Raw genomic sequence first — 72,089 nt, 5'->3', positions numbered from 1 at the left:
ATACATAATTATACTTTGTGTTTAATAAAAAGATATCTACGTTTTTCTTTAGAAATTAGTACGTGTTCACTTTAACGAAAGTTTTACAGAACTCAGCTTTCCTCATTTGAACAACTAAAACGATAAGGTTCCCTGTTCTCTGCCTTAGGCGTCGAATCCGTCTCACTCAAAAGGCATAGAAAATTTTCCGAAAGTACCGTCTCCATGTTTTCTTACGACGCTTGATTTAATTTTAACCGCATTCTCATCAAGTTTCCTTCATGAAGCAGAAGATAACACTAACTCTGCTTTGTTATCGATGTTATTGTTATCGAGTCGAAGCTCTAATGAATCGATTTTTGAAAACAAAAATCTGAACAATAAATGTATTCTGTCTTAATTAAAACACTAAATTTTAGTCAACAAGGTTTTTTGTTGGAATACGATCAGCGTTACTAATCGCTATGAAAATTACCGCTATAACCGATCTAATAGATAAAGAAAGAGATCTGAGAGAGTAATTTCGGACAGTTATGGACAGCTATGGCAGAATTCAGGAAAGGAATCGTAAAACGGATTTTTTTTTAAATGAATTATCTTCTCAGTAAGTTCTCTACGCGCGCTGTTGATCACATTTATTTTTGACTCATCCTACGATCAGTTGAAATGTACTCTTCGAACATGCATTTCTATAATGTTTAAGCTGCACCAGGGATTCCATAATAAAATATAAAACTAGAATTTCTGGTATCACCACCGATTTTTTGACAGTTTTTTTTTCCTGTTCAGATTCTGCAGGGTGATCTCCAGGGTGATCTTCATTAAGGCAGAAGAAACCCCTTTAGAAGATCTTTTCGGAGCAAACGCAAAAAAAAAGAATCGCAAAACATAGAAATCCTTGAAACTGCATAATTTAGTAGGTACTTGCAGTAGAGCGATGAAAATGTGAAATCCTCGGCACCATCACCTATGGATGACCAAGTGACCCACCCACTATACTAACATAGAAAACATCTACATACGACTCAGCAACGAACACACACACTTACAGGTGGCTGAAATTCGATGAAATCTACACGGATGTTTCCTCCTATATAAATTGTTTTGACTTCTTCAACAGGGACTCGATGTGGATAATCACAGATGTGTTTGCCGTTGACAGCAATCTAAGCAATTACATTTTTTTTTTTCAACGAAATGATTTGAGAGAAAAACTGGATTTATTACCTTGAAGTAGTTTTCAAGCACAAGTATCCTAATTTGGAATGGCTTTCCAATCTCAAATGGATTCGGAAACCGTTCTTCTGCTCCCCATCGATTATTTATATACGAATTGATCACCAGTTGTTTGTCCGGTTGTCCAGAAAACATGAAAACAGGAACATAATACTAACATAAACAGGATTGAGAATTGTATATTACTTGAAAGCAAACGAGCATTCCTTTTTGAGGATCTTTTACAAGCACAGTGAAACAAAAAGAAAACCATGATCAGTAAACTGCTCACCAACCACCACCTGTGTCAAAACGTGGGTTGAAGTGAAGTGCTTTGTTGTCCATATGGTCGCCTTGAATCAGTAAACCGCAACATAAATCAATGTAAAACCTGAAAGACATTGTCTCAAAGGCATTTTCAGACAATTTCTATACCAAAAAGGCGAAAAAGGTCACGTCAGTCACGATATTGTCACGCGAACGCGACGTTCTGATGCGAAACCCTAGGGGTGTTCTGGATAAAAAGCAGGAGTCCTCTCATAAATCGTAAATAAGAATCCATCGCTGACCAATGAGCTGGCGAAGTATTAAAATCTAGGGGGCTTTGAACTACGACGTCAAATCCAACGAGGGATCCTCATTAGCTACTACTAGCGGCACAATTCCACCAATCCTTCCTTGAATCGCTGAAATCACTGGTTTACGGCTGTCAAGATGGGCGCTATTGTGGTATCTTGTGAAAAAAGTGTTTGAGAGGGTAGACCATATCTCTAATTTTCCAATTTCTGAAGAAGGCGACGACGCCGAAAAGTCAGACGAAATAGAAACTTATAATGATCTTGGTCGCTTCTATCTTTTTTTTTTTTTGCAATCATAGTCTTTTCGCAAAGAAAGAAAAAGGAATTTCGCAAAGAAAACGAATTTCGAAAGTAATCGACGTCAACCGTGTTCAAATCCGTAACGTCTATCCAGCTGACCAGTCATTTAGCTGGTCTATCCTGCTCCAAGCACACAAATCCACCTCGTTCAAAACCTCCATCGAGGGTATTCTGTGTTTCTTGAGGTTTAAATTTTCTCTAATGCCTTTTAAGTCAATTTTTCGTCAGTTTTTCTCACAATGTAACCACTCGGTCGGGCATTCTTTTCTTTCAATCGAAACTCGCTCTCTCAAAAGAAGAATAACCCTCGAAAGGGCTCTTCACTGTCGTTTAGTCGCTTCTCACATTGTGATCATTCCCACAGGTTCGAGAACTTGCTCGTAACATATCATTAATACTAAACGCTGTAAGTTGTTTGTGGAGACTGTTTCTGGATCATTTAATTTACGACGTTAGATACGTTAGCAAAAGAACGGGCGTTCATTGTAGTCCAAACCACAACTACATTTCTAGCAACCAACTAGGCCGAACCGTCGATGCAAAGGAAAAATGAACATAAGAGCACTCATTCGCTAATTCGGAGCTCAATATCGCTGCAAGAAACAATTCCAAACCTCTGTAAATTATTCCCATTCATTACCTAAGCCGAGAAACAAAAACCAGTGAAAATATACTGTACCAAAGGATTGCGAACCTCTTCATATCGCTCGCGAATGATTGCAGCACCATACCACTGACAACGATTGCACGACCAGGGAACAGACCACCAACAATCGCTGAGACGAACGGTAACTCCTTAAAAAAAGGAAATTTACACATGATAACGTAGTGGTAGTGGTTGAAAAAAATCAAAATTAAATGGCAAAATGAGTGCAGATTTTCTACAGCCAAGCTGTTCCAGTCTATCCGCCAAATTGTTTACTGAACTGATTGGAACTCACTATTTTGGAGAAATTTCCTTAAAGGCATCATCCCACGAATCTGGGATGGTATGGATTTCAGGTGGAGAGTTCCTATACGGGGTCGTAGACTATGGAGAGGAGGGTGATTCCGTCCATTTCTTCCTAATTGCCATAAAAAAACGACCCGGAAGATGCGGCGCGTGCACAAGGCTGGCGCGCTCCAATCAAACTCGTAGAAAATAGCGCGCCGGAATGTTCGAAGCCGTATTTTCCTGACCGCTTTTTAAGGCAATTAGGAAGAAATAGACGGAATCATCCCCCCTCTCCATAATCTACGACTCCGTATAGGCATAATCTACCTGAGACCCACACCACCTCAGATTCATGAGGTGATGCCTTTAAACCGACATCCTCAACAGCAAAAAGAATACTGCAGAGGGAATCGAGTGACGTTGACAGGTTTTTCTCGCTTTCACTCTTTACACTGCTATAAACGCAGACAAGCCCCATTTTTAGGGTTTAACAGCTTTTTTGTACCTTTGGATGAACTGAACATTGATATATTGCAGAAACAACATATCTAGAAAAATTTTCAAACTTAACACCTAATCTTTAACATTTTAATATTTTAAAAAACCCAGGCGGCTAAACTGGTTTTTCCCGAAAGAAATCAGTTAGCACGGAAGAACCTGATTCATCTTTTTCTTTTTCGATGCAGTTTTTGAAACTGGTTGTCTCAGAGCCTTTGCTAGGTCATGTAAGCCATTCTCCACGGGATGGCGCATCCTGTGGAGATCGGTTTGAAGTTGATCTCCGCGCTCATAACATTAGTGACTATACTCGTCAGTGAAGTGAAAAGTTCCTTTTCACGCATTTCTGTTCAAGAGCTTTTAAAACACTACCAATGGAACAGGTATTTTCATCTAGACCAGCTATAACCACTTAAATGGGGTAAAAGAACTGGAGGCGAGCTTTTTTTTTGATGAACCGAAAATGATTACAAAAAACCCAATAAACCTGATATTTTGTGCAGTGTGCAACGATATTTGGCAATTACCGTTACCATAATCAATAGATGCAAAAACATCTGTAGGTAACCCACAGATATTAGCACTTCAAAAAGTGGAGAAAAATGAAAAAAAAATCAATGAATCGACGAACATATTTGTATTATCGTATTTTTCGTATTTTGTTCATTATGACTGACATATACAGTAGTCAATGTTTTATTGAGCATTACAAAAAGATCAGTAAAAATTTGCAGATCGACTTCCCCATTGAAAACTGTTATCGGTTCGTAATACACAGCGTGCGCAAAAAATCCCTGCACGTAAGATTTTAGTGTGTCTGATACAAAAGCGGCTAAAAATCGATAAAAAGAAAGCTATGGGGATCGATAACATAAGTGAGAAAGAGGGCAGTGTTCCCCTCCGAGCCCATATTTTCTCATATGTATAATTTTGTATCAACCGCTTCATTCGCCGAGATTCGGATATGGAATACGATAAAAAATACTGTTAATAATACAAAATGCGATAATAGAGTTGTGTAGATTTCCATTTATTTATTTGTTTATTTACTCATTTATTTATTTATTTATGAACAAGAATAAAAAACTTACGTAAAATATTTATTTATATACAAGGATTACAGAACAATCAGTTTTTATACAATGTGTTTTTTTTATCCGAAAACCCAATACCGGTCACAGAATCTGTTTTTCCAAGCCCTACCCTATATCTGTGTGAGTTTCACCATTAGCTGCATGGTCTGTATCATGGACCTACATCTAAGAGATGTAGGACACCCGGTGAGACGAATAACAGGAACGGTAGGCCACATCTGTCATCGCGATCTGCACCGCTGAGCAAATCCACGACGTTGAACTTGTATTGGTGGGGTAGATAGAGTTCAACAACAGTGAATTGCACCGCAACTGCGACCGTTGATTCCGCCTACACCCTGGGTATTCTTAAGTGCAAAGCGTTTAGTGCATTCAAACACAAATTGTTCGCAACTGTTCGCAAGAGTTTCGGTGTTAATCTCATGGAGCACTTTCGGACGTTCAGTCATAGAAGTAACTGTGATGTCTTTCGCAGTTTCAACCACAAAGTTACTGAAATTAGTGGGACAAGATCTTCCTACGATGAGTACAGGAAACGGTACAATGTTAAAAGACGAAGGGAGATCTGACAGAGCTGTTTCTGAGCTTTTCTCTTCCAAGGAGAGGTTTGAAACTTCGCTCCATACGTAAAATGCAATATGTTTTTGGGTACTTTGTTCTGTGGAGAAAGAAAAAAATGGTGGGCCGCTATAGCGGAAATTGTCAGTGGTTGTTCCAGAACATAAAAAAAGTTAATTCTAGCTGGTTTCGACAACTAATAGGAACTGTTGCTGAAACTGGCTAATTTTCTATTACAGGAAAAATTAGGATGAAAAACATAGATTTGCTCAAGCGGGAAACTAAAGCGAAGATTTTCTGTGATTCGAAAGAACAGAAAACATTAGTCGAAGAGCAATGTTAACACTGATTACAATTAAAGAAAAGAGAAGAATTAAAGAGAAGAACTCCAATCGACTTTGGCTACAACCCCATTGAAGGATAAAAATCACAGCTACTCGCTACCTTCAACTAGAAACCAGATCAAATCCCATGTTCTACTTACAATCCGACTACATTTATGCGGATTCCGAAGAAGGCCGGTTTCCTTCTTCTCCGGTTGAATCCTTTGTTTTTGTCTTTGGTTGAAGAGAGCAATTAAACGAAAACAAAACTATGAGCAATCCTACACTGTTATATATTTCACAGTTCTTCTTCTTCAAGGTGAAATAATAACTTCTTATGTGCCTTGGTTGAACCAGAGTTTATTTAATTTCTTTCGCTTTCTACACAGCAGTGAAAAAAAACTACCAGTTATTTCTCTGTTAAGTTGAAAGTGAATAAAATAACATCTATCTTTGAAAAAAAAACATTCCACTGCAGCTTAACATCTTTAGTAGATTCTGTCTTGAAATTTACGGATCAAACCATCCATCGGGACGCTTTTCATTTTCTCGTTTTACAATGTTTCGCAACAGTCAACCATGGTAACCTTCACAAAAAGCAGAAATGAAGCTAATCAATGCTCAAATCCAGATGAATCAAAGTTTGGAAGTGATAAATGCAGTAAAGGGAGTACAAACCCCAACAAAATATCCTACACAGATGTAGCTCTACGCGTAAAAAGACCCTACATACTTGAATTGACTCAGCGAAAAACAAGAACACATGCACCGAATTCATGACGTCCTTGTGCTTGTACTCACCATAGCTTGAAGTTAATACCATGCATTTAGAAGTTTTTAACAAGAAACTCTTTTTAGAAAAAAGAAAAAACCACCAAGAGAAGTCAAGTTCCTCAGGAAAAAAACTTCATCAAATTCGATAGTTTATTTGCCATTTTAACACTTTCATCTGTTTGTATCACTGAACTTTCTTCACACCCGTGAATTGCACGCCATCATTTTGAATGTGCATATACTAGTTGTTGATTTGTTGATGTAATCAAAGGTGAGGTCGTATTGGGTATAATAATGGCACCTGGTTTTAAATCGTTGATGTCTCCCGACAATTGTCCATGTTACATGTCACCTCGAACTATCGCCTAACATCCGATTACATGGGAAAACAGCATTTTTCTGTACTTACATACATGAAGAATAATAAAAAAATCTACTAGCGGCCACTACTTTTATGCTAATATTTGGTGAAGAAAATAGAAGCATAAGGATACTCCTGACCTTCATATCTTTGTATTAAAGTTTCCGTTCCTTTCTCTCCACAAAATCCCGTAATGGGAATAAAAAATGGGAGAATTTTTTGTAGTGTCATGGTGAGTTACTAGTTACGGTTGTCTGAATGCGTTACGTCCTCGGTGAGGTCGGACACTGCCTCGGTCCTCCGATCGACGCCGTGGATACGCTCCCCTTTTCTTTTCTGTTCTATGACAGTTTCTCGTATTCGTTTTCCGTAGTGCAAAAAATAACCTGGATAGACTTACATAGTCTCTATTGCGTCTTTTTTCGATATATTTATCGTTGGAAAATGGATTCTGGCAAGACTATGTAATCCCATTCATCCATGGAAATACAAGAAAAAAAACAGAAAACAATGAAAAAATATTTAGGAAAATGTAAGGAGTAATAGAACAATACGTAAAATAATAATGAGTAATAAAATATAGAATGAAAAAATATATAAGAAGCTCCGAGGATGTTTTTGGCGACGTCGTCCTATCGAACAGTCAGTCGTCCAATCGATCGAAAGGACAGGAAATCGTGGATCCCTACCAATGACGTGACGCGTGATGACGAAACAACAAGTTAGACACCAGTGCAGATCATACCATATAGAGGAAGCATTTTGTTGGCGAAATTGGGCGAAATTGATAACCAGTTAGGTTTACGCTTTTTAGATTTTAAAAGAAGAGCAGCTAAACCAAGTATCTGAGCGGAAATAGTTCCCAATCCTCAAAGACCTTAGCTGTTTCTTCTCAGACATCATTAACTGTTGAGTAATTACTTCTCTCCACAAGAGCCGAAACACGTGATGGCTCCGTTCGACATGAAAAAAAAACGTCGCGTTCAATTCGTTGCAGATTCTTATTCAATTTTCTAATAATACATAATTACATGCGCCCGGAAGTTAAAAGCTTGCAAATTTGCTGGTTTTTCCAACTTAGCTGCCACACATCACAAATCAAAGGGCGTAACGACTCGTCAAGCACTTTTTGTCATCCATAACAGGCTTCGTGCAGTGGAGGGAAAGGAATCTTCTATCAATCATCGAAGTCGCTACTGTGTTGTTTCCGCTTGCAGCAAAATCTCCAATATTACCTATCTTTGCTGCTACTATCGTGTGAATTTCACACGCTCGAATCCTCTCAAAGAATCCTGCGTAATTTCAAAATTATGAGTTTTGAATACTCCACTTCGAGGAAGCAGACCCGTGAAGTTGGGCCTAGAATTTATAGTCGAGAGGGAACTCTCATTTTCTACAAAGAACCCTCAACGCAAATAACAATTCCGCAAAAAGTAGGAAGTGATTTAACATATGTAGGTCTAATGGTGGTGAAATTCCGACTCTGTTGAGAACAAAATTAGGCGAAAACCTTCCGTTTTTCTTGTTGTGTGTGTTTGTCATATTTTAAATCAAAAATATCGCACATATGGCCCTGAATTTGGCCCCTATAAGATCCCACCAAAGATTGCGGTGTGAAATTCAATTATGGTGTGAAATTCAAATTGGTTACGGTTCCAGACAGAGTGCACAAGACCATAGATGCGATAGGAAAGGACGCTCCCGAGGTGAAGATGATTTAACTCATACAGTGCAGCTCAAGTGAGGATCCCTTCGCCTACCTTCCAAAAGAGTGAAGGAGGTGGGAACACCGGCTCCAACTATCGCATATATGCTGCCGTTGTTCCATTGTTTTCAGGATTTTCCACGCAAATAATTGATAAGCACTTTCTGTCCGGTGCACAATCCAAAATGTACTGTTGTGTTGTACACGGCCATACACTCATTGTTATTGGAGGTAAATACAGTAAGCATCAAAATGACAGATATCAATGAAAACTTTAGTCTGAGCCGAAGTTGGCACCTAACAAAAAAAAATTGAAATATGAAAAAATATGGGGATAATAATAACAATAATAATAATAATAAGAAGAAGAAGAAGAAATATGAAAAAATGAAATATGCGCATAACTTTAAAACGACCCACATATTATGCACATCATCACACTTGACAGTCACAGCACACTCATGCACAGTAAACAGATCCGGCTCTCTTCATAGAAGAGACAGACAAGTTATTTGTCACCGCTGAACCGATAATGTCCTTTCTTAAAACCTTTCAAATTTTTCTTAGGCTTGTCGGAAACTTTTAGAGGTGTTCGATGACAAATAAATCACAGTTATTCATGGCCATTTGATGACAATTCGAGAAAAATTTCGAACAATGTGCAAACGACCCCTGCAACACATACGAAGCAAAAAAAAGAAACACTTGCAAGATCTCACTGCAACGATTGCATACATTTACTTCGTCTTTCTATGTATGTGGTTACAAATAAAGTGTCCAGTAACCATTAATTTTACATTATAAACATTAAAGGGAAAAGTTCAAGAACTCAGCGAGGTCACAGCGCAGAAAACAACATGATGATGCCCTCTACAGATCTAATACTTCAGTACACAACACTCTTGGGAGCTGTTGGGATCATTTTCAAGACTTTTGTGCTAAGAAATAAAATAAAACAGTGCAGACCAACAAAAAAAAACAGCTCAAAAATGCTACATCGACAAAAAGAAAAAATTCTTTTTTTCCGTCATAGCACTCGCAAATACGTTTCCTTTTGATTATTCATTCCTTTCGACAAAAGGTTTTTTTAGATGCAGTGAAGGGATTTTCGATATATACTCGACTACTGTGATGTGATGAGTTTGTCTTGGTTTTTACTTTTAATATGAGCTTGGAAAACTTTTTTTAGGGATTTAACTATCCTTTCTAATTGCTGTTATTTTTTGTGCCTGTTTCTTTTTTTTCGAAAAGGTTAGCTCATATGTCCATCTCTAAATGCATAGCACGCTCCAATTTCTTATGAAAAAAAAAACTCATGCCCTTTAGCGAACGGGATATATAATCGGAAAACAAGGATATGGTGTTGAAAATGGTGTTACACTTGTTACACTTGGAAAATGTTAGATGCAATAAAGCGTAGAAAAACTAGGTGTCAAAATTTTCACACCATTTCTCTTATTTTCTTCAGAAGAAAATCAGATCATATTTGATTCAAAAGACATAATAATTCATATACAACTAGTACGTGGAGGAGCAACACTGTAACTAGTACTGTACTGCGGAGTGCAACTAACCGGGTTTCTGCGTATCCAATGTCTGGGCGCATTCCAGTTATGGATGTACATTAAATTGACTGGAAATGACACCTTCGTAGATTTTGAGACCAGTGAAGAAGAATTCAAACTGAACAGGGTATTCTTCGTAACGCTATCAACAGAAAGAAACGCAAGAGGACTCATTTTCGCATTAAAAGGGCGCAACAAAGGAGTACTGTAGAGGGCTAAACCGATGGAAACATGTGCGAAAAAAAAGAAAACATTGATCATATTAAAAGAAAAAATACATCTGCTTCGTTTCGTTACTTCGCTCGCAACCACTCCAAATGTTCTATATTGAGATGATTTCTACACGATAAGCCGGGAAAGCTCTCTAAGATATACGTGTAGAAGAAATACGCAGTCCCCCAGAAGAAAAAAACAGCAGCGAATTTGATTGCTGTTGTTGCACGCTTACTGTGGTGATCCAGAAAACGTTCCGAACGCAGCCACGAAATGATTAGGAGGTTCAGTTATTAAGGGCATGCGGAACAAATGTGCATATCACAATTGCTTTTTTTTTCTCATTCCTGGTTGACTTCTTCAAAGAAGGTCACAGGAATTGGATCTGGAATTTTGCTGAACCGAGTGAACAATTTCTAGAATTCAGACTTAGGCGCCAGCAGCAAGAAGAAGTGCTAATTAATGCATTATGAGGAGGTAGGAACGCTCAAAAGAACAGTACTGTCTTCGCAATCGTTTCCGATTGCGACTTCGCAATTGTTTTCGATTTATTGCTATTCAAATATTTATAATTTTTCATTTTAGTCCATCTTCAAAGTTTTTCACATTCCTTTGAGTTCCCTTCGGAGTGCAAAGAGTTTAATTCGTAGGAAACCGACAGTACAGAACTGTTGTGCAAAAAAGGGAACCAAAATATCATCATTTTCCAGGCAATAGAAAAAGGCTGGTTGGATGATTTTAAGCTCTAGTGGTTTTATGTATAAAGTAAAATGTCCTAGCACACCAATATGAAAAAAAAACAACAATGAGTGGTGACATCCGCAGTCGGCTCTAAGTCAAATTCAACGCAAAGGACAATCCGAACATAGAAGGCTGTATCAAAAGCGCAATCGAGGAAGTAACATCGCTCATCCATGTGTGAAAGTACAGGTATAAATTGTGAGGTTAGCGACTCGCAACAACTGGTTCTAACTGCCAAAGCGGTACGGATTACGAGCACTCGTTACACTGAACGTCGATCTCAAAAGCAGCAACCGAATGACTTGGCCCTTCTACAGCACCTACACCGATTTTTAGTAGGCGGAGACTGTAAGCGGTGTAAAGGAAATATGTAAAAGAGATAGGAGGGTAGGACCAGTTTTAAGGATGTTTCAATGTGGGTAACGGTTCAACGGAACTAGAATTCCCCTTATAAAACTATGGTGAAACATTATGGTGGTGATCTAAGCGCGTGTTTCTGTGGCAGGCAATAATATATGAGAACATACGAGGTAATCACTGAGAGCATAGCGCTATTTCAATACCCCGTCAATCGCTAGTTTGAACGATATAATTTTCAAAAAGAATCACAGATCAAACAATGCACGTAAAACATTTACATTTTATGAGAGATTCGAGAGAATTCGGATTCGAAAGAAGAAATTGAGGCAGTGTTCGCGATCAATCTTCGACAAACTTATTGGGGACGATCTTCGTTTGTTTATGTAGCAATCGAAACAGACGAACGTTTATGTGTTTACATTTTGACTAGATACTGATTCTCACCTTTAAGTGTATGTGCAACGAAAACGTATGAAGCAAAGAAAGAAACACTGCAAAACGAAAACGAGCAAAAAAAAAATGAAAAAGCACACAGAAACTGGAGATTGAAGCGTGTTTGAGCTGATAACCTGTAGCGAACTTTGGTGATGGCGTCATGACTAACAGTCATATGTTTTCAAGTGCCAACAATAGGAAACTAACTAACAAACACAGCGATAGAACTGCAAAAAAAAACACTAAACGCTGCATCACGCTGTCTTTCAGGACTACAGTTCCTCACTCGAATCAAGTTGCTGATCACCTTCCGGATTATGGACTCCCTACGGATTCGCTATTACAATTAAAAGATGAGCAAATTATCGACACACTGATCACAAGAGAGAACATTTACTCGCCATTTCGCAATCCATCAAAAGAGAATTGATTTGTCCTGCTGCTCCTACTTTTAAACCGAATGAACGGCAAAAAAAAAATGCAAATGCAAAATAAACAGAGTTCGAAATAATCGTAATTTATATGCGAGATAATACAATCAGTACAGTAACCTTTTTGGGGCCAGTCAATCGAGATCGAGAGATCGATTAATCGAGCTTATCTACGATCGGTTTTTTCTCTAATTTCTCGATACACCTACAGTTATTCTGTCTACCTTCACGACAGAAGCAGAAAAGCAGAAATAATTCAACTAATTCTGGAAATTTTTTAGGCGAAACCTTTTAAGTACGTACTATTTTAAAATTTGTTCTTGTTCTTTGCTGTTGTTGTTGTTCTTTGTTTTTTTGAAATTTATTTTGAATGTTCCATGTCATTTATAATATAGAGAACGGTAAGAGACCATCTCGAAAACCGATTTTCTTTCTCTGGTTACTGCTTCCATGGTCATGCCACAAATACTGTATCATTAACATTTCAAAAGCATTAAAATGATTTTAAAAAAGCGATGCCGTTAGAATTTTATTTCTACCTTAACGACTGAATGTCGAAATTGACGCATTCGAGAGTAAGAACTGATTGATATCATGGCTAATCACCGCGTTTTTTTTTTTGTACTTAAACACGTCACTCCTAAGTAATGTAGATCGTATCAGACGATAGAAAAAAGAATTAAGAGGTTTTCAGAGAATGAGCCCACATAACGTGCATGTCCAAATTTCACAGATGATTTACCAAATGGTCGTTTCAGTAGGAACAAGTTTCCTTTAAAAGAATTTCTTCAAAAGGACTGCAATAAAAACAGAACACACATATATTACATTAAGAGTTGAGAAAAAACACAAGGCACCGAAGTGGTCTCGCTGGTTGGGGGGTGGTTCGATTTAAAATCATATCATTAAAGGGCAAGCAAAGGGAGCGCAAAAGTAAATATTACAGCACAGAAAATGAGAAGCGCATTGATGTTGAGAAAGAATAATTCGCAAAGGACGAACACCAGCGAACCTTCCTGAAGCTGAAGAGGTGAGTCATTCAACCAACCCCAGCGAACTAGTTTCGCAGTTTCATTTAACATTAGACTGACATACCTAGTTGGTGATAGAGAGTCTTCTGGAAAGTTTGATAAAAGAGACCCCATCAACATATTTCATTAGAAGAATGTAATGTCTGTGCAGAACAGCGCATGTATGCACCAGATAACGAAAAACGAAAGACTTGTTTTTCAAAACATCATTCCAACGAAATAATACACCGGTATAGTCTGCGAAAAATGTATAATTATAGTTTTAACATTCTTACATTCCTACAAAAGTTTGTCTAAAAAGAAAATATACTGATACAAAAAAGAAATTTAAGAATGTAACATAGAAACGAAATGTGAGATGTTCATTGAGTTGTATATGTTACATTTTGTACACAAACAATTGACATACGAAATTATTTCGAATTAATGTTAAAGCCAGCCGCCCACCACTAAACTAAGGGTTCCGGAATCCCTCCACGAATAAGGTCAAGGTTAGTAGTATAGGTGATGAGTAGGAGCACAATCATGTTCATTTCCTCCTAATTATTCAGAAGAGCAGCGTGAGAAACAGTTCGGTCACAGCGAATCCCCTACGAGGCAACTAATAACGTGTTACGTACGCCAGAACAGCCATCCGTGACGCGTTATTAGATGCCTCGTGGGGGATTCGGGGCGAGTAGGCCGTTTTCAACGCTTTTCTGGTTGATTAACGGGAAATAAGCATGATCGCGCTCATAAGCACGATCTACACGCTTAGCACTGTCTTGAGAAAATTCCTTGAGAAATCCCAACACCCTCAATTTCGTGGTGTTTTCAAATCTGCACCTTACTTTAAGATAACGACACATTATAGTCCGCAAAAAATCTCTGAATTGCAAATCGTTGCGAGATCGTTACGCAAATGAGGCTCAATTTCAACCAGCATTATTATTACAGCGTATCAGCTCGTCCACTCGAAGCCAAAAAAAGTCGAGTTTATTCCCCGCTCTGCCAATAGCAGCAAGCAAAGAATTTCAAGATTGTTTTGATTCTACGTTTCCTTGTTTTGCCAACGGAGTTTCGACGCAGCTTCATATTTGTTTCCACGTTTCGACAATTTCCTTTGCATCAAACGTTTCGAGATGGCTTAGGGAATGGAACACAAATATCCCATCAAACTCCCCTCCCCTTTCCTTGTCAAGGTTTGATATCGGTCCCAGTACACTGTGTAAGAGTTCCAGGTAGAAAAATGAGCGAACTGATCAGTCCCAGCGGCGGAGTTGGTGGGCCAAACTGGTGCCAAAGGATTATCTATGCATATTTTGTGTAATGCTTTTAAGTAGTGGTGCCTGGATAAAGTGTTATGGATCTGAATGTGGGACAGCCGTACAGCCCACAGAAGCTTAACGAGAAGAGAAGAGTTTGATATGGAAAATATCAGATGCTATGGGGCCATTTCGAAGCCTTTATTTTTTAGAAAAATTGTAGCCAGAACATAAAAAAAAGTCTCACCAAAATCTCGTTGCAAAGACAAGAAATCATAAATTTAATATACGTGTCGAATATTCAAGAAGAATGGACATTGCAGTTACAGACCTACCTCATTAGACAATTTCTTAAGATTTTAAATTGAACCTGAGCAGCGTTGGGAATTCGCCCTACTAAGAATTCTATTCCTTCTGAATTGACATTTATGTGGAATAATGGTGAGATACGAAGTTTAAGTAAAGTTTGTTGTAGGTGTTTAGGAAGTTCGATATGATCGATCTTGCTCTGTTAGTAGCAACAGGGCGATCAATAGGAATGGAACGAGAATATCGCAAATTTCAGGGCTAGGGATTATCTGGTTGTCCGGAGCAGACCGATATTCATACATTCGAATCATAAAATGTACTGCTAAACATGCAATAAAAAGGGATCCTATAACAGGTAGCAGTTACCTTCCAGTTGAAATACTGCTAGGTTAGCGGGCGAGTCTTGATTCGGGTAGCCTATTCCTTCCGTTGGGAGAAAAGGCGGTCCAATGGCATGATTGCTCTACTATCACTGCTGTAAAATTGCTGGCAGCGTTCATTGTCAGGATATTGCCGCTACAAATAGGATTTTGAAGATCCTTGGAGATTGGAGCGCGTCTATAAATGGTGAATCGTGGTGCTACAGCAAACTGGGGTAGATGAGCTGTAGACTTGCGCTTTAAATGCGGTGCACCTTGAAACTGACGATGTTGGGGTCTCTCAGGGCAAGTATAGAGTTCGAAACATAGATTACGAGCATGAGCATCCCTCTGCTAAATTTCCCCAAATCGCCCCGAAAAAAAATTTGGGAAACGTCGTTTGTTCCTACTAGGCACGTTAGAACGCATCCCTTTGCCCTCATTCCGATCCCCCTCAGCAGTATGTTCATTGGTTTTATTTGGATACTCTGCTGAGGAGACGACATGTTGATTCTCGATCGCTCGCTCGTGGATGCGGCGCGTGCCTAAGGGAGCCCCATCCTGATGTCCTTGATCCATCTTATTTCTAGGTTTGAAGATGGTGTTCCGCGTTTTCGTCATCACACTTGGAAACCACGCCTCCAGTTTTATCTAACACCCATTCTACAGCAAAAATTTCAGAGACAGGTGTTTTCAATTCCTGTTTTGTAGACATGGAAATATTTGTATTTCTCAAATGGTTTAGTTAAATCTTCCTCTTTTTTTCGAAGAATAGAAAGTATGGCACCACGATCACGCCACCGCAGCTTTTGGTTTTGATAATCTTTAGCGTAAACCCTGCAAAGACTTGGTAGGGAGAAGAAATTTGCAACATCATGCAAACGACGGTACTCCACGTTGCTATTTGTAATCGATACAGCAAGTAATGTATAAGTAATAAGTGAAACATAAACATGAATCCTTATCCTTTTTACTGCATTTCTCTGTTTAACGTAGACACAATATTAACACATATGTAGTTAGTTAGTTATAATTAGTTATAAGTTTGGGACACCACCTCTACATGCAAGACACTGAATATTTCATCCAGAACTTCTGTACTTACGTACATACATGCGATAGTCGGACCCAGTGCTCCGATCACTATCACTCTTGTACGGTTGGCGAAGGGACCCCCTTCACTTTTGGACGGTTGGCGAAGGTTGATCCTCACCATTTAAGCTGCATCCCATGAGCCGGACTCCCTTTACCTGAGGAGGATCCGGCTCCTCTCTATCGCACTCGTGCTTACGTAGATGTTAGGTAAGATTGGAACTACTGCACCACATGATGTCTACTCTATTTTCTATTTTAAAATTCACATTTCATTACTCACTGCCTGTGTCTGGTTGAGGTTTAGCACAGGACTGGTGTTGAGAGTTGGACTTTTTGTTTTCATTTGAAAGAAATCTCCATTTAATCTTATTCATGCGGTAGTCGGAGCCGGTGCTTCGACTCCCTTCACTTTTGGACGGTTGGCGAAGGGATCCTCATCGCTTTGGCTGCACTATCATGAGCTAGACCCCCTTTACCTGAGAAGGGTCCTGCTCCTCTCCTTCGCATCTATTTTTAAACTGGCAAAAAGCTCTCTATGAATACGAAAAGACAAGACAACCAGGATGAACAAAGAGAGAGGAAACTCCAACAAGGATGCCACTTTCATGACCTCTCAATGTCAAGACTCTTTTGTTCAGAAACTAACAAAGAAAAGCAAAGAAGAAGAGTCACAGTGGCCGATGTGATAATGCTGAATTTCTCCAAATTAACTCAACAATCTTTGACACTTTACAGCACAAGAAGTTGAAGAAATGTGACATGTGATTATGAGACGGTATTCTTGTAGGACCATTGATACCCAAAAGCTAAGAAAGCTTGGTGCCACAAAAAAAAAATGGTTCTATCCTATGTAGGCGAATTCAAACAGAAACGAAAAAAAGAAATCGATACCACCAATTGTTTCAATGAAAAATGCTGATATTTACGTCATTGTCTTACAATTGTTCCAAATTCAAACGAACTCGCCAATTTAAAAAAAAAGCTAAAAAAAAAACTCACCGGGCTTCGGATCATACTGTCTTCTTCATTTAGGGGAGGAGCTGTGGCCATTTTTTGCTGTAATACAGTATTTCAACACATTCATCACATAGAAGGTGAATTACGAATCACAACGAAATGCCAAAAGACGTTTTTCCAGAGAATTAACCAGTGAGAAATAAAAAAAAACAGGCTGGAAAGACCAGATGCGTTTGAGCACATGCCGAAAACTAAGTCAGCAAACAAAACAGAGAATCGATAAAACGCCACATTGACAACAACGGAAATTGCAGCAAGGAACAAGTACGAAAATCCTTGGAGCCGTATTTGAACCACCGAGCATTAGAGAACATTACCATGTGGTCCACTTTGACATATATTTCACTTTAAAACTCTTTCGACAACCAGAAAATTAAAATTGTTCACCTTTAAATTGGTTACGCATTTTATTCAATTCACACAGCTTCATTTTCCAATCAATCTTGCTATCGAAACGAAATTAATAACAGCTTATGTGATGGGAAGCTATATCTATAACAAACGCAGATAAATATTTAAGAAATTGCAGCCTTTAGTTGGAAATTTGAAAGCGAAGGGAATGGAGCTAATCAATTTCTCGTACAAGCGAGTGCTGACACTGGCGAACAAGGTACCATGGTCGTTTGCCCACCAAAGTGCCACCCACGAACGTTTTTTCACGTAGCAACGATTAGCTCAGCTTTACCTCTCCAACTAAAAAAAAAAGTCAATTTAACCTTTGAATGCAAATATTCCCAGTTCTTCATGATTTATTTCAACATATTAAGAGAATGTCCTTCCAAACTGTAATTCCTAATCTGTAATCTTTTAATCTGTTCTAATCTAGTCTTTTTATTCAGCCTTTGAGCGAATTTTAGTTTTTGCAAATTCCAAAGAGATAAATAGCCACATTATTTATTTAATGTCACAAACAAATTGCAAAATTCCGTTACACCACACAATGTAGTTATGAGAAATAAAGGTAAAGATACGAAATTTTCGCTCTTTATGAGCATGGTATGCTTACAACGGGGAATGTGAGGTATTTTGCCGATGTTATTAAAGACCAATATCAATCCTGGCCACAGCTCAAACAAATCAATAGAAAGCAACATAAAATAAGCAAAATATTAGAAACGTCATATGTAACGCAACATTTATGAGCAAACTTATAATGATATTCGAATTTCGCAGATGTTAGAAAACGGTTAAAACGGTTAGAAAGAAATAAATCCATATGAAGAGCAATTTCTACACATCTCAGATATCATCAAATGGATCCATAACCTGCATTATTTTCTCCGCAAAACATTGGGATATTCATAATAGAGTAATAATAATGCTTTGATGCAAGAAAGAATCAAAACATTCGCATTGAAAACTGTATCGGTTTGGAAAACTGGACCCAAACCCGAATGTTATCTCGATTTGAGACGTAGTTTGTCAGCCATATCAAACACAGAGCACAGTACAGAACGCACGTCGAAACGGAGCCGTAAATGTCTTTGGAAATATTGTGGTGCATTGTGCACAAAAGTGAAAAGACGTACGACGGACGAGATGATTTATGCGCCCTCACAACATAAGAGAAACTTATAGTAAGAAAGCTAAGCTAACTAAAAGCTAACTTACTTCAGAAAGCTACCAGCACTCAGTTCTGTTAGTTGAAGCGTACTCAAGCAGTACACTTCAACTTCAGCAGTACCTTACCTTTTTTATCTTCGTTTTTTTTTTTTGCAAAGATCGTTCCTGGAGCAAAAGAAAAGGAAAAAACGACTCCTAGATGTCAAATAGCCTTCCCATTTGAGAAGCCAATAGTTACTAATCGATAGTTTATCACTGGAAGTGAACAACTGTGTCAGTCGGGGCCCCAAAGCCTAACCGTTACGCTTAGAGGATCTATGACATGTAGGCTAAAGTTACTAAGAGAAAAAAAGAAGACAAAGCTTACTAATCATTTAACTTCACCAAAGTCTCCAAACAAACTTACTGGAAATGAATAGCTAAGTCGTATCATGCAGTGCTTTCAGCGAATAAAAAGAATCGACACCTTGAGTACAGTTCGATTAGAGCAGTGCTGAGTGCCATTTTACTCTCCGTGACTACTAACGGGAGATTTCACCTCGAGACTCTCGTCGAACGGTGCGTTTGAAAGTTATCACCTTCTCTAATATACAAAGCGAATAAAATTCGATTGAAGTATTCTATTTCCTCAACTATACGCCTCCCCAACAATTCCGCAGTGGGGTGACCAAATTTGTCGATGACGCTTGGGACTTAACTACCCTGAAAATCCTCGCAAAACGGATAGCTAGCAAAACCTTACCACTGAAGTACTAAAAGTTAGCTAAGTTCTGAGATAGATCCCGAGAGTGAAAGGAAAGGAGCAGTATATAGCTTTAGTTTCAGTAAGGCAATATCAGAAACATTATACTTCATTCGCATCGGCGCCAAGCATTTTCAAGGCCGACAGAGCATGTAGCCGAAAATCGGTTCATTCCAGTTTTAAATGAAAAGCTGATACAGCAGCTTTCGTTTCCGTCCGCGAAACTATTTGCATTTGCAAAACCTTAGCGCCAAAAATCAGTTTCTATCCTCGCGCGTCCATTCACGATATCTTTGATGGCAGCGAGTGGCGCATGTTTTCAATCTACCGAAACTAGAACAGTTCCAAATGTTTTTTTTTTCAAATATTACAACGAGATTAATGAGAGTCTGTCGAAAGGAAGTTAAAATGAAAGGAATTTCAAATCGATCGATGACTTTCAGCTGCTACGACCCAAATTTACACTCATATAAAATTTTACCTCATCATGCACTTGCTTAACAGCACAAACATCTGCTATCTTTATGTATTTCCGTATCCTTTCCATCGTGTTTAATTCGAGCAAGAAACCCTCATTTTTCTGCAGGACATAAAACATTTTGGTTATTTCCCAGCAAAGTTTTTTTTTTCGCGTTCGTGGCCATTTAGTGGCGGTGTCCGCTTATTCGGTTAGATGGCGCCATCTCGACCACTCATGTGTTTTTCAGGGTGCATACCAGTTAGCCTCGTGCCAGTATAAAACGTACTAACCCAGGGCTGTTTTAGAAGTTTCTTTGGTTGCTTGCCGAATGCATCCAGTTCCCGTGGAGTACTGTTGTCAACCTGTAGGACCATCGGAGGCGAGCTTCACGCATCTTATGAGTTTCGGCTAGGGGAATCATGCCTAATCGCAGTCGGATATCTTCGTTGTGTTCAAGGGGAGCGACACCACTCGTCAATAGTAGCAGCTTCATTTGAGACGAAATTCGATTTCCTCGGTGGTGGGTCAACGCTCACAATATAGCGCGGTCCAAGTCGGATGACGGTTCTGAGTACCTTTTACTCGAGACGGTCAAGCATCTGTCGCAGAACACACCGGTGGCTGAGCTCTGAAGCAATCTGGGGGAGAATGGGCATACTGCCGGCGTGCGCGCAACCGCTTCCACTGAACTTTGTCCCAGCGGATTTGGAGCTTCTGATCACCTTCCCTAACACAGTGTGCTGTCGTTGGGATATCAGATGCCCTTATGCTGAAAGAGACCTAACGCTTTCCAAGTCGAGTAAATGCGAGGTGCCCCGTTGAAAATAGCTCTGCACACACCTTCACGGTCTACAGCAACCACTCACTACTCTTCCATAACCTGTGAGATTTGGTGTATCGCATGAACCGCTGCCGCTCATTGGCACCGAGTGACCCGAGCACCCAACAACACAATGCTCGACATTTCATAGTGAAGGAAACGGAGAATTGTTAGCAAGGATTCTTGATACTTTGTGAAATGCTTGAAAGAACGCAATGTATTTTCAGAAAGCCGAAAGCATGTGACCTTGAGTATTCTGCGTGTGTCTTAACGTGAATAACAATAAAGTTTGGAGCAAGATAAAATTTGAGTTATAATGAGGAAGGGTATCTTTGTTACTGATGTGAACAGTGAGTGGGAATAAAACAGATCACAAATAGAATATCGGGTTAGGAACAAATGTTGGATTAAAACACGATACATGTAAAAAAGAATTGTCAAAACGGAATGTCCGATGGCAAAAAAAAATATTCAAGGATCAAATGCCTTTTAACATATTTACAGCAAGCATGACATAAGTACTGAAGATCAGTACTCGGCTTTCTACTAGTCCCAGGTGACAGAGAAGATCTGAATATTTATTTTCCAACACAGAGAACAATAATTACGATGAGATAAAACACCGGTATGTTTCAAATAGATCTAGTTACGAAATCGATGACAGAGAAGATTTCAACAAAGTGCCTCGAAAACGCAACAAAACAAGTGACGGAAATTCTGTGGATTCTTTATTCTACGAAAGGACTGAGCTAAGACATCATTTCCATGATGCAGAAGACCGAAAGCAGGTACTCAAAAGGAAGATTTTGGTTCGCAGCTGATTACCTCATTTGGATAATGCCAGCATCACGCAATTTAAGCAGCTTCGCGGCAATGTCGGGATTCTGAAGGTGTTCTCTCACTGCTCCGGGGTCCTGGAATGATCTATCCACTTTAACACCTAACAGACATAATTTTCAACATATAGTGAGTAGCATGGCCTAACCTGACTCATTTGCTCAAGCAACAACCGCATTCCAGGATCACGTAAAATAGCTTGGACCTCAGGATCTTCCAAAGCTCGCTCACGAGCCTATAAAAATAGCGCGGAATGAATATAAAACTTCGGATGAGAAGCACAGCTTGTTACCTTTTCTGGGTCTTCATCGTTGCTACGGAAGCAGTTACGAAGTCCTTCGATGGCTTCAGCGTTGGAAGGGTCTATTACAAGTGCGTCCTCGTATGCTTTCTTTGCCTTTGTCCATTCACGCATTGCCGTGAGTACAGCACCTTTACGGATGTATCCTTTGACTAAAAATAAACTCTTATAAAAAGATATTTTAAAAAGATACCGAATGAAGAAAAATGAGAATGCGGTGTAAACCTTTATTATTCTTCTTCTAGATCAATTGGTGACAATCCCAGAAAAAAAAATTAACCAAAAATTCTGAATTAAAGCCGAAACATTGGCTCAGCGGCACACCTACGCCACCCGTTTCATTCTTTATTCATTGTATCTCGGGAGTGCGTGGCGTTAATCCTTGCTTGGGATGGGGTAATTATAAATGCGTATACAACCTGTATAATGATTTCCGAGGGGCAAAAGGGCCAGCAGTATCCATCCGCATTTACATCCAAAATGGTGGATGGTAACTGTAATGAGCCAACAGAGGGAACCTCTTGACAGCACTCGGATAAGGCGCTTCCCAACTACCAGCTGTAGTCAGTGTAGTGTAGTGTTGCAGTTAACGTCTGCAGCCGAAGTACAATTGCTATCAGACGTATTTAATGGGTACAATGGAAGGAGGCGTTAGAGGAACTCAGGGCGTATGTTAATCCATACACATTGTCCTCACTTAATGCAGTTCATGAAGTGACCTTAACGTCTTCATAGGTGAGAATTTACTAGACAGCCATTCCTAGGCGCCGTATTTCTGGAGGATTTTTGAAAAAAGAAACTAATGGCATGAAATCCGCAAACAACAAACTAACTAAATTTAGGGTCTCGTTTAATGCAGTGTTCACAATCATCAAGTGCTCTCTGGAAGTCCATGAGTTTCGTGTAGCAGGCGGCACGGTTTGAGTAGAGTATTGCATTCTCCGGATCTCGCTTAACTGCTTCGTTATAGTGTTTCATAGCACCAGGGTAATCACCTTTCTGAAATAATTAATATCATATAGAGTAAGAAGAGTACTTGAGGACCACGATCACCTAATTTCTGGATCCGATGCGATATTTGTGAAACACTAATGTTAACTATGGGATATTTTTTTTTCAAGAATGTCATTATTCATGATCCAAGAGTGATCGTGTTTTTCAGCGGTATATATCCAGATCTCGCTAAACAAATCGGTCTTCAAAAATCAATCATACCCTTTCGAAAATGAAAATCTTTCGATATCTTTTTTTTTGTTCAAATTGTTAATGTTTTTTTTTCTTTCAAGTAAGACCCAAATAAGAACACCAATAAGAATTAATTTCCATGTAAAAGGTACCTTAAATAAATCATTTCCTAAGTTCTTTTCCTGTTGAGCTAACTCAGGGTTAATATACGCCAAACGTTCTTTTTCCTTTATTTCCTTCTCCAATTCTCTAGCTTTCTTAACGACCTCCTGAAACAATAATGAATAGTGATAAATAATTGGATCTAATAATATAAAAGCATAATACTAATTAAACTGATAAATTATTAACTAGAGATATTAGAAAGAACTTAGAAAGTTGGGCTCATCACTGATTTCCTTCACATCCACTCTCTCACACTCTTTTCGTGACACGATTAATTTGCTACAAACAGGAAAAATTCCTCGAGATAAACTCTATGAAGCTTACTCACTGCCAGCTCTTTGAAATATCTACTCTCATTCTGACCTTCACTTATCAGGATATCTTCAGGATATAACTCGAAGTATCTTATACATGACAGGATTTGCTAATGGCAGAGCAATAATATGAACACGGCTGCTGATCTTTAAGAAAAACTCACAGGATCTCGGAACTCAGAAATAGACCTCTCGTACCAGTTCAAAGCCTCTTTTGAGTCTTCCATCTTAGAGTATGCATTGCCAGCACGAGCCATCGCTCTGAACCACAATAAAAAACCTTGTTGAAAAAAAGAACAGAAAAAAAGAGTCTACAGACGAATTTCTCCGAAACAATGGAAAGTATGCGATGATACCGTAGTCAACACCAATCACCACATAACGCGAATGTAGATGTCAGCCAAAAAAAAAAAGAAAAAACAAACTTGGCAATCAACTTGAAGTCGGCACGTTGCTCACGTCCAATTTCCACCGCTTTCTTACATATCTCTACACAGTCTTTATATTTGAGTTCCTCGAAAAACGCCGCTGCAATACAACAGCACGATGTTTGTTGAATGATGAAAATCTCTTTGAATTTCCCATGTTTCAACACACAAACAATACACTGCAAAACAAGACGAATACAACCAAAATGTATCCGTTTTGTTTAAGTAAATACGTATATTTCTTCTTTTAATTATGTAATTAATGTAAGGCGTACACGAGAATTTCTTCAGAAAAAAAGGGTAGGTGGGTCAGTTTTAAGTAGTAGAAACGCGAAACGTCGTCGAAAGGACAAAACGTTGAAGTACGCAGAACATGCAACTATCAATTTCTTATATCCCACTGCCACATCGAATTTCACCGCTCGGCAGTAGCCATGAACTGTCACGAGGGATCATTTGGTGTGAATGTTGTAAAGTTGAGAGGAAAGTTTCGTTTCACGTTCAATAAAATAGTTTACTGAGCACATTGAGAATGACTTTTAAATGAAAGGTTGTTCGGAAAGTTTTGCACCAAAAATTTAAAAGAAAAGAACTTTTCAAGAAATAAATCGAATACTCTAGCAAGTGCAAGAACCATAAATAACTCCTCTAACTTCTAATTTTCATTCAAATCTCTGGAAAGAAAATAAATAGAACAATTTATCGGCACTAGTTCGACAAAGTTCGAAACCCTGAACAACATCAATGAGAATTTGAGAATTGGTGTGAGGGCACGACAGCCTTACTACTGCTGGGTGGAGAAGGAAGATAACCGCTGAATCAGAGATGCTAAGGGAGTGACCAAAGTAGGAACACCGCACAGCCTCGCAGAATCCTCCCACTCAAATATGCTTTTTTTTGCTAACCCAAATCTAGCGGTCTTTCAATAAATAATAGCATATCTGCTATAGCACTACCAACTGCGACAGTCCACACATGCTTCTTCAATGGAGGCGGACCATCGCAGAGGAAGTTAACAGCAGAAACCAATTAAGAGTGACCACCAACCAATTTGGCTTCTCGCATTTTGTTAGAGAAATGATTCCAAACAAGAGGAAACATACTTACCTGCTTTATTGGTATAGAAAGTAATGTTAGAAGGGTCAAGTTCAATTGCTTTATCATAGTGTTTGTGAGCTTCTTCAAAGTTTTTCTGCTTGTATGCGGCGTTCCCTAAATCCTTTTCAGCCACCGCCTAGAAAGAGTAATTGGCAACATGGTGACATTTCTGCTCGGAATTCACAAACTCAACTCACTTCTTCCTGCGGGTTCCCCATACTTTTTGTCCGTCACTACCGAGAAAATCTGCAAATCCAATATAGTAGGGATCTTTAAACATTTGCTAAGTTGATGCAGCAATTAGTAGACATATATTGCGATAAGAACGAAATGTACACTATTCAAGATAATCCACATAAAGACCATAAGAATAAGACAGGTCCTTATCATCTGGTTTACACTTCAAATCCAAAGTTAAGGAATAGCGTGTTAGTTCAACACTCCTTTAATCTTAGTAGGAGTCATATTCTCGCGAAGGCGAGGACCTCCTTCGAAGCAGGAATCAGGGATGAGTAGGAGGAAAAGGTCCATAACTGTGATCATTAAGCTTCCTCTGTAGCACACATGATGTTTGCATTTGTTTTGATCTAAAGGCAGCATACGATGAATCTGACATGGTAAGGGAACAAAAAAGTAGGAAAAGCTAGAGGTGGGTTGTAGATTGCGGGTTCCGGAATGGTTCCGCTCATCTCTCCCTAATTGTATTCACTCCGTTTCTTATGACGATTAGAGATTTCAGTTTGCAGCGCGCCACCCTCGTGAACACGCCGTGTCCACGAGCGGGCGGTTGAAGGCTAATGAGGTCTCTTCAGCAGTCGATGCAAGTAAACAACGAAGAGGTTACTGAAGGGACCGGAACGTGTACATAGTAAAGCGTTCTAACGTACCTTGTAGGAACTAAAGCGGTTCTCACACCGTTTTTTTACGACGATTATGGAGATTTTTCCTCCCCTTTTTACCATTCTCCCCCTCCACCTTTTTCCTCTTTTTATTTTTTTTTTTTTTTTTTTTTTTTTTTTTTTGATATTTTTGGTGGTGTTTTTTTTTTCCCCCCCTTTTTTCCCCTAACATCACCGCAATATTGAGGAAAATATATCGGTTTATGCTTTTCTCGTCTTTATTTGGAATGCACCTTTCAAGTAATCACATATGTTCCATATGAGGGTTTTGAGGATACGTTGCAACTGTCCTGACCTTCTAAAACCCCATGAAGGGGATGAAGGAGAACCACTAGCCGCAGTAAATATTGTTAATAATCTTTTGGCAAGTACGCTAACCCACTTCTATACTTTGAAATCGCCGGAAAAGTATGGCTAACGTCGCATTTTTCTCACAGCGCCAGCTGCCATAAACAAGATGATAGCCAAGTGCGAAGCGCCGGTCTGTCGCCAAGGCTTCTGTATCCGATAATTGCTACGCATATTATATTTACAGCCTCAGTGCCACGAGAACTTGCACAAGGACATGGGGAAGCCATGCGCAGTTAAAGGCAGCGTATCACGATCTTGCTGAAACAACAGCGAAAGCCTAGGCTCTGGGTTGTAGATTGCGGAAACTAGCGTGATTCTCTTACAACGATTTCAGTTGCGACGTGTGCGTGCGCGTCGCATCCAAGTGCGAGTGGTCAAAGATTAATAATGTCTTCTCATCGGCCTATTTAAGTCAAACAAGTAAATAGGTTGAGAGAATCGGATGTGAGGGGATGGGAACGTATACATAAAGGACCGTTCTAACGTGCTTCGTAGGAACCAAAGCGGTTTCCACGCCGTTTTTTACGACGACTAGGGAACGATAAACAGAACCACGCTGGTTTCCGTAATCTATAATCCGAATTCAAAGCTTTCGTTCTTGTTTCCGCACCACGTCAAAGCCGTGATATGTGAAAAATGTGTGCGTTCTCTTCATCGTCCCAAAATGCTAGCATTCCCCATTTACGAGAGAACTTATTTAGCATGGCACCAGGCTGTGATTTACAGGGTGTCAGTGCTTGTGAATTTCACATGGTCTTTCCGTGTAGGTGCGCACTTTGAGGTGCGTAACGAATAAGGGGAACAACATCACACCTCTATAGTCTCATTACCTTACTCCGCACCCTTCATCGATTCGCACGTATAAGAGATCTGAAAGGCATGTCCAGGATACGACCAGTTCCGGTGTGCACCCATATTTTGGGAGATAGCTCTTGACCTATGGTGAATGGTACAAGCACTAATTGGCGTCCTCATTCCTCGACTCTCTAAGTTCTTTCTCTCAGTGACTTTATTTCACATGTCATATATCCTCTAAGACAAATACTTAGATCTTATTGCTCCGACTGAGTTCTTTAGTTCTTTACTTCCAGAAATAGGGGCTCCACTAAGTGTCCCTCCCCTCTCTCCCAAACTACATTTTACCCAAATCATCAATGCCAATCAAAGCTGCTCGTCGTTAGCGACGAGAATGAACAGCACCAACTGAAGACACACAATTGAGGAGTGATATTGTAATATTCTGACATCTCTATTACTAGGTATTAGTAATAGAGAGGTCAGAATACCACAAATACTAGTAGGCATTAGTCAATCTACATGAAGGACAACTACTCCCCTCCTCCAGAAAATTCAGGTCATTGCCAGAAGACCATCCAAAGAATTTAGTTGGATCAGTACTTAGCTCTGGATATGACAGATGTGTTATGTTATCCATGGTTTTCAGAGTTCATAAACTTAAAACCTTCTTAAGCGAAGAAATCTGTTACTGTCACTTGGTGGTGAAGAACCGTTCCACACTGGAATCGACGACAGCTATAGGAGAAATAGTATACTTCGAGTAGTCCTTAATTATTCTGAGAAAAAAAAAAACGAAAGAAGCTAGAAAACTTTAGCCAGACGAAGAAACCAGACAGCTACCGACACTAGCATCCAAAGCATATCCGACTGAAGTAGTACGAGAACCGAGCAACGTAAACAAAGTAGTACGTAAGACCTTTGGACTCCTACTTCACTGAATCTTTTGTGTGCTGATGCATCATCAACTAATCAAATACAATGCACTATCAAATCTCAATAATAACCCGGATCCGTTCTACTTGTGGGAATCTAAGGCTTGAGTTAAAATATGCTACAAGCTCCAAATAAGCTGAGGTATCAAATTACCGTGTTGAACATTTAAATCGAGCAGGAAAAAAGTTCATTTCTGAGTAAAAAATGAAAACAAAGGCCTAGATGAGAACATTACGAGAACGCTAGGCGATTCTTACCTCGGAGAGCGATATCTACCTACAACTTCCACTTAAAACCATTCGTCATCGAAAAATAATAAAAAATAATTCGAAAAGTGAGAGAGAAGGCATCATGAAGCTGCCAGATGAACCAATGTGCACGTAGATAGTGCTCTAGGCGGCAATTGCGCGCCAGCGAGAATCTTCTAGAACACCGTATCTCGGCGCGAGAAATTGCATTGGTCCTCGTCAGCGCGCTGTTTTATGTGATGTGCGAAAATTTGAAATTCCTCCACTATCGCAGCCTGCAGAAGAGAAGATTGTTTATGGTTCTGCTGACAGTTGGGTACACTATTGGCTTTTGTCAGATACTGAGGCCAAATACAGCCCTTTCTTCAAATACATCTGCTTTTTATGGACTGTTAAATCCTGGCTGCTTCCAGCAATTACCGGTCGTCTGCAGACGTAGTGTGACGTTAACTCTGCCATTTCTTAATATCAATATTTTATGCGCTTATAGAGTTTGAAACGAACTTTGTAAATCTTCATCTTCGCAGTGATTGGTGCAATAGACGACTCGACTCATTAAGGTTTTTCCGTCTTCAAAAAGCTCGTGTAGGAAGAAAATATCTGCACTTTTGATGTCACTGGGAAGTCGTTGTGGTTTCACTTGACTACCGGATTTCGGAGCGCACTACTGAATACAACTGCGCAACCAACTTCCAGCCAAGGCTATAATTATCCACCATATAAGCAAAGATGGTCGCTCACTGCGTTCTAACACTGTTTGCGAGCTTGGCGCTCTTTTTTCCGTTTTTTGGCGAAATCACATTACATCTGCTGTTCTGGTGCACCTTAGCTGCTCGTTACTCTATAAATATACTAACCGAATGTGTCCACTGAGGATCGACACAGGATACAATAGAGCCCAAGAGTTTTGTACATATAGGAGAAGAATAATCGGGTCAAAACGACATGAAGCACTTGGTGCAGCTGCGTACGCGGCTGCGCTCGAAGTGGGACGGTGGAGATGGCGGTTGCGATCCAGGTGGGACCATTGAGAACTTTCGGTGATGAGTGATGCTAGTAAGGGTTTCCCCTCGATCCGCTAGCCAACCACAGCAAGCTTCATGTGACCCAACTAAACCAAACTCTATTGTAGGCGCACAGAAACCAAAGATTCTTACAAACTTCTGATGAGACCAAGGCAGTAGGTTAGTGTAATGTCTAATTTCAAGTCGTCCAATAAAGGCGAAGGCAATCGAAGAGCTAGTGGTTCCACATATGCATACGTTAGAATGACCTAAATCAGACTGTAATTGCGGTTGCGCCAGCGGCGTTACGGCAAGTGGTACGGGACTTTTCCTAGCTTCTAATTAGCTGCAGAGATGAATAAGGTCCCACCGTACCACACCACAGTGCAACAGTGTACGCAATTGCAACATTTTTCGAGTCGCTTTCATTTATCATTTATCTTTCGTTTATCCTGCCGGGACCACGTCCCGGCAGGATAATCGAAACCATTGATGACAAGTTCTATCGAGACATCTTGACTATTATTAGGGATTTCCAGAAGAAGGTAGTAGTGCACTTTCCATATCGCTGCTATAGTGGTTTTCTTAACAATATTTCTGGAGAAACTGCGGTCGTCCTTATGTAGATCAAGACCTACACCTAGATAGATATTCCTGGTACTGTACTTTCTTCAAAGGCAAAATTTATACGCGGACGATCCTTGTCTGAGAACAAGCAACAACATCTCTATCCCGGGGAATCAGGTTGCACATGAAAAACAGTCCACGGCAAGAACTGCGGCAGCCAAATGTCAACCCCTATGTCGTCGTTGGGGCGAGAATAGTGCCTTCGAGCAACGAATCATACTTCGTCTGGTTTTGCGTCATGCACATTCGGTTTGGGCGCATCCGTGCTTTATAGTGGGAATTATTCTTTTATTTACGGTTTTCTTGTTGCTTCCGGTCAATCCGAAAATCGAATTCGTTAATTTCAAATAGATTGGACAGTTTTCCTTCATAGTTCCATTTAGTGTCATGTCAGACGATGAGATGAACGAGAAGCTTTCCGATATCAAACTCGATCCAGGGAAGAAACTAACGAAAAGGTACCATTATGTATCACATAGCTCTTAGAACAACTCTCCTCCGGAAGTGTTGAGTTTCTCTGATCTATCTGCTTTTTTTAAGTTTTCACTTACTTTTTTTATTTTAAAGAGAGCTAAAGAGACTAGCTAAACGAGCAGACTATGAGAAGGAAATTCTAGCTATGGGAGGAACTGTTGATGGTGTAAATGCTAGCCAAATAGAAGGCGAAGAGGGTGCGTTAATTTTTTTCACTACGAGCTTCCTTGTGGTTTTTATTTAACAAATTCCCCTGGTTTCTTCCTACATTTCCCTTGATAATGTTGAAATTAATGACATTTTTAGGGGAGAAAGGTATTGGATCTGGAGCTCAGCTTGGAGGACAATTCACAGTTTCTCAAACCTCTCAAAGTCATACCCAGAAAGTACAAGCTGAAAATAGTATGGATATCAAAGTATCGCCCAAATCCGTTTTTTTTTTACCGTCCATGTTTATTATTCCTTGCTCTCATTTTTAAGGTTGAAAATTTTGATATTGGCGCTCAAGGGAAGCTACTATTCAACAAAGCCACTCTTTCGATCGTCTACGGTAGGAGATACGGGCTTGTCGGACCAAACGGGTAATGGTACCCTTTCTTATTTGATTGACTTTGCGGAACAACCTTCGATATCTAGGATGGGAAAGACTACATTGTTGAAGCACATCGGATCACGGCGATTAAAAGGAATTCCGTCTAATATCGATATTTTATACTGTGAACAAGGTCAGTCGAAAAAAGTGTCACATGGAAATTTTGTATACTCATTCAACTTGTAATTAAATATGGTTCCAACGTATTAGTACTTACTTATTGCCCAAACATAATTAGTTTTGCATACAGTACTTGATTGGGATTTCAGAAATCGCCGTGGATAGTACATCTGCCATTGACACAGTCGTTAAGTCAGATAAGAAAAGGCTTGCTCTCCTCGAAGAACAAGAAAAACTCGTAAAACAACTTGAAGATGGAGATAATAATGTTGTTGAGCGAATGAAAGAAGTTGCTGATGAATTACGAGATATGAAAGCAGACGCAGCTGAGCCTCGAGCACGTAGGATACTTGCGGGTCTAGGTTTCTCTAAAGAAATGCAGGAGAAAGCTGTTGAGGTACTTTTTATTGTTTACTCTTAGCCTACGAACGATGATGTTTTGATTATGAAGCGAAACAAAATTTTCTTTTTATCTTTCCTGTTTCGCAGACATGCATAACTGTCTTTATTCTTCGGGCGGCTTGATCCAAAACTGCTTTTCAGGATTTTTCTGGTGGATGGCGTATGAGAATCTCATTGGCTCGTGCTTTATTCCTCGAACCTTCTTTGCTTATGCTTGACGAACCAACTAACCATCTTGATTTAAACGCTGTCATCTGGCTCGACAAGTTTGTTATTTCTCATAAATTCTTCAAGAGCTTCACTTTGTTTGATTTTTTAGTTTTCAGCTACCTGCAGTCTTGGAAAAAATCATTGTTGATCGTATCTCATGACCAAGGCTTTTTAGACAATGTATGCACAGATATAATTCATCTTCAGGATCAGAAGTTGAATTACTATAAGGGGAATTACAGTAAGATTGCAAGCTTTCTTTCCGAAAATTCCGCTGAATTTGTTTACTGTGCTTTTGATGTTTAGGTCTTTTCAAGAAGATGTATGAACAAAAGATGAAGGAACATTTGAAGGCATACGAGAATCAACAGAAACAAATGCAGGCATTGAAGAAAGGAGGGAAAAGTGCGAAACAAGCAGAAGAAGAGATGAAGAAAAATATGCAAAACAAGCAAAATAAACAAACGAAGGGCAAGAAAGGCTCCGCTTCGATGGGTGATGAAGGTTGGTTCGCAAGGTTTTCTATTTCTCTTGAAATAACAGTAGTACCCTATTTACTTATTCATTTTGTATGTCCATACATGTGCTGCGCCAAAAAAAGGAAGCTAATGTGAATCTACTAGAATCCAGCATTGCGTAGAAGCAGTGAACCAGTTACGATGCTATTTTTTCATATTTCGCTGGGGTTGTAAGTTTCCTTCTGTGAAAAGTAAAGTCTCCGGAAAAATCCTTTTCCTAAATCTTGAAACTGCTTAATATTTGGTAGAGTGGTTCGCCTCCGAATTTCACAGTATGCTGCATATACGTTCGTAAATGTACGATTTGAAACGAAGGCAAAAGTACAGCTAAGGAATGGATCAAGGAGTTTGTCTTCTGTCCTTTAGGCTGAAAAGAGTAAGCGAAAAGGGGACTTGTTCTTTTATGAATTTTAAATAGTGGTTTCATATAAATATTTAGGAATAAACGTCTAGAAAATATTGATGATAACAAATATTTGAAAATTGATTGTGAGAAAGCGGAGCTATTTCACTTCTTTTCTATCTGCTTGAATGGACTCTGCTGTAGCACCAACATGATATTAGTCTAAAACAAGGACTCAATCGTGTGGACACTATGACGTTTATGTCGTCATCACGGTGAGGGTGGCGTTGTTCCAAAATCGATTGCCATGTTTAAAATATTGATTTGTGCTATTATTTGGCGCAGGTGGTTACGTACAATGCTAATCCGTTCTTCGTTCTTTTTTCTTTGTGTACATGTAGTTTTTCCGAAGCATTACCCGCTTATGAGGGTTTTTATCACTGGATTCGCTTGTCAGGAGCTTCGAACTGTAAGGTAGCGTTTGCAGAGTGTCTTGCCCTGTCTAACATAGATAAGACAACGGAAATCAGTGCAGGTACTCCAGATTTCTGACGAGATTCTATTCCGTTAGGCCGGAGATTTATAAACTAGCTGAGAACTTTAAGGAAATATGTGTGTACGAAATGTGTGTTTGATATTCATTTCCAATCCACTGTTTTTGCCAACACTTGAAGAATACAGAATATTTAATAAGCCCTAAATTTTAAACTTTAAATTGAAGCTAATTAAATTCCAGCTACATATTAAATTTCTTAAAATTTTGTCCTTGCTGGACGTTAGTAGTTAATTTTCACTCGCATTCTATGAAAGTAATCCTGTGTTTATCGCGAAGGACCTCAATGAGTATTTGCAGGAGATGCTCCACCTCCTGAATTGATACAAAGAATCAAAGAATATCAGGTCAAGTTCAAGTTCCCAGATACCGATAAATTGGCGCCGCCAATTCTAGGATTGCACAGTGCGATTTTTTGTTTTCTTTTAGATATACAAAGGAGTAATTCTTGATTTTTTTTCAGATGTTACGTTTGGCTATGGAAATAACATTCTCTTCAAAGATTTGGACTTCGGTGTTGATATGGACTCTCGTATTGCTATAGTTGGGGCAAACGGAGTTGGAAAATCGACATTGCTAAAATTACTAACTGGGAGGATACAGCCTGTTAGTGTTATATATTTTCTTCTCTCCTGACTTACCTGCAGATTTTTTTTTTATTCTAGACGGAAGGGGAGCTTACAAAACATCGACAAGTAAAAATAGGATGGTTTGATCAACACGCAAACGAAGCTTTGAACGGTGAACAAACTCCCATAGAATATCTAGGGACAAAATTCAATATTGATTATCAGGCAAGTATTGCTAAGTCCACATTTGTCATTTATTATTCATATTTATTGCTTCTATTCTATGTGCTATTTCTTCTCTTTCTGTTCCCGGGATTTATTTTAGCTTATCATCGAAGCAAAAAAAAACTAGTATAGTATAGTTAGTTGAGGATGATACTGACTTAATTGCTTGTTTCATCTGTAGGCATTTTAAATTGCAAATCATGGCTTCAAATTCAACAAGCGTTTTGTCTTTCGAAAGGGATGGTAATCAGAATTAGGGTTATATTAAGCACTGAGTGATTCAGGAACATACTTTTATCTGGTGTTGGTTTCTGTTTCGTTTCCTTATACTGCATTACTCATACCGCTTAGAAGTTTATCACGGTCTCCAAGAAAACTGTTATCGACTATCAGTAACGTTAAGAATCCATCGATAAAGATAGTTTTAGTGGAAATACTTGATGACTCTCCGCGATAGATAAGGTTTTAGACCTTACGTATCAGAAATGACATCAAAGATGCGGAATACCTCCCATAAATAAAGGAATTAAGGGGATCTTTTTAACCGACGGGGCAACTCTTCATATCGTTACAAGTGATGAAGTACATAATGTGCATTTAAGCAGTGCAATGAGTTGTCTCATCGGGGAATCTGATTTCTACGATGAGACAACTCACTGCACTGCTTACGCTCCGATCCGTTATCGATTGTGAGAGTGTTTTAGGCTTTTGTTCTTAACCTTACCTACTAATGGGATAAATTCACATTGTATGTTTTCACGTGCGCTAGCTTTAATTCAAAGACATAGATTTTTTTCGAATTCAGATGGATTGGCAAGAACAGACGTCAAAAAATGACTAGGTTTTAGCAGTAGTATATCCACGCGAACCCTGATTTCAGTGCATATCTATCTTTTATTCGCCACACGAACGTTTATTATTTTTGCTCAAGTTAGTTGAACCTAATGGTAAAATTTTCAGTGAATGTTTTCGGATCTCTCAGAAAAATTTCAACTTTAGGAGGAGTCTAAGAGATGATTAGCGAACGCCACCTAGGATCTTACTTTCTTTTTTTCGAAATTTAATTTTTTTTTCGTATTGTTATGTCGTGTGCATTTTTTTATGTGTTGTTTTGCAGCTTGCACGAAAGAATCTTGGCTCAGTTGGATTGGCTGGACATGCACACACGGTTAAGATAAAGGATCTATCTGGTGGACAAAAGTCCCGTGTTGCACTCGCTGAATTGGCCTTAGGAGAACCGGATATGTTGATACTTGTTAGTTCATCAGTTTCTTTTTCCTTCCATTGTAATAGTTTCAGAAGTGTAAACAGATTAGATCAATCAGTCAAATGAATTCAATAACCATAAAATAAATCAGAAAGGCAAAAGAAAGGAAATTTGTATTTAAATCTACACACAAAAGAAATGAATTTTGTATTTAAAACTACACATAGCATTTACTTCGTTTCATTTAATTCTAATTGGTTGAATTTTCTAAGAATTATCTAGTTGTTAGATTTTCCGTCACCAAATAATAATGATCATATAGTATGAAGTCGAGCAGGTTGGTTAGGTGATCAATTGCTTCCGAGTGTGCTTTAATGGTCAGCAAGTGGAAACCTTTCTTTTCCTCCCCTGTTCCATTCTTTTCACTCATTTTTGTTCCGGTTATTAACCATAATAGCACTTCTTTCGACATTTTTTTTGATGCTGAGCGAGCGCTTACGCTGTTTAGGTTTTTATTGTGTATTTATATGTGAAGTTTGGGACTTGAAAGTTTGTGTTTTTAATGTAAGTGTCCATGAACTGATATAGTTCTCAGTTTCTAGTTTATGTTACAGGATGAACCAACGAACAACTTGGACATCGAATCAATTGATGCACTAGCTACGGCTATCGAGGACTTTGGTGGAGGAGTTGTTATGGTTACTCACGACGAGCGGTTAGTACGGGCCACAGAATGCACATTATGGATAGTTGAGGATCAGGTACTCTTGTCATTTTTTTGTTCTTATGTACTATGTGTTTGAGGAGTTAGCTACGAAAGATACTTTAAGGGTATCGCTGAGATTGATGGAGACTTTGATACGTACAAGAAGGAAGTTCTAGAAGCTCTTGGTGAAACACTTAATCGTTGAATCTTATCTGTCAGGTTGTCTGTTTGATTGAGATACCGGTGACTAATTGTCCAAGCACCATCCCGGTCAGTCAGTGCGTTGTTGAATTGTTTTATTGCTTCTTCCTTGTTTTGCTGTTTATTTCTGGTCTTTCTGGAGTTCTGGCATGAAAAATATCGTCAATGAAGTGCAAGCGAACATCTGGAGATCAAAATCGATCAAAACATTTACCACATAATAACGAAGCAATTATAATATTTATTTAGGTTTTTTCATGCAAAAATTCTTGCAGTCGTTATAAGTCTTGAAATTATTAAAGTTCCCTCCAATACCAAAATAGCTAAATCGTATACAATTCGATAGTCCACTTTGGTAAACGTAACGTCCATAGTGTTTCGTTGTTGTTGTTTCTGAACCCGATGACGCTGGTAGTGAGCAGATGTAGTCTTAAACTTATGTGAACATCAGTTGGATTTCGATATAGTTTCTATTTAGATTACCTTTCATTGGACAACATTTGTTGTTCTCATTGCAAGCGTAACCCACTTCGCATCCGTTATCACAGCTTTTGGCCATGTCTGGTAACTTTGCGTCCGTTAGAAGTTTGCATTCTTGTACTGAAAATAATGTTGGAATATTTAAGAAAGAAGAAAAACATGTTCAAATTTTCTGTGTAAAACCTTGAGTTTTCAGTTTATTGCATTTATTTATGTAAAACAAAGCAACACACGGCTGTTTTACATGGTTCCTCACTAAGAGGAGTTGAGCGCCATCACGCTCATCCTCGTGAATTGCATCTGTACCTGAATCTACTGGTGGAGAGGTTCCAACATCTTCAGCTTCGTAAGAGACTGTCTTTATCTGTTCTTCTTGGATGCTTCTTGGATCTTTTGGATCTTTGGATTCTTTTGGATCTAATTGCAGAAGTTAAAAAAAGAGGAGAAAACATTGTACGCAAACTGCACTTTTCAATGTTGGGGTTACGGTGTAAGGCAAGTGCTGCATCTGCACATTTTGTATCATCCTGCGAACAATTTGAAAATAATCTTTGTTGTTGATGAATTATTGCTGATGCACGCTCTAAGTATGAAAAATAAAAACTCAAAGTTAGTCGAGAATTAAAATCTTAGCAAGTGGGAGAAATGTCTGTTTAATTGATGCAACCTGCATACTAACAAACTACTCATACGTAAAACCACAGAGTTCTTTATTCTCCAAGCGTGTTTTTTGCTTGCAAAGAGAAAAAACTACCGATTTTCCACAAACTGATTTACAATGAGCGAACTCCTAGGCGATGAACCCTAAACAAGGTTTTGAAGTGCTCTGTTCAGTTTTCTGCGAGTTTTTAGGTGAGTTTTTGAACTGGATGGAGTCAACTGAGTGTGTGTGCCATGAGTGAAAGTCGTCTAAATGGGTCTTCTCTCAATGGAAAAAGTGCCTTTGAACCTTCATTTTTGTTATTTACAATATTTTTTTCCGAAAGCTGTCAGAAAAAGAGGAAGATAACTAAACGACGCCTCGAATGGAAGAGGGCAAGTATACAGATTTCTTGTTAGGGCAATAGTGGCAGCTGGCCTGTGGTCAGAATATTGTGGAACTATATTTCATCCTGTACTCGTTCCTAATGCGGATTCAATATGTTTACCAGTTGAAAATGTTCAAAACGAACCTATTGATCCTTGCTGCGCTGAATTGGTCGTATTTCCTTTACCTTTACTTCCTTTACATTGTTCTTTGCACTTTTCTGCTGTGTCAAATCGGTTCTCGTTACCGCCGCAACCACGAAACATCATCGGTTGACAGACCCCTCAAGAAAAAGTGCAAAATACGAAAAAAAAAGAACGAAACAGGAAGATGATCATCGGCCGACAGACCTCTTTAAAAAAAAGTGCAAAACAAACAAACAAAAAATCGAAATAGGAAGATGTTTGCGACATTTCCTACGCAACCTCTGGTAAGAAATTTATGAAAGATGTCCTCACCTAGTCGCGTATCGTAGTAGAAGCCTACTCGTTCAGGCTTTTCACAGGAATAACCTTTATCGCGTGGCAAATGACAGTTGACACTAGTACCTGAAGTGTAAAATGCATCAACATGCTCTTGTTATAAAATCTGTCTTGAAACTGCGCATCGCTGCTATAAGACGGGTCAAAACGACATGAAGTACGGCGTTGTTGCGTAAGCGGCTGCGCTCGACGCGACGCGGTGAAGCTAGCGGTTGGAATCGAGGCGGGACCATCAGAAGACATTCGGGAACATTGGCTCGTATGATATTTGATGGTAACGCTCGAGAAATTATGGAGGATGGAATTCTTTTCTTTACCAATATACACACCATTTATCTATTATTATTATTTATTATTATTCTATTTGTCCACGAACTGCAACAATGAGTGATAATAGGAAGGGTTACTCCTCGATCGCTGCCGCTACGCTCCACCTACGCCACTGCATCGAGCTTCAGGTGGTTTTGACCCGATTATAGTTTTTTTTTCTACGGCAGTCAGTTCAGTGGCGGTTTGAGAGCTCAAAACCTACCTTGTACTATGAGGATGGATATGATGGTAATCTGTAATGCTGCTACGCTCGGATTGCACCTCATACCTGCAATACATCCATATGATATATATTGCAAAGTTTTTTTCCAGGAAATGATTCACGAGGCGATCTTTCTCCTTTGGTTATTGGTTTTTTTTTAAACAGGATGTGATCTCTAGTAAGAATAACGTATTGAAACTATTGGATAACTCTAATATTAGATTTAGGTGGCCATAACAGAAGAAGACATTCGGGAACATTGGATCGTATGACATTTGATGGTAATGTTCGAGAAATTATGGAGGATGGAATCCTTTTACCAATATCCAGACTATTTATTTATTATTATATTATATATTATTAATACATTTATTCATTTACTTTTTATTTATTTATTATTTTATATGTATTTACCAGATTACGGACCTGAAATACAGAATCTGAAACGAAGTTCGCGTTAAAAAATGTGTCTCCCCGCAAAAATCCAGGGATTTTAGAAATAGCTCCTCATGCTTTAAAGGGCCAGTCTTGTTGTGTAAAATTCAGGCGAAATTCTAGTGAGCTCTGTTCAATCTTGTTTTTTTTTTGTTTTGTGGCACACCTGCAGGTGTTTTCAATAAATACGTAAGTAAACAAATAAATAAATAAATAGAATGCATTCAAAACCATTATTCCGCTACCAAAAAAAAACATTTGCAAGGGTGACTTACGTACGTCCACAAAACGAGTGTATTACTCCCAAAAAAAACTTGCGAGTTACCAACAGCGAAAGATTCTATCGCTTCCTTAGAGACACGTGCCCTGATTTTCTAAGGTCGCAAGTCATTTCGTCGTCGAACGTGTTTTCGCAGATCTCGTGGAGTTTGATAGCTTTGAGCGGTGAAGTCTCAACTTGTTGAAATCCACTGGTTCTGCTCTTGTTTGGTGTTAAAAGATCCGAAATTCAGGAAATTTTCAGGATTCTGCCTTTAAATAGCATAATCTTCCCTTCTTTCTTTTTCAGACTCGTTTTTTTTTCGCGTTTTTTGTGGAACTATTAACTAGTAAATGGTGATTTAAAGAGAATAAAAAAGAGACCTAAGGAGTTTAGAAGTCCTAATGACCCAAAATATAAAATAAATATAAAATATTAATATAAAATAAAATAAAATATTAAATATAAAATAAAAATACAGTCTCAGGGACTAGAACTGATTATTCATGCACAAATTTAAGGTTCCACACATTTTTCGGGAAAATTCCATCTATCCTTGGAACACTGACAAGCAAATTTCGCACTACTTAACGGAGAAGTACAATGATTTTGCTTATAGACATAGGTGCATATAGGGAGAAGCCGGACCCTCCTCAGTTGAAGGGGGTTTAGCTCATGTGGTGGAGCTCAAGTGAAGGAGATCTTTTCCCCAAGCGTTCGAAAGTGAAGGGGGTCAGAGCACTGGCTCCGACTATCGCATCTATGCCTACAAAGATTAACCGGGTTTATTTCCTTGTCTGATTTCTTGTTGAAAATTATATGATAAAAATTAAAAAAAAAAACCAAAATACACAAAAACATTCAATAAGGTGTGAGCTGGATTTGTTCTGCTTCTGCTGACAACGAGGTTTTGGTGAAACTTTTTGACAACCTCATCCTTAAAATGTTAAGAGGGCCTTTAAAGGGTCTTCAAAGGTGTCAAAATGATTTTTTTTGGTTTTTGATGTTATTCTATGCTATTCTAATCAAACTCCTCTTTCTCCTTGCCAAACTTCGATATGTAGTCCTAAGTACACCACGCAAGAACTCCAAATAGGAAAACAAACTTACCAGCCTCACCTGATTAATGGGGTTGTTGAATCACCGCGTACTTTCTTTCAATTCTACAGGTCTTTCGATTCAAGGCGACTGAAAAGTACACACCACACAGTATTCTGGATGTAATTAGAACAATATCGAAGCTTGGTAAGGAGAGAGGAGGAGTTTGATGGGATATGCGAACTTTGAGTCATTTTCTGGCCTTTGATGAAAGCGAGGTTGTTGAAAAATCGGGCCATAACTGAAGTTTCACCAGGACCTAGTTGGAAAAACAAGAAAACATAAATCCTCAGCTCACAATGCTGAAGTTAGGAAGAGGATAGGACTCAGAGGTTGGGAGTTCTTCGCTTCATTTTCTAAGCCTACACAGTTCTGGATGGTACGTAGACAACAAAGATTCAGAGATTAGAATCTCCAAACTTCATTTTTTTTTTGCTCCTTTAAAAGGGAAGGCTGCGGAAATGAACAACTTATAGACTTCACAACTTGTTTTCAAGAAACAGATTGGAAAAAAATTGTTCTCGTCAGTATTGGTTTGTCACATTTGGGATGTTGTTTTAAATTTCATCTACAGAAACGTGTCAGCTGATAAACAAGTTTTTTGCAACTTGGATTGATTAGACCCGTTTCGAAGGGTTTGAAAAAAAAACGGAAAAGTAGGAAATCAGTTAATTTTGTACATCCTAGATTATTGATTCAACATTATAGGTGTTTAGTTTTTTTTTTCGGGAGACCAAAGGACAATAGTATACAGTAAGAAAATATGTTACGGTTAAAGCGATAGGCAAAAATCCAAACAACATTCGAGTATCAGTGATGAATGAGGGAACACATAATGTACTTTTGTAGTTTTGTCTGCTCATGAATGAAATCTGAGCTAAAGAAAATTCACTGGCACGGCAAAGATTGACGTTATTAAAGAAGAAAACAAGTCATAGGTTTCCAAGGATTTTTATAATTTTTTTCGATATTTGCAAATCCTTAGTAGAAATTAGACTCACGAGGTCAATAATTGCCGGCAATAACTCGCCAAAACAGTGGGAACCTGTGACTGTTCCAACACCCACTCCCCCCATCGGAAAATTTTAAACAGCAACAAAATAACAACCTCATAATTGGTGTTTCAAATTCAAATTCTTCAGTTTGCGGGGCCGAGCTGCAAAGTTGGCACCATTTATTTATTTATTATTGTTATTATTTGACAGTCTGAAAAATTTCATGCGAGATCGTTTATGCTATTATTACTATTATTATTATTACTCGGTGCTTTCCCTAGAACTAGGAACTAGGACTCTTTTCCTTTATGTTTCTGGAACATTACTCATTCTTAACACTTAGAGATTGCGGAGGAACACTTCCTAGATAATTACACACCACACGGTTAGAGGGGGTTGACCGTATGGAATGATTTTGGAAGAGAATATCAGGGTAGAGGTGCACGTTTATCTGAAAAATGCCCTTTTTTTGGAGTGATTGCTTGGAAATGGAGGGGAAAAGCATCTAAAACCCAAAAGCGGTAGGACACCCATGCACACATCTGGAACTTAAAGTCGATCTTTAATGCAAAAATATTTCCACCGAACTTCCACTTGTCCGCATTGGTGAAGTACATATTGCGGCGAGTGATTGGTTTTTTTCTTTTTCTTAAAATATCAAAAGGTTCCAAACACCAGGATCGTGAATTTTTGCAGGAGAAATCGCGTTCACATACATAGTTAACTTATAATGTATGTATAAGTTATAATATTTATAATATATTATAGTTAAGTTATAATATTTACTAATCGATAATACGTGAAAAAATCAATGAGAAAATTGTAATATCATTTAGCAATGTCTCAAACTTGACGGTACATGGAGCAATTATCTCCTTTAGCTGTTTCCTTGCCCTGAAGCTCTTTAAAACGTTCTTTCTGGCTTTTCCAGAAGAAGCTGGACAGTGAAATTATATACAATGTTTGGTTTGAATTTGTTTCATAGAATCTAGATGAAAAATTTCACAAGTAATGAATTTTAAAACGATCATTTAAGTTGAAATGTGGATTCGTGCTGAGAATTAGATACTGAACTGAATCAACAGCGAATCCACAATAAACAGGTTTCCTCATTACTCGTTCTCACCCTCAAAAATCAAAATAAGTGCAATAATCTTTCTACATTTCCATCTTTCTAGCTGAAACAACCGTTTTTTCGCAAATTATTACACATTAACAGAACGATACAGTAATTACAAATAGTGGAAAGGGTAAAAAAGAGAAGCCTTTGCTACGTTTTCCACTGCCGGTAGTATGGATGCATTGTTGGGAACATTTTGGTGTTTATTCCATTGCTACCACCCTATTGCTGAATAATTCGCAATAATTTTCAATAAAAATTTGAGTAGTAATAATAAAGAAAAAGAAAATTAGTTTCTGAAGCAGGCTTCCCACTGAAAATTGTGACTTGAATTATTGAGAGAGAAATAATCTAAGATGAGAACGAGTCGCCGAGGAGACGAACTTTGTTGCGGACAACATTGTTCGTTCAATTCCAGTCTCCAACAAGTAATTTTATAGTAATTTTCTGGGTGCTTTTACAAAATAGAAGTATTACTACAAAATAGAAGTATGAAATTCTATCTGCGATAGAGGTCAATTCAAAAGAAAGGCCATTTGACAAGAAGAAAAATCTCAAATAATATCTCTGCCGAACTTTCGTGGATCTATCTATGTTTTCTTGTTATTCCAACGAGGTTTAGGTGAAACTTTATTATTGGCCTGACATTTCGACAAACTCTTCTTCATCAAAGGCTTGAAAATGGATCGAGGTCTTTGATGCCAAGCATATCCCATCAAAGTCCTCCTCTCTTCTCGCCAAGCCTCAATATTGTTCTAAGTACACCACGCAGACCTTCAAAAGGAAAACAAACTGACCAGTCTCACCGACTGACGGGACTGGTGAACTGCCGCGTTCTTATAGATTGTCAGCAAGCCGAATGAGATCTACGCACTGCGCAGAATCCTTAATTGTTCTGGATAACGTTAAGGAAGTGCATGTGGGACAATCTTATAGCTCACAGAGTGTTACGAACGGCGATCATAAAAACGAGTTTGTCGAAACGTCAGGTCTATAATAAATAAAGTTTCACCTAAACCTCGTTGGCATTGCAAGAAAACATAAATGCACTTCCCAATGCCAAGGTTTCAAGAAGAGAGGACTTGGAGATTATCGTGGATCTATTTTACATCTTAACAATTTTCTCACCCAGTCCTATATTAAAACAATCTTCTCTTCAAAACCATGGTGGAGCTATAATTAGAAGCAAGGGGTGGGCATAAAACTGGGAATAAATTGTTAAAATATAGGTGCTTACTACGATTTTACTACTTAGGGAGACATTTTGATTTTTTGGAGACAGGGAGACATTTTGATTTCAAAAAGACACAGTAGGGAGACATTTTGATTTCAAAAAGACACAGTTCTCCTGTGATCGCTTTAGGAGACGTGTGGTGTTCTGGGAAATAGCAAAAGAGAAAACTAAGAAATGGACTGAAATCTTTCTTCTTCACTTGAAACTTAGGAGACTTTTTCCATATTTTTATACCTCAAAATACAATAATAATTAGCAATAATATGAGTAAATGATTAACGACATAAAAGAACGATTTATTTAAAGTCGTGACTGAACGGCAAACGAGATGAAAACATGTTACGGCGAGCAACGGGTGTTTTGATCGTAGAAGAAAACCAGTCCGTTTTCTTGACACCGTCATGACCGCGAGTCTTCATGACGTTAATCAGTACAGCGCTGATGGAGCGCCTCCTTCGATTTGCACATAATTCGTATTATTGAATCAAGTTACTGGTTTGTGTGGAAAATGTATCTTTCAGGAAAATCTTGTGTTCTTGTGGATTCTTTCAAGGAAACTTGGACTGAACTCTGTAGTCTGATCAGAGTCATTTACGGATAGTTTAAGAAAATTTACCACATTTTTTTTCAAAAACTGTATAGATACGCAAACAAAGCAGGCTCAATTTCCTTTTAGAAGTTGATTATTACATTAATCAATATTTTTTCCTATTAAACTACAAACAATGAAAAATAATGAATAATAAAAAGACAGATATTTACAGAAAACAAGTTATAAAGAGGAAAGGAGGGTTGAAGGAGGGTTTTTTATGATCGATGACGAATATTTCCTCCCTATTGGTGGGCTGAGACTATTCCCAGACGCGGTCCTTCGCTGAACTCCATTGTCCTTGAGCATAGTTCTGCCCAATCTTCATTCTTCTTCAGCTGGTACATTCGTGGTATTTGAAGGAAATTTTGAGGAAAATAACAATATAAGACACATTTTGCAGTGCGTTCTTTAAAAAAACGGCAATAACTGAGTTAACAGCGGGGAAACTTAAGGAATTTGACAGAGAGGTTTTTTCTACGAGATCGGTAGTTTGAAAAAAGTGCCGAGACAAATCCCATCGAATTTCACCACTTGGCGGCGCTAGGACACCTATCTAACGCCGTTGGACCCGTCTCACTGCTTTCTGGAACTTCGTTACATACGCGTGACAGAATAAGCCCGTTATTATATACCATGATAGAAATTGGATTGTGGATGATAGACGACAACGGACTTGCTTGCATTTTGTCACGTAATATGTTGCATCGTTGGGGAGACGGGTCACACAAGACTGCTTCATTATTATTATTTATTTATTATTATTCGTCTTTTTCTGGATTCCTAAAATAGATTGGAACTAATCACTCTCGTGACCTCTTCTCCCTCTCTGTGTGGGAAGAGAACTAGACTGATATCATCGGTTTTATGATACTCTCATGCGTGAATTGTTCCCCAACAAATAGTAGAGAAGGCCTAGACTTTATTAAAATGAGAAATAAAAGTCAATGAAGAGTTTCATGCAAGCAAAGGAAGACATATGTAATAAATAACAAATTTCACAAGATGGATTCGCATAGCGAGATCTATAACAACCCGTTGAGAAATATTTGCATAGCAAAAAATACCCGTGAAGATGATAGCAAGCGATAACTTTGGCTCATTAAGTGCAGCACAGATGGAAAAGCAGAATAGAAAAGAAGCATTAAGGATGAGAACGTGCAAAGAGTGCGAAAAATTAGTGCGAAACGTTTTGAATGTGAAAACATCAGACATGGGCATGTTTATGGAAACCATGGCTTGTCTTCCCAATGAGAATCGTTTTGAATGCTCGACGAAATTCCGTGTTAAAAATCGTGTAGATAATTGGATTCATGAAAGAGTTCATGTAACCGATCCAAGTGCAATAAAAGAAGAGATCGAAGCCGACCTGTAAACGAATCTATGAATTTACAAAAAGAAAACATTGATGTATGAATAAAAACATGCTTTTTCCTCCAAAGAGCGCGTGAATGATGAATAGACGCGCGTGGGAACGGCGCTTATTCCTACGAACCACGTTAGAACGCGACCCTCGTACAAGCCCAGTTCCCTCAGCAGCATATCTAACGATATGAAATACTGTACAACTGCGTAAGCGACTGCTCTCGAAGCGGCGCGCCGGAGATGGCTGTTGGAATCGAGGTGGGACCATCGGCGAACTGCAACTGCAGGGTCCTCACTCGATCCTAACACCACAACGCTTCATCGCGCCGCCGCGTGCGCAGCCGCTTACGCAACTGCACCGTGCTTAAAGGCATCACCCCAGGAATCTGAGGTGGTGCAGATTTCAGGTGGAGTATTCGTATACGGGATGGGAGACTATGGAGAGGAGGGTGATTCCGTCCATTTCTTGCTAATTGCCGTAAAAAACGGCCCGTAAGATGCAGCGCCGCAAATGGCTGGCGCGCTCCAGTCGAACTCCCTGTAGAAAATAGTGCGCCGGAACGCTCGAAGCCGTATCTTCCGGGCCGTTTTTTACGGCAATTAGGAAGAAATGGACGGAGTCACCCCCCTCTCCATAGTCTCCCATCTCGTATACGAATACTCCACCTGAAATCCGTACCACCTCAGACTCGTGGAGTGATGCCTTTAATGTCGTTTTGACCCTACTATATGTGCATGTCGATAAAAATGCGTATTTCATGTTATTTATGAAGAAAATTATGTTTTTTTTTGTTACATAAATTGTCGTTAAGAAATCCATAGAGAGGTTCAATGACTGCTGTATTAAAAAACAAACACAAACAAAGCTTTAAAAATCACCTGGCAAAATTCCTTATTTAGTAGTATACAAACTGCGTTGACAATGTTGATGAAGAAGAACGGTACCCAACAGATGAGAAACACACCGACTACGACACCAAGAGTCTTTGTCGCTCTCTTCTCTTTTCGTTGCGATTTTGAGACCTCAAATTCATTGCGATTTTTTCAAAAGGAACCATAAACCTTTGTTTGGAAAAAGGAATTCACTATGGAAGTGCTGATTCCACGAATTAAAAAAATATAGAATCACATGTACCTTCCTTTTTAAGCTTTGCTCATGTCTAAGTGTCTTTTTTGCAATTTTGCTGGCAATTCCATTTCGGACACTTTTGAATGATTGTTGCTGGGATTCGGTGGACTTAAGGGAGGTTTTCTTCTGAGAATTTTCGGTAGTTTCGGATCGTTTTCCTTGGTCATTTTCGTCTGAAAAAAAAACATTTCATTGAATGTTACCGGGAAACTAAGAAAGTCTATTTTCTTTACATCATTCGTAAATTCGTGGTATTTGAAGGAAATTTTGAGCAGAATAACGAAAATCAATCACAATTTTCTAAAAAAAATTTCTTTTTCTTTTTTGCATTCTTAAGAAAACAGAAGTACATAGCTGAGTTAAGAGCTAGAAAATTAAAAGAATTTGACAGAGAGGTCGGTAGTTTGAAAAAAGTGATGTATCATTAATTAAAAAGCGTAGCAGAAAAACAAGAGAGTTGTCTCCTTTTTAAATAACGAAACATTTCCTAAGGATTAATTTACGCTGGATATTTTTTTTCTAATTGAAAGTACCTGTTGTTGTGGATTTTTCGAGAATCCGTACGGAGAGTGGTTTTTCTTCGACCGAGAGTTGTGTAGGCTTCTGTGCTTGTGAGGATTTTCTTTCCATGTCCATTGTGGGAATATCGGACATTTCACGTACAAGCATAGCAAATTTAACCGTGTGCTAAACGATAAGTAGAAATCGATGCTAATAAATTCATAGCAAATTTATTTCAGTTTATAATTTTTTTATATATGTAATTAATGTAATCATGTTAATGTAATTAGTTATCTTTTTACTTTAACTTTAATTTATGTATGTTAATGGAGTTATCTAGGGGCGGGTGTAGTGTAGCGGTTAGAGGTTCCGCTTCCTGCACGATCGATCGGAGGTTCGAATCCGCCCTAGTGCTCACCAAGCCTTTCATCCCTCCGGGGTCGATAAATTGGTACCAGACTTGTCTGGGAGGATAAAAACACTGACTTGACACATCGGCTAGCCACCGCAAGTCATTGTATAGGCCAGATACACGTTCGTAAACCTCAAACGATTCTGAATTGAAGTGAACGTGGGGGCGCATCCCAAGCGGATTGATTAACGCCAGAAACTTTAAACTTTTACTAATGGAGTTATCTACATACTTCATCGATATTTCTTAACTTCATTTGCAGTTGCGCCAATCTTTTGAAATTTTGAAAGGATTGGTGCATAAAAATTAAAGTGACATAAAACATGAACATTTGAATACACCTTAGAGTGATCTCTAATTAAATAAAATTCTAAAATTCATAACGAATAGTTCATCCATTAAACTGGAAACGTTGACATCATCCTTAGAGAGATTTTATAAACCATTATTTGATATGATATGCGGAGAGAGCACCGCGCAGTTCTCACGGAGAACGAAACGCTTCACCCTCGATGCGGCATGTTTAACGCCGACTGTATTTCATTAGTGTAGATAACATAGCATAGTCGGGTCAAAATGACATGGAGCACAGACAGTTGCGTAAGGGGTTGCGCTCGAAGCGGTGCGGAGTGAAAATGTAATTGGGGCACTCACTTGCGCTCTTGTTTCTGAAGGATCTATTTTTTTCTCTTAATAACGTTAGCTTGCGTGTCATAGAGGCTGTAAGACTAATGTTTAGGTCTTAGCGCCCCGACTAATTCAGCTACTAACTTCCAGAAATAAGAGCGCGACTGAGTGGTACCTCCGTCCTAACCACGTTTTACTCTGGTGCGATTGAGCATAGCGGTTAAAATCGAAGGGGGACCCTTGCTAGCACCAACCATCGCTGCAGTTCGCGACGGTCCCACCTCCTCCATCTCAACTGCTATCAAAACTGCGTCGCTTCAAGCACAGGCCTACGCGATCGCACCGTGCTTCATGTCGTTTCAAACAGATTATAACATATAACACATCAGGATAATAACTTTATGAAAAGAAACCTGTGAGTCCGTTGGAGTCTCGACAACTGGATTCTCAAACGTGGTCGCTCCGCAGTCTTCTGGTGAGGTCAGAAGTTCGCCGCCTATAGTTTCAAAAATCACTTCCAAGGATATCGATATTTTTAGTCGTAAAGGATAAATTGTTTGGTATTAAACGATTCTCTTAAAGTACCCCATAACGTTCGACTTCGGACTATAATCGTTTGAGTTATGGACACGTAACATTCAACACAATGACTTGCTTGGACCAGCCTACGTATAAAGTCAGCGTCTTTATTCTTCCATACAAGTCTGGCTGCAAACGTTTGACCCTGGATGGATGAAAGGCTCGGTTGATCTTACTCTATCTTTACTAGTCCGCTACATCTAGTCTAACTTAAGAACTTTCTAACAACGCTTTCTAGAAAAATTCTTAGCTACTAGGGAGAGTGTTTTATTCTTGAAATTTATGAGTTGATTGACGTTAGCGCAGTTGGAAAGAGATTTTGCTGTTGCTACACGATCGATCAGTGGTTCGACTCCGCCCTAGTGCTCACCAAGCCTTTCATCCCTCCGCGGTCGATAAATTTGTACCAGACTTGTCTGGGAGGATAAAAAACACTGACTTGACACATCGGCTGGCCACCGCAGGTCATTGTACGGGGGCAGTTACACTTTCGGAAACCTCGAACGATTCTGAATTGAAGTGAACGTGGTGGCGCATCCCAAGCGGATTTATTAATGCCAGACACTTCATCCTTTATTGATTGATTGACCGGAGTTGAACTTAACTTCAGATGAATGATTTGATTAGAGCCGAGCCATGGATGAACGACTGTAGCATCTTTTATCTGGAGCTAAGCTTAAGCTAATAAGATTTACGTTTGTTTACTTAGCCAATAAGTTCTATGTGCGGAAAACAAAAGGAGAATTTTGCCATTTTCACATTATAATAGGCCAAAAAAATATTGATTAGTTTCCCTCGAAGAGAAAAAACCATTAAATTCATAATGTAGCGTTGCTCATTGAAATATACAGACTTCATTTAACATGCATCACAACATATATCACATGGGGACCTGTTATGCTACCGTATGACGTTTATTGGACGCATGTCGATTAAAAAAATGCATGTCGCATGTGGACTTACAACAGCGTCATAGTCATTTTGGAATTTTTGGGAAGCGCGAGCAATTGATCCAACGACCATACCAACTGACGCGAAACACAAGAACTTATTTGAATTTCCAATGGGGGATTAATGCCACTGACACTTTTGTCCTTTATCCTTTATCCTTTATAAATGGATAATTTCATAATTTCCTTCACTTACTATTAGCCGTTGTACTTCTACTATAATGAGCAGCATCCGTTTGTGCCGGTGATATGGGTTCACTTTCATTTTTTCCCGATGCTGGTTTCCCTGGTTTCATCTTTGATCCATCTGGATTATACTGTACCATTTGATTGGCAAGCACCATCTGAAATAATCTCGAAGTGAAGGAGTAGCGTAGAGATTGAGGTAAATATTCTACACCGGGTTATTTTAGATGTTTGGTTGTTAGGAAGAATATCATTTTTAGTTCTTATTTGTCCAATAATCCATGTATGATGAGGCAAGCAGCGCTAAAAACCCCGTAGAACTCTTCTAGAAAAGAGTTTTCTGAGTTTTTGCGACGGCAACCACTCAATCACTCAAAGAGGGATTGAGGATACGCAAGCGCACGTAGATTATAACCAAAATTACTGGAAGAAACTCTACGACGCGTTGAAATTTCGTTAATTTTGTGGCTATACGGATTCATGTTCATGTCCTTTGAAAAATGAAAAGCAAAGTTTTATTTAGTATTTCAAGTAATTCTTATTACTGTAGAGAAGTGGTGTGTTCCTAATATGGAGTTGGCTGTGTAGCAAATTGCACTGTACTGTTATTCAATACCGTAGAATATTCTCTTGAATTGTATTCTCTGTACACAATGTAACGATGCTTGCAGTTTAGCGAACACGGTATCATTATAAAAGACGTAGACACTATCTGGATGGCAAAGGAATGAAATGATCTGCACATTCAAATGCAGCGTATGAGGAGATTGACGTGGTACGTGGAAACCTCAGGGAAAGCACAGAGTTCGGGAAGTAATCTACGGAAACGAGCTCGGTCCAGCTTATCCTTCCCTAATCGTCGTAAAAAAACGGCGTGGGAACGGCGTTTGTCCCTACGGGGCACGTTAGAACGCGCACGCTCACGTACACGCTCCGCCCCGGCCGCTCAGCAGCCCTCAGTACCTCGTTGATTTCATTTGAATGGATTGGCGAGAGCGCCTCATTGACGCACACACGCTCGCATGTGGACGCAGCGTGTGCACAACGGTGGTGCGTTCTCACGTACCTCGTAGGAACAAACACGGTTTCCCACACTGTCTTTCAGGCTGTTTAGAAGGTATTAAGCGGGGACACGCTCATATTCGAAATCCACTAGTGCGCCTGATACTGCACGGGTGATAATAAGTACGAACCGTTTCAGTCTCCGGTGATGCGACTTTCCGGAATATTCGAGGACTTCGACGAGAGATTTGCCGTAAGATTGAAGGCAGAATAGCATCATTGCTACGACTTTGCCTATAAAAGTTTCACAAACTACGAAAATGAAATACGAAATTAATTTGATTTCTTCTAGAAAAATTCTCCTCCATGGATTCAGTGACAAAACCACAAGTGAACACTCACTCCAGCACGTGTTCTGAAGTCGTCAATTCATTCCGCGGATTTCTATGCGATTGGCGCTTTCTAAAGAATTGCAAAGATAACTGGGAAGAAAAAAATTCGAAAAAAATGTGAAAATCATCCGACGCTTACTTTGATTTTGATTTTGGTCGAGAATCTCCTGATGAATTTTGTGACGATGTTATTTGTGAATCGTCACCGTTAGAAGATTTTCTGGAAGAAGAAGAAGACAATTCTGGCAGAAATCTTTTCTTAAATTATTGCGACTATGGTAAAAAAAAATCACTTTGAATCTTATACTCTGATATTTCCTGTCGAGAACGTTCTGTCGAATTGAAGCGAATTAGTTACTGGTATTGTTATAACTGGTATATATAAGAGTGTAGTGCATGTTTACTAGTATTTTACATATGAATACAAATTAATTCAGGAGAACAAATTTAATTGATCTTATGTTATAATTAAATTATTTTTTAAGTTATTTAATTTATTTCTAATATCTTAGGATGTAGAGTCAAAAGTGCGCTTCCGTGCCTGATGTCATGAAGAGATCCTGAATGTTTTGGGGAATAAATTAAATATTTTTATTATTTCATTTTTATATATTATTGGTATTTCTTTACTTCCATATATTTTTATATCATTTTTGTATGGTTATTATGATGTGTATTTTTGTGGATTTTTTTTTGCACTTTCACTCTAAATCATGTTATTAATCTATGGGTAATGTGAACCGATCAAAAATATGGAAAATTTGGACTAATCTCTAAGAAAAAAAAAATAAAAGAGAAAGAAAGAAAGGAGAAAAGAGAAAAAAAAAAATGTAAAAATGGAGAAATACTCTCCGTATAGGAATTTGAAGGAAATGCTAGAACATCAAAAACTCTATATGTATATAATTTTATCTGTCTGTTCTCGCCATAACTCCTCGATCCGTTTTAAATCGATTTGGATCGAACTTACCAGGATACTTTTAGTATATGTAATATTCACTAGTAATAATTTTAAACAACCTTGAAAAAGTGAATCCTTCAGAAATGAAATCATTGGTGACGATATTTGCGTTGTCGGACAACGAATCCACGCTTGATCGTGGTGTATTCGATGCGGCACATTCGTTTTCCTCTGCAAAAAAGAAAAATCCTCGATTTCATATCATCATTCTATGGAGAGCGTCCGAAAACTAACACAGACAAGTGACATAGTGACTGCATTTAATAGCACGTGTGTACATAGAAAAAATCTTAGATGAACGTATCATACAGTAGTAGTCATGCCAATTACATAACAAGTTAGTACGTTCGTAGTAGAGTAGCACATTCCATGGAAGCTGACATCGCCTCTAACGTGCCGACTCAGTCAGTCCGAAACCCTCTACACCCCTTCCAGACAATCTTTACCTAGTTCCTCTAGTGGAATGATTACTTTCTAGCAACAGCAACGTTATATGCCTAAACCGAGCTAATTTTTTCCATGAATCTTTTTTTTTGCTTCATTTTCTTCCTCTCCTTCCGTCCTTATTTGAAGCGCCGCCCACGCTGATCTTAACCTTACTACGAATCTGCTACTTGCTCGGTCCGGCTGGTCCTGCTCAATGCAGTGAAGCATTTGAGTCTACATTCAGGGCACGCACGAGCTGTATAACCAGCGCAGTTATACGACGAAAGTTACTCACACCTAGGATCGGTTGTAGCGCAGTCGGTTAGAGGTCCGTTGTGTCAGCACGATCGATGGTTTGAAACTGTTCTAGTGCCAACCAAGCCTTACCTTCCCGGAGTCGATAAATTAGTGTCAGACTTTTCTAGGAGAATAAAAACACAGACTTGTTCATTGGTTCGCCCCCGCAAGTCATTGTATACGCCGACAACCGTTCCAAAAACCTCAACTATTGCGAACTGCAGTGAAATACGTTGGCGCATCTCAAGTGGATTGATACGCCAGTGACTTTATTACTTTTACTCAGACCTTGCAAAACGGTGTTGTTGTCCAGTACACGGCCAAAGCCCAACCAAAATAGGCCAAATACCTTGAGGGATCATGGCATCTTCGGTAATGACTCCACGTTTCGTTACGTTGAACTGGCGGACATTGTCGACCTGAGATACTTGGGTGACCCGGTATCGATGGGAAGTTCATGCGAGACGCCAAGCTTCACAGGCTTCGGAAAAGTGACGTATAGATGGATTCTCTCTGTGAGTCTTGTTGTAGATCGACAAGGATAGGACAGAGCTGTATTCAAGAACGAGACGCCTCATGGAACAACCGCTTTATGGGATAATGTCAGCCCGCAAATTAAAGGCATCACCCCACGAATCTGAGGTGGTACGGATTTCAAGTGGAGGGCTCCTATACGGAGTCGTAGAATATGGAGAGGTGGGTGATTCCGTCCATTTCTTGCTAATCGGTGTAAAAAACGGTCCGAAACAACGGAAAGAAAGGAGTGCACACGGTTGGCGCCGCATCTTCGAGACCGTTTTTACGGCAATCGGGAAGAAATGGACGGAATCACCTCCTCTCCATAATCTGCGATCCCGTATACAAATACTCAACCTGAAATCCCACCTCAGATTCGTGGGATGATGCCTTTAAGTCAAATCGAACTCCATCTATGAGCCTTGGAATTCATATGCACTTCACTATCTCACGATAGAAGCTATGCAAACAACGGAAATATTAAGCCCTTGCAAAGTTCATTTGTTATCTAAGAAATTTCAGATTTTTTGCAAATGTTTTTTCTATTATTACTGTGAATTAGTCAATACAAGAACCTTTTTCCAAAAAAAAAATGGGTTTCATCAATTAACCACCTTTTTTTGTAGTTTTTGTTGAATAACTTGTTGGACTATATAAATCATGCTTGCCATGTTTTTTAAAGGTGATTACAAAAATAATAGTTAGAATCAAGTACAGTACATATATATTAAGAATTTTAGGCCTTTTTTCTTAAATTACCTCGTCTGTGGAGTTTTTCAATAAGCTTTCTGTGAATATAAAAAGCGCTTTGAACAGAAAATTTACTACCGATTGATTTTCATTTCTCACTGGTTTTTCATTTCCATTCGTTACTCAGAAGCTTTTTTTTTGGGAAAAATTTCTTTGGCCTAGCTCAAGAGTATAAACCAGGTTTTTTAATCCTGCAGTTATAAATGGACTACGCAAAATTATTTGATCTATTGCAGTAATTTGTCAACTACATAATAAACCGATGCAAAAATAGGCCCTATCAACCTTCCTCCAGGACCAGGAAACTGAAATAGTCTGTACTTTCGCGCGAAATAATTGTTCCTTTAGACAAAAATATGTTGGGTATCCCATTTACTGGTGAGAATACATATTTCTATCTTATTTCATGTACTGTATCTCAGTAAACTCGAGCGCTGTTTATTTGTTATAAATTAATCCGGAATTCATGTACATACATAAATCTACGCAAGCATATTAGATTAATTTATATGTAGCAACCATTTCTACATAATTTATAACATTTTATTTGCTGTTATTATGCCGACTACACGATTACCGAGAGACAGTAATTTAAATGAAATTAAATTTATTTAAATGAATTTAAATAAATAAACTGCAGACCTTAATTCATTGGTCGGCTTTCAAAGAATACTGAATACTCAAAAAAAACTGTTGGACAAAAAAAAAACAAAAAAAAACTAGCTAAACAAAAAAGACAGCTTTGCTAAGGTGTCCAACAGTTTTTCGGTCCTTGAAAGACTGCTGAAATTTCTTCATTCATGTCCATTTATTTATATTATATATTTATTTTATTATTCTAGTAGAAGACTACGTATCGTTGCCGGATAAATATGTGTGTACTCCATACATCTAGGGTGAATTTTTGAAGTAAAAGTAAAAAAAAAGAGAAAGTACTGTGATATTCCATGGTAGTAGACATTATAAAAAATGGCAAAAGATAAATAAATAGACATTTATTTGTCTATTTGCTCCTATAGTGCAGTTCAAGCGGATGGGATTGGTAAAAACAAACAAGTTTTCTTGCATTAGTATGGTTTAGGCATCATTCCACGAATCTGAGGTGGTACGGATTTCAGGTGGAGTGTTCGTATACGGGATAGTAGATTACGGAGAGGGAGGTCGGAAGATGCGGCTCCGCACAAGGCTGGCGCGCTCCAGTCGAACTCTTCGTAGAAAATAGTGCGCCAGAACGCCCGCAGCCGTATCTTCCGGGCCGTTTTTACGCCAGTTGGGAAGAAATGGAGGGAATTACCCCTCTCTCCATAGTCTCCCATTACGTATACGAATACTCCACTCCTGAAATCCGTACCACCTCAGATTCGTGGGGTGATGCCTTTAACAGAGAATACGACCAAGTCAACCCTCTTAGACTCTTCACCCCTTGAATGAAATTTGCAGCCTTTCTCCGTGTGCAGGGAGTAAACAATAAACATCTACGTGGAAAAATACCTTTTAATGTAATTTAATTAAAATAGTTAATTTAATTTAATCTAATTTTCTTAAACCAAATTACTGTCTTACTAACTAAACTAGTAACATACGGTAATACTAAGCTGTAGCTCACACGAACAACTTGCAGTAACATTGGCCTCTGGTACTATCTTGACTGCTTAACTTTTGGTTCGGGATCTTGTATGGATTAGAAAAAAAGGCTCGATCTAAAAATTGCAAAATATTAAAGATAAAAATATTCATGGGCTTATCCTTCAAAGTTGGTATCGTAAAAGAAAGGTATGTGCATTGAGTTAAAGAGTTTAGGTTAGCTGGTGCTGAAAAGAAATATTTTTTAAATTTGTGAACGTGAAGATTCACCACAGATTTTTTGATGAATATTTATTTATTTATTATTTATTTTCGTTGTTAGAAATGGAGGAGACGTTTTTAATTCTTTTATATCTCCTCGTTCCATATCCTCCCACGGAACTTATTGATGATCGAATTTTGACTTTGTTGTCGCGCTGATATTGTTCACCTGCACTAGATCTTCTACTTAGTAAAAGATACTGGTAGAAAATGGCCTGGGTTTAGTAAATAATGTGGATAATTTCCTAACTTATGCACTTATTAAAATATCCACGGATCCTCGCTGGAGCAACCCCCAGCATTGACTCCCAGCTGGACTAAACAACCTCGTTCAGCTTATTCAAGAATAGAAAACAATTCGTTGGCCGTGAAAGTGCCATTGATGAATAGCACGGGATGGCCGAAAACCCCAATAGACCCACAAGAACGGCTAGGGATTGAGATGAATGAATCCGGACTATGTTATGGAATGTTACGAAGATTCTTTTCCACGATAGCGAGCCAACTAAATGCTGGATTTTTTCCCTATAGAAGGAGAAGCGCGATAATTTTCGAGAATAGGAGAAAAACGGCGACTCTCCGCCGCTATCACTACACAAATCCTGAAGTTAGAGACCGCAGCCAACCCGACGAAACAAATCTTGCAGTATCCAGATGGAATTATAGCGTGTGGTAGCGATTTCTGGATTTTTAGGTGGATTTCTCTATCCAACACTATTCTGAAAACGTTAGCTACTGCTGGATAAATGCTGAATTTTTTTCTCCATTAAAAAGAGATGCGCGATAATTTCCGAGAATAGCAGGAAATAACGCGAATCCCTGCCGCTATGATGGGCAACTGTTAATATAGATAAATTTAGTCAAATAACCATTTACTAGATTCAAAAATGACCTGGGTGTTCTGAAATTGAAATAGGAAATTATCCACATTATTTACTAAATCCATAAATTTATCCATATTAACAGTTGCCCGTCATAGCGGCGGGGGAGTCGCGGTTTTTCAAACCCAAGTCAAATTCTGGAGTCAGAGACCGCAACCAACCCGACGGAAGAAACCTTGCGCCATCTAGATGGAATTAAAACGTGTGATGCCGATTTCTGGAGTTTTAGGTGGATTTCTCTATCCAACACCATTTTTAGAACCTTAGCTACCGCTGGATAAATGCTGGATTTTTTCCCATTAGAAGGAGATGCGTGATAATTTTCGAGAATAACAGAAAAATCGCGAATCCCTGCCGCGAATCACGACCACAAACTCTGGAATCAGAGACCTCAACCAACTCGACGGAACAAATCATTGCACCACCTAGAGGGCGTGTGGAAGAGATTTCTGGATTTTTAGGTGGATTTCTTCACTCACTATTATTCCTGAAACCTTGCCTGACCGCTGGTAAAAACCCAGTAGCAGAAATTCTCGTTGTTTCGCTAAATTCGCTAAAACACTTGTTATTCCTAGATCTATAGAGCATTCCGTGCGTACGTACGTGCGACAGAGACAGACACATGCTGTTAGGAACAGTGAAAGGATTCCCAGAACCATTGCGTATCGCAGCGTATGTATGTATAAACACGATGCGATTCGCGATATGGTGGGCACGGCGGTGCATAACTGTGCAGACAGCATCCAAGAACAGGGGAAAACACATACGTAAGGAGAAACTAGTAGGTCTGGGAGCGAGCAATGAGAGCAGTAGCGCGGCGGCCGGCGGAGCCAAACCGGCACCACGCGTCACCGCTGACTCGTCGTCGTCGTCACCTGCCGCTTCGAGCGCTTCACGATGTCGCTCGAATCGTCGCATATGTCGTGTCATTGACGGTAGAGCCATCATCATCACGTTCATCACTGAAAGCAGCACACACCTAGCTACGCTCCGGCGTCAAGCAGCACACGCACGGCGTTCTTGCTAGGATCTCAATCAATCAGCCGAGTTTCTTCTACTGCTAGATAACAATTTAGTATTTTTTTCTTATAGTTCTAATAGATATCAATTTAGTAGAATTAAGCGAAGAAGAATTGTCAAAATTAAAACAAGCTAATTTTTTGTTTAATTTTTTTATATTATATTATCATATTATATTATTATTATTTTATTTATTTGTCTACTTTTTCTTTTTGCAATAATTCTTTTTTATTCATTTATTGTTGTATTTTTATTTTATTTCATTTTATTCCTGTTATTCTTGAATTTTTGAAAAATCTAAGAGAGCCGTTCTCTTTTTAGCATATCCTCAAGCTCATACATAGTTACCCAAAAATTATATTATATTATTTATTTATTTAACATTATACTATTACGGTATACTTACTAGCTTAAAACATAATAAATTGATGAACAAGTGATTGAGGTTTTTTCTCTCTAAATTTAAATTAGGACTCCAAAAAAAAAAAGAGTTTAGCGTTTAGCGCAACACGCTATTTGAAAGAGAATTTTTTCTAAAAGACAAAGTTTTTCATTTTTTGTGCTGATCTAATTTTTGCTAATTTTTAGATCCATAAATTCTTACCTACTAAATGTGTAAGTAAGTATATTTAAAGAATAATTAGAAGAAAAGAAGGCAGATGTATTCATGAGAGTAGTGGGAGAACAAGAAACCGTTTCTCGGATGTTGTTTAATGATTGATTGCAAAAATCAAATGGAAACGTTTTATGAAAGTGAATAAAATACAAAAATTATGTCTACACTGATGTTAATAAAATGTAAAATCTGTTTCCTGAAATTGCTATTTTTCCAACTTTGGTTGAACACTGTTGAATTCTTTAACAAATTTGAAATATTTTTTCATGTCGGGAACATGAGCTGATTAGATTTTTGTTAGTTCTTTTCTGAAAGACGAGAGTTAAGAAGTGAAACAATTTTCAAATAGTGATTGAGTTAGTAAGTATTTCCACAAAAGATTTTAGTGTATTCTTTCTTCTATATTCAAAAAAAAAAAGAATTTTACACGAGTAAATAAGTTAGTACATATTTGCACAAAAGACAAATACAAAACATTTTGGAAAAATGCCAAATTTCTTCTTTTGTGAAACTCTGTCAAATATCACAGAATTTGTTCTAGAAAAATCTCTCCAACTAGTTAAAGTAAACTCTCCTGGAGACCCTAGTAGACCCTAGACCTCGGCTGACTGGAGACTAGAATTCTCTTTTTGCGTAGAAAACCAGAATAAATAGGCGCCGGAGCGTACAGTTGCAAAGAAATGATGGAACATGGGATGACAAAAGCAAAAAAAAAGAAGCTTTCAAAAGAAAAAAAAAAACGCCACAATACCTATGTTCAGGAAAAAAAATATATGCAGGATTGATGGTGAAAAGATGGTTGTGTGGGGGAAAGGATGAATTGAAAAGGTTCACATCATCAGTGCTCGGTGAAAAGAAAAAAAAGGGTGTTCGAAAAATAGGGATTCATGGTACAAAATACTACGAAACACAAGGAAGGGAAATTGTGTACGGCGGAAAATTTGCACTTTGCGCTCACCTGGTCCCGTAACGATACGCCCGGCCTCATCGCCGTCTTCGCTACTCACCGTACGGGTCGTTGAGCTAAAAGAAATCAATGATGTTCCATAGAAAAAAACTAATAAGTCCTGATAAAATAAAAAAAATACTATTTAAATCAGAAATAATTTAAGGTAGGGAATTAAATTATCAATAAACTGGTAATAACACACCTTGATCGCTGTTGTAAGTTCTTTAATCGGCGCACTTTTGCAACTTTTTCACGTTTTTTATACTTATTATTATTATTATTATTATTATTATTATTATAAAATATGTAGTATTATTATTACTAAATATATTATAGTATTATCATTTAAAGTTTAAGCATTTAAAGTAAAATCCTAATAGCATCTTCATTACTCTTTTCATAATATTTCTCTAAAACTGGTTATTTTTTTTTCGTGAAACCTTAGGGGAAAATTCTATGCAATTTAATTCTATTCTATTTCTTTTCTATTCTGTTGCAATTTTGATTTACTTTCAGTAAAATAAATAAATATGTATATAAATAATAAATACAATAAATTAGTAAATTAATTAGTAGGTAATACTACAATATTGCGTCCGCTCGTTCTTGAACAAACGTATTTTGGTTCTGCTGTTCTGAACCTAATTTAAAATGTTTTTCAGAAAGTGAAAATTTCTCCAATTTTTTCCCGTTTCCGTTTTCAAGCACCTGCACGGAACCGGAGTATAAACACACCTTGTTCCCGCTTGTAAATTCTTCAATCGACGCATCTTTGCAGCTTTTTCACGTTTCTTTAGCGCGACCAGGATTCGTATGTAGACGAATAGAACCAGAATGCATGGAATCACAAACGAGATGATCGAGGAACCAATGGAGAATTCCGCGTTATAGAAACGACATTCATGTGGATTTGCGTCCGGTGGTCGGACGTTAACACCTGGAAATAAGAGAAATTCAACAACATCAGCTAGCTTTAAGGGGTGAATCGGAAAAAAAATTGTTTGATTCGTTTAATTGCTTAATTCTCCTTTCTTTTTCTTTTTCTTCTTTTTTATATTTTTATTATTTTGTTTTTTTTTTCTGATTGAAAAAATGTAGGTAAATAATGCTTTTTTGACTCAATGTTGTAGGGAGAAATGGAAAAAGAAGGAGATGTTGCCTTAGATGTCAGACTACTAGTTAGTACAGCCTATTTAGTATAGCGTACATAATACAAAGTAAATAAATAGTGAATACATAGTGTCTTATAAGTATGATACTTCCAATAGTAATACTTTAGTAGTAATAGTAATATTATCTATTTTTATTTATTGTACTAGTTATGGTAATACTATAGTAGTAATAGTAATATTATTTATTTTATCTATTGTACTAGTTTACTTTTTATTAATAAGATTTTAATGATCTTTACTACTTGCTTATTACTTATTAAATATTACTTACTTATTTTAGTGATTATTATTATTTACTCGTATTATTATTATTTACTTTATTAATAGTAATATTCTATTGATTTGTTTACTTTGTCTCAATTTTATTGTTATTTTATTTTTATATTCATTTCATGTGCATTTTATTTTAATTTTATTTTTATTGTTATCTTATTTTTATTATATTTTACGCGCATTACACAGTACATAATATTTTTTCTTTCGTGGTATTTCTTGATGAAAATAAGTAAACATAAGCAAACAACCGTTAGCGTGCTTTAAGACTAATTCTAAATAAAATTAGAACATTTTCGGGTATTTATAACTTAAAAAATTATTCAGACAGAAAAATTTTTTCTACTCTTTTCCCATCAGCAAATGTCAGTTTGCATTTTCAAAAAAAAAAAAACTTTTCTTTCGTACTTTTTTCTTTCTTTTCTCTTTCGAATTTTGCTGTTTACTTAATTTGACTGTTTATACGTATGTTCTAAAAATTTAATTCCTTACCGAATACCATAGGACTAGCGACCAACAACGATATCACCCATGTAACACCAATCATTGCAAATACTCGACGAATATTTTGCGATTGACGAGAGTACTGTATCGGTCGACTCACCGCTCGATACCTGAAAGCGAATGAATTCCGTTCGGGAAACACGAGAAGAGTTGAGTGAATCCGCTAGGATTACTACCTATCGAAACTAATTATAGCCAAAAGTAGTATAGATGCTGTACTGCAGGCTACGTCCGATGCCATATAAATGTCGCACATCAAATTCCCAATGTACCATTCACCCCGTTGCACCTGCAAAAAAAAAGATTTTTCATTTTGTTTCAATTTTTGTCATTTTTATTATTTATTATATATTTTTGTATATTTATATTATTTTGATTATTTATTGTATATTATTTTTATTATTTATCATATATTTTTTATTGTTAATCATTTTTAATTTTTATTTCAACACGAGGATATCCATGCCCGGCCAGTTCACATCACTTTTTGATTTATTATTATATTTGTCATGTTCATATTTATTACTTATTTTTTATTTATTTATTTTAGGCAATTTTTTTAATTTCATATTAAATTTATCACGTTATCTTTTTTTACTATATTTTACTTGTATTATTTTATATTTACTGCTGTAGCCATTTTTGAATTTAAGCACTGTTTCATTTTATTTCTTTCTTCTTCTTACTTCTGCTGTTAATTTATTCTAGTTTTCGAAAAAAAAAATCCGAACAGATTATTTTATTTTTTCCCTCTAAAGGTAGTTCTAATGGAGAAATTTAGGCGACATGAAACGTTGTTGAGAAAAATGACAAGCTATCAATTATTGTTCTCGTTCTTTATTAGTGGTATACGCCCACGTCTTTCGGAGAAGAATGATTGATCTCTTTCTATAAATAACAAAACCGTTTTAAATAGGCTAAGTGAATGTACAATGAAATTTATAAGGTAGAAAATAGTCATGGAAAAGAAAAACAAAAAAGTATTCAACGGAAATAATGTTCAGCTATGGATTACAAAGATTTTCCCAAGAAAATGTGCTTAAAACGAAATGATACAGATAAAAAATATTTCTGGAACAATGATAACATGGAAAAAAACCCGTCAAATTTGACTATGAACTAAACTTGATTAAATTAAAATGAATACTTCAAATAAATTAAAAATAGTCACAAAGAAATGCGACACGTTAAATGGAAAAAAATTACAATACACTGGATGGAACTGTATTGATTGAATTGAATAATCTTGCCATCTATCCCTATCCACCTATCTCTATCTATCTTTTGCTTTAACTTTCTACGTAATGAACGCGTAAATCAGATATTATTTACCAACTTATTTTAATAAATAAACAACTCCGTTGCATTACCGATTTATTGTTATTTTGCCACAGGTGAAACCAGATATTTTGTCTTAATTCATATAAAATAATATATTATATCATATACATACATTATATATTTATTATTTATTTATTATATATTATATTGTATATGTTACATATATATTTATTTATATTTATATATTTATTTAATGCATTATGTCATATTTATATACATTTATTTATTTATGTCATATATATTTATTTATAATATTATATCCCTCATTTTTCCATGTGTACGTATTGTTAGCCATTTCTCCCCAAAGTTTCTTCTATTTATTTCTGGAACGATGATAACACGGGAAAAAACCTACAAATTTGACTATGAACTGAACTTGATTAAATTAAAATAAAAACTTCAGATAAATTTAAAATAATGACAAGGAAAAAAAAAACGTACAGCACAATGCAAAACGCACAACAACAACATTAATATTAAAAAATTTAATAAAACATTAAAACTTACTCTGGGCACGTCTTTGAGCGTAATAAATAAATAAATAAATAAATAAATAAATAAAAACATTAAAATAAACTAAATTGATAACGCTAAAATGATTTAAATCAGGCAACTCTTTGAGCGTAATAAATAAATAAACAAATAAAAACATTAAAATAAACTAAATTGATAACGCTAAAATGATTTAAATCAATTATGTTTTGCTTTGATTTCTAGTAACTACGTATGTACACAAAGCATTATTTACTAACTTATTCCAATAAATAAATAAGTAGGTTTGCACATGTGGCCACGTTTATTATTCTTATTCTGCTGTAAATGAAACCGGATATTTTATCTTAATTCATAAATGGAATAATTTTATTCCTCTTTTTTTTTTGTCCGTGTGTGTACATATTGTTAGTCGTCGCCATTTCCCCCAAAGTTTCGTTTCGAAATCGATCTGGAGAGGAAGGAGAAAAAAAATGAGCTAGTTCCTTAAGAGATGATGATGACAGATCCCCCTGCCTACTTCAACCGTGGAATGATTTGTACGCGAGGCATTGGCAATTTCAGTTAGCAAATAGCGTGCGCCATAAAACTTCCCGGATATTAACTCACAAGTGAGGTATTTTTCATATTTGGTGAATGCAATTTGTGGTTAAAGCACGCTCTTGACGAGTCAGTTGATAGAGGTACGTGAGTGTGTGTGTGTGTGCCTTCACCTACGTAACCTCCTTCCTATTCGGCGAATGGATGGGAATTCGCCGCCATACATACTTCGGAGACGGATGAAATCCACAACTTATACTCGGAAGAAACGCTTCGTGTGAATATACAGTAATGTCACCATATTGCTACAGTAATTCATTTGTGATGGATAATATGGTTGACTAATCTGTTGTCTTTGCACTTCAGCACAAAGGATTTTAATTAGTTCAAAAGTTTAGGGACTTTTAAAAAATTTCAGCTACTTTGAAGGTTAAGAATTTAAGAAGGATTATATTTTCACATGGAATGGTAATTACACTCGAAAACACGCATAATTTAATGTCATAGAAACTTAACGTAAACTTATACATGTTCTGGACTTTTACTTTATACCATAGATAAAATGTCTAATCTAATTATTGATTTAAAAAAAATTACTTTAACCGTCCTATCGTTTGGATTAAACTCAAAAAACTGCGGTGGGTGTCAGAAGTGACCCGCTTTTTTCATTTGACATAACTTTCCATATTGATTAACTTTAAAAAAAAACAAAAGAGATAAATATTTGGTAAAAACCAAATATTTTTCTCTTTTGTTTTGTGTTCTGAGAAATCCTCTTTTGAAAGGTGCATACCATTTTTCCAGGTTTTTTTAATTTTTATACGTGTTTTCAACTTCGAAAAAAAAACGGCAACGAATTATTTTACAACCAACTGCAGTAGTACCTATGGGGTTTTTTTTTAGAAACGACAATATGTCACCATCTCGTCATTTTTTCCCCCCGAATCACTTCAACGTCGAGTATATGAGTATATAAAACACGGAAGCATTAGTACTAGATGGCTTTCGTCGAGTCGAACTGAAAAAACCACAAGATCTGCATTAAAAATTTAATTTCGATGAAAAAAAAACACCGCAAGCACTTTGAGGAAATCGTCTCGGAAATGACTTAGCTGCTGAAAAAAAATCTCATAAAGTTTTTCATGGCGTATGTTTGCTTGAATATAAACTAACATTGATGGATATGTCACTGGAAATTTTTCTAAAAAATGTTCCTGTTGTAAAAAAAAATTAGGAAAAGAGTCCTCTAAGCAAAATTTTGGCCAATATTAGAAAGGAGGAACACTTCAACAAACAAAATTCAATAGAAAAAAATCCTATTGAAGCAATGATTTGTTTGGTCAGCAATGATTTATTCTATTTCAGTTTTTTAGAGTTTTTTCTGGATGAAAAACTAATTGAAGCAAGTTGAACTTGCTTTGTCCGTTTTTTTTTCAGATTATTTCAAATAAAAAACTAACTAAAAAGTGACTTTGTTTTTTTTCAGATTATTTTAAATGAAAAACTAACTAAAAAATTAGAGTTGCTTTAAAACTCCTCAATAAGCAAAACAAAAAAAAAATCATTAGCGATGTTCGCGATGCAGCACAGCCCAATCCTGTCCAGTGCGCTACGTCATGCGTTACGTCGGTTACGTCGTCTGTTTCATTTATGCGATAAATTGAAATAGCCGTTTCTTTCACACATTTCATTCACTTTTTGGTCCCTGATTAAAAACGAGAAGAAATTGACTGGGAGATTGCATGATTTTGTGGATGTGTGTGTGTGTTTTTGATTTCGTTAACAACATTTCCCGACATCTAATTTCGCCTTAGGATCAATTTAAGCCACAATTCTAATCGATTTAGTTGTCAATCGTAATCGAATCCAAGATGATTTTTCCATGCGTTGCGTTTAGTCACGTGGCTGAGCTCGAACAAAGAAAAAACAACAGAAATTCTTTAGAAAAGAAGCGTCGTGTATGGAAGTTGGGATTTCCTCGGGCATCTGGGATTTGCTGATGATGTTGCGTTCTTGGGCTTGGGGGAAAGGATTAAGCGCGGAGGATGAGGACTTCTCCCTCTTTCCGTAACCAGAAAAATGACCTCTCCCCGGCCCTGTACGTGACGTGCTAAAATAGGCCAACTTTTCTGGATAAATAGGGCTAAACTTTGCTTTGCTTAGGGCAAAAAAAACTAAATAAATAGTAATAATAACCAAATAAATAACAATAATAACTAAATAAATAATAATAATAATCAAATAAATAATAGCCCTAAATAAATAGGGCAAAAAATTCCTAGTGAACTCTGTTTCTTATTTTTATTTTCTCCTTTCTCCTTTACAACCCATACCTATGGGTATTTCTCAATGAGTAAATAAATAAATAACGACGGCAACGTGTCGGTAATAAAAATGAAACAAGAGCTGAGATTGTTAGAAATTTTTTTTTTGTTCTGCGGAGGCTGCTTGCGGCTTCGCAAACGTTGGGAAGTTTAGGAGCGTGATATTAGTTTACGAAATTATTTCCACATGCAACTTAGATGTTCTTAAATCTTTTGCCGCAAACAATATCGTCCTCCCAGATGATTTTAATGGGATTTACGTTTTTTTTTTCAAAATGAAATATTGCCTTTGTTATTTATTATCAATAGATTTTCCTACATCACCAATAAGGTGGACAAACCACTCCTCTTAACGATGCTAGGATCATATGTGCTTGCGGTCATTTATAGATCAAAATTCTGGAACTCCGCACTTTCTGATGTTGGGAGATGGATCAAAGGGAGGGAACAATACTTCCCCACTATTTTTCTAACGAACTTAGTAAGTGAAAGAAATCTGACAACCTGAAAAAAGGTCGTAAAATCCTTCATAGGATCCGTTGAACGAGATAGACCACTAAAATTAGAAATAAATCAGGTTCAATTTGATCCTAAAAGATGAGATCAAAGATACTGTATTACGAAACTGGCATAGTGTGGAAATTTGATGGAAAATATAGAGTTTGGGGTGTAGATTACTGTAACGGGAGTGACCCTTAGCAGCTTATTTGTTGGCTTTACTTGAATGGTCCGGTGAGGAGACGTCATCGATCCGCGACCGCTCGCTTGTCGACGCGACGCGTGCACAAAAGTAGTGCGTTCCAGCTTATCTCGTAGGAAAGAGCACCGTTTCCCACGACACATGATACAGTTAGTTTTTACCAAGAATTTTTCCTAGGCGCATTTTTTAGTTTTTAGAAGAAAAAAAACTGCTACGAACTGTTCGTCAACTCATTAAAAATCCCACAATATTTGATCTTTTCCCAGTAGTTTTGATCTTATAATAATGTTTTAAATTTGTAAAAAAAACGTCACTTACGTGCACATAAACAGCGTAAGGCATAACGAATAAAGCGACTAAGAGATCAGCGACAGCAAGACCAAGAATAAGAAAATTAATAGCAGTTTGTAGTGCTCGATATCGTAGCACCGATATGATAACGAGCAAATTTCCAAGTATGGTAACCATTGGGATTACGATTAGTAATAGGCCGGCATGTTTAATCGGTGGCCGTGTGCTGCTGCTGGTGGGGCTGCTGCCGTTGCTGTTGTTCGACCATGATGTATCGTTGGGGACAATGGACGACCATACGGACCCATTTGACGGGTACGGGTCCATAACCTGAAATGAAAAACCTTAAAATTTTCTTATGAACGGGAAAAGCTCATCGTAGACGAGGCGGACATATAAAATACACGATTATGTAAGTGTGGAAACGAATGAATGAGAGAAAAAAAAACAAAAACAAAAGAAATGAATAACGATAAGCAGATGAGCGGATAATGAGATTGCTCTACGGGGACCACCCCCGCCGGGAAGAGGAGCTGGGAGAAAAAACTCTCGGACGAAAAATAACAAATTTCCCAGAGATAGAAAAATGATGGAAATTTTCGTGATTGACGCTCACTCTACTACGTCAGTGGATTTATATGGCGACAAATAATAAAGTGCAAAATAAACGATCTAAAAATCTCCTTCTCCTCCTCCTCCTCTTTTTTTTCCGGAACTCGTGAAGTCAACAAATAGTTCATTTTAGGTGTGACGTAGAATTTTACAGGAAGTGGCGCATAAAATTTGTGGACATACGCCACATACGAGGTAATGAAGCATGCGATACACACATCGGCTAAGAAGGAAATGTGCACTGAAAGTTGATTTCAAAGCTAAAAATAAAATAAAAATCTTTGTGCACGCACCAGATGAGGGGAAATGTTTCATTCTATGAGAAAAACATTTAATGAAAAATGTTGATTGATATTGATATTGTTGATCGATTAACTTATTGATTAACTTTAAAAAAACACGAAAGAGGAAAATATCAGGTAAAAACAAAAACATGTCTTTGTCCTGAGAAATCCTCTGTTCAAAGGTGCATACCATTTTTCCAGCATTTTTTATTTTTTATGTATTTATTTATATATGATACATGATTATTTATTTTTTATATATTTATTCAATTTTTTATTTAACTTAAAAAACGGCTATTTATTATTTCGCAACCAATTACAGATGAGGAGAAATGCCTCATTTTATGAGAAGAACATTTAATGAAAAATGTGAATAAATACATAAAATGTAGATAATACAAGTGTAAATAAGCATACATATAAATATAAATAATGTATGAAGTAAAACATTCACCAGTGCACATGTTCAGGTATTCCTGAGGATTATTTCGAGAAAAATACTTTCTTTAAAAAAATAAAAGTGTAATGTAATATGTTATATAATATATTTTTATATGTGATATATAAATATAAGTAATATTATATATTGTAGACAAATAAATAAGAAATATAGGGTATAAAACACGGAAATATAATAAGAATATATAAAAAATAATACAAATTAGTGGGTTTGCTGAGAATTTTCGTTGTTTTTTCCCGGTTACGGTGAATGGGAATTACGGTGAAAGTAAGTATAGTACCAATCATCCTCATTCAATCCTCATCCGTCCGTACTTCCACTGCATTTCCTGATGTTGGATTTTTCTGATAATAATAACAATGATAATAGCAGATTTCAGGCAATCATATGAAGTGCCAATTATCTGAAACTACCACCCCGAGACAACATCAAAAACCACCACAAATTGAAATTACATATATGACTTCAGTGACGTCGAAGAAAAAGAAAATATTGCAGTGCTGTGGAATTTCTTAGTAAGCAGATTTTAAAGATTTTTTTTTCTGAAATTTTTTACATTTTACACTGAAAGAAGATCCTAAAAGGCAAAAAAGGAGGGAAGTTTTTATTGGATCGAATCAAACAAGATTCTAATTTCCATTAAAATTCCGTTAACTTAGAGTTAACTTAAAGCAGCATAAATACTCAACATTATTCTGTGAGTAGTAGACGATATCACGAATAGTGAAATAGTAGGGTTATCACGAATAGTGAAATCACTCAACTATCAAAATCCACTTGGGACACGCCAACGCATTTTCACTGAAATTCGTAATCGTTGAGGTTTTTATGAATTCAATTTTTGACCCATAAAATTACTTGCGGGAGCCAGCCGTTGCGTCAAGTCCATGCTTTAATCCATTCGGGCAAGTCTGGCACCAATTTATCGACCGTGGAGGGATGGAGAGCTTGGTTGGCATTTGGACGATTTCAAACCATCGATAAATCGTGGAAACACTGAGACAAGAATCTCTTAGCGGCTACACCACAGCCGACACAATCTATTTACAGTAAATAAAAATAAGTATTAAAAAAGTGTGTAAGTCCGAGTGTAAGAATTGTTAGCAGCTTAAAATTCAAATATTTAATTATTTCAGACAATAAGACAAGGAGTGTTAATGTTCTAAGTCCTAAGAACAGAAGTTAAAATGTAAAATAAACATGAGCACGAAGAAATCCATCGATATAATATATAATATATAGTATAATAGTAATAATAGGCTAGTAATATGATAATAATATTAATAATTGCAATAATAATATGGTATAAAATAGTAAAAAAGGAAAAATCGGAAAAAATAAAAAGACAGATGGATGCGAATGCGAAAAATGCGAAAAGAAAACGTGCTTACAGAGTGAAAAATTCCACACATAGCAATAAATTGCAAACGCATGCAAAAACGTATGGCACTGAAAATTTAACTCATCACACTTCATTCATATTCATTGCGTTCGTAGAGAAATTTCTGGAAAAACTCGTCCTCGTTCGTAATTACACTTACGTACATTTGTCCATAATATATAATCAGAAAAAAGGGAAAATTGGGAAAAACTAAAAAGACAAATGAAAACAATACTACTACGTAGTTGTCCGCTTTATGTACGGGTACCTATAAAAATGTGAAAATTTGTTAAGGAAGCAAAATAATGACTGGAAAAAACGATTTGAAAAGGCGTAAAGAAAATTAAAGGTTGGCTATCGGTGAGATGTTGTTCTCCATAAGAATGGCATAGCGTTTTAAGAGATTACCTATGTATCCGGATGGAGGGACTGAGGAAATCTCTATATGCGAAATTTTTCCTTCCCGAACCGTTTGATTCTCTAAAAATTTGGATGGGACAAATCAAATGGGAAATGGAAGAGGATTAGTAAATAAATTTTACAAAATGTATTTAAATATGGTCTATATAATGTAAAGATGGTGGTCCGAATGCAAATATCAACCACTCAGAACCTCAAGAGTGTATTTGTGCAATAAAATTGTACCACACAAGTAGATTGGAGTTGAAAAATAGGCGAAGCCGAAAAAAAAAACGTAAAATGATCACCCGAGGGGGAAGGAACTAATTTTTGGAACAATTTATGTGCAATGTTAAATGGAAAGTTCTCAAACAATCCTACTCATATCGGATTTCAACCTCAAACAAGCGATATTTAAGAAATTTAATTAAATAACAAATAAAGTGGTTAATCATAAATAGCTATAGAATTGTAGTGTTAGTCGAAGAATTTTTCCGCGTATTCATAAAGTGCAAAATCCTCTAAATTCACTCATGAAAGAAAGAGAAAAAAAGGAGGAACGCAAAAAAAGAGCTAAATGCTTGAAATGCACGCCACGCCTAAAATGGCGTCATTGAGAAATTCTCTAAAAATCGGGATTTTCGAGGGGAAAAAATAACACTTAATCGTTTTTCTCCTCTTGTCTCGGCTAATATAACGAGATAAATGGAGGTCAAAAGAAGAGTTCAGTAAATAACATAAGAATTATATTAGGGCCATACCTAACACTAATGTAGTTCTTTTTCCCCGTATTTTTTCCGTTTCTGCTCTATTTATAATGTGGAAAAAAAACCGCCGCGAAAAAAACCAATGGAAAAAGCCGACGGGGAAAAAAACCAGTGGCTAGTTTTTTTTTAGAGTTGAATTTCCGGACGAGAGAAAAAAAATTCCACCAGAGTTAGCTCGGATTATCAAAGCTGCGGAGGATGTGTTTACATTATCGCAAAGAGACGGGAAGCGAAGTGGGAAAGTCCTTATAATCCTTAATTTTCTTTTTTTTTTCTTCATGGCTTCTACGCATAAGCTAGATGAACTACACATAGTACATAAGCGAATAGAACAAGAAGTAAATATTACTCTGCACCGAAGTTTTACGGTAACGAGAGATTTCCGTGAAAATTTTTCACCACCAAATGAATCAACGGGAAATTCTGATCGAACTACTACGAGCTAACTTGTCATTGCTATCATACTGATCTGAAAAGATTTTGAAACGTCTAAAATTTAAAATTTAAAACAATAAAAATTTAAAATAAAAGAAATTAAATGAGAATAGTTACCAAAAACACTACATTGTCAAAACATAAATGCTCTATGATAAAAATAAAAATCCCTTAAATAAAGTAAAACGTTTTCTCCCTGTGAGCGAATTTAAAAAAGCCGTTACTTGCGTTTCGAAATATTTCCGAGTAAAAATATTTTTCAAAACATTTCAGAAAAAAGCAATGTTAAGATTATTCTTTACGGATACTTTCAGTAGGAAATTGAAAAAGATTTCCGAAAACATCCCATAAAAAAAGATGATCAAAATATTTCTTCATGGATTCTTCCAGTACAAGTTCATCTGTATAATAAAGTATAATATCGCAGGTGAAAAGTGACCAGTGACC

General features: G+C 37.5%; 4 protein-coding genes across 11 annotated transcripts in view; 1 reads left to right on the top strand and 3 right to left on the bottom strand.

The window, feature by feature from the left end:
- RB195_012830 (uncharacterized protein) overlaps positions 1-19,115 on the bottom strand; it is a gene marked incomplete at both ends in the record, with an annotated part of 27,479 nt that extends 8,364 nt beyond the window's left edge. For 2 of the 5 annotated variants that reach the window (XM_064202393.1, XM_013449079.2), the window contains 2 exons: positions 1,029-1,145; positions 1,207-1,350. In XM_064202393.1, the coding sequence (XP_064058274.1) occupies positions 1,029-1,145; positions 1,207-1,350 (261 nt within the window). Of the gene's footprint in view, positions 1-1,028; positions 1,146-1,206; positions 1,351-1,482; positions 1,586-2,766; positions 2,868-9,893; positions 10,003-16,813; positions 16,909-17,101; positions 17,159-19,088 lie in introns of those variants that run through there. The other 3 variants (XM_064202390.1, XM_064202391.1, XM_064202392.1) reach the window with 3 other exon arrangements.
- Positions 19,116-21,525: 2,410 nt separating this feature from the next.
- Positions 21,526-25,250, bottom strand: RB195_012829 (uncharacterized protein; the record flags this gene model as incomplete). Its single annotated transcript, XM_064202389.1, has 9 exons — positions 21,526-21,618; positions 21,690-21,776; positions 21,834-21,994; positions 22,676-22,841; positions 23,180-23,296; positions 23,671-23,767; positions 23,932-24,034; positions 25,042-25,168; positions 25,230-25,250. 9 exons carry the CDS (start codon positions 25,248-25,250, stop codon positions 21,526-21,528), a joined length of 972 nt encoding a protein of 323 aa, XP_064058270.1.
- Positions 25,251-29,121: 3,871 nt separating this feature from the next.
- Positions 29,122-36,016, top strand: RB195_012828 (uncharacterized protein; the record flags this gene model as incomplete). 2 transcript variants are annotated; one of them, XM_064202388.1, is made up of 16 exons in its annotated part: positions 29,122-29,279; positions 30,276-30,350; positions 30,460-30,563; positions 30,673-30,782; positions 30,847-30,947; positions 31,003-31,091; positions 31,228-31,475; positions 31,622-31,746; positions 31,807-31,931; positions 31,997-32,194; positions 33,405-33,509; positions 33,568-33,710; positions 33,770-33,898; positions 35,016-35,153; positions 35,720-35,866; positions 35,936-36,016. In XM_064202388.1, the coding sequence occupies 16 exons, from the start codon at positions 29,122-29,124 to the stop codon at positions 36,014-36,016; spliced, it is 2,076 nt and encodes a 691-aa protein (XP_064058268.1). The 2 variants fall into 2 exon arrangements, with proteins under 2 accessions (XP_064058268.1, XP_064058269.1); XM_064202387.1 differs by lacking the exon at positions 29,122-29,279 and having other exon boundaries at positions 30,280-30,350.
- A 237-nt stretch (positions 36,017-36,253) lies between these two features.
- On the bottom strand, positions 36,254-67,631 carry RB195_012827 (uncharacterized protein; the record flags this gene model as incomplete). Of its 3 annotated transcripts, XM_064202386.1 has the most annotated exons (24): positions 36,254-36,441; positions 36,496-36,612; positions 37,665-37,802; positions 37,978-38,067; positions 38,534-38,599; positions 40,338-40,346; positions 40,395-40,415; positions 43,238-43,276; positions 45,497-45,632; positions 46,508-46,651; positions 46,764-46,930; positions 47,291-47,444; positions 48,711-48,793; positions 50,023-50,170; positions 51,206-51,308; positions 51,417-51,476; positions 51,546-51,626; positions 52,427-52,538; positions 57,958-58,044; positions 59,677-59,741; positions 60,403-60,604; positions 61,605-61,726; positions 61,793-61,905; positions 67,332-67,631. In XM_064202386.1, 24 exons carry the CDS (start codon positions 67,629-67,631, stop codon positions 36,254-36,256), a joined length of 2,745 nt encoding a protein of 914 aa, XP_064058265.1. The 3 variants fall into 3 exon arrangements, with proteins under 3 accessions (XP_064058265.1, XP_064058267.1, XP_064058266.1); XM_064202384.1 differs by lacking the exons at positions 36,254-36,441; positions 36,496-36,612; positions 37,665-37,802; ... (3 more) ...; positions 40,395-40,415; positions 43,238-43,276 and having other exon boundaries at positions 45,471-45,632; XM_064202385.1 differs by lacking the exons at positions 40,338-40,346; positions 40,395-40,415; positions 43,238-43,276; ... (14 more) ...; positions 61,793-61,905; positions 67,332-67,631 and having other exon boundaries at positions 38,534-38,597.
- Between the last annotated feature and the right edge of the window lie 4,458 nt (positions 67,632-72,089).

This window comes from Necator americanus, chromosome V, assembly GCF_031761385.1.
Source record: "Necator americanus strain Aroian chromosome V, whole genome shotgun sequence".
Classification (NCBI taxonomy): domain Eukaryota; kingdom Metazoa; phylum Nematoda; class Chromadorea; order Rhabditida; family Ancylostomatidae; genus Necator; species Necator americanus.
The sequence above is the reverse complement of the archived record's forward strand: the minus strand, read 5'-3'. Positions and strand labels throughout refer to the sequence as shown.